General features: G+C 44.1%; 1 protein-coding gene across 1 annotated transcript; it reads right to left on the reverse strand.

The window, feature by feature from the left end:
• Positions 1-14073: 14073 nt before the first annotated feature.
• LOC147463449 (uncharacterized) lies at positions 14074-60054 on the reverse strand. Its single transcript, XM_086488930.1, has 2 exons — positions 59733-60054; positions 14074-14616 (listed from the first exon to the last, which is right to left on the reverse strand). Exons 1-2 carry the CDS (start codon positions 59921-59923, stop codon positions 14352-14354), a joined length of 456 nt encoding a protein of 151 aa, XP_086345056.1. The 5' UTR covers positions 59924-60054; the 3' UTR covers positions 14074-14351.
• Between the last annotated feature and the right edge of the window lie 12035 nt (positions 60055-72089).

The raw sequence follows: 72089 nt of genomic DNA on the forward strand, positions 1-72089 counted from the left end.
TGGACATTGCACAACTATAGGCTACAAAGAAGCCAAAGTTGAGCCGTACCGTAAGGAGACGACAAAATCGAGAGTTAGCTCAACTACAAAAGGAATCAGAAGTGAAATCAAAATCCACAGAACAACAGGACCCACAGACTTACACCCTGCACCTGAACATGTCAAATCCTACACCACAGAGGAACGTAAGGTTGTGTATACAAAGGCTCAAAGAAAACCCATCGATGGAAGAAATGGAGTTACTATGACAGTCCAGCGATAGTTAAGGAAATAGAGTTAGCAGACCCAGGAGAAGAGTCCATACCTGTTTTCTTGTCTAAGATCTAACAGAGACTAAGGAGTGTGTACTTAAAGAACTTCTCAAGGAATTCAGGGATATATTTGCCTGGACATATCATGATATGAAAGGTGCTCCACGTTTCGTGGAACACCTTTCATGTTGCACCACGGAAGGTGTTCCACCTTCCGTGGTTCAACACACAATCCCCATGAATAGCATGGCTAAACCAGTTCAGCAACAACCCTACCCAATGAATCCTAAATATGCAAAGATCGTTCAAGAAGAGATTGAAAATCTTGTGAAATGCAGATTCATATACCCTATTGAGCACTCAGAATGGGTGTCTCCAATCGTGATTGTGCCAAAAAGAATAGGAAACTCAATGTGTGCGTGGATCTCAAGAAGGTCAATGCCGCCACTAGGAGGGACCATTACCCCTTTCCATATTCAAAACATGTGCTTGAAAGAGTTGCAGGAAAGGAAGCTTATAGCTTTTTAGATGGGTAGTCTGGCTACAATCAAATCACAATTGCACTAAAGGACCAAGCTAAAACAACCTTTATAACCAAACTTGGAGTCTTCGCATTTCGTGTTATGGCTTTTGGCTTAACCAATGTCCCTACTATCTTTCATAATAAACATTGCTTTTACAGAATATTTGAGGGAGTTTTGCTAAGCTTTCTTAGATGACCTTTGTTTTTATTCCTCTTGGAAAGAACATCTATCGTGCTTACGAAAAGTGTTTGAGAAGTGCAGATTGTATCGCATCTCCTTAAACCTTTCAAATGCCAATTTTTGGTTAAACATGGAGTCATTTTAGGGCATATAGTGTTCAAAAATGGTATTTCCACAAATGAGAGCAAAATTAAAGCCATTGTTGAATTGCCACCACCTACAAACTATAAAGGAGTTCAAAGGTTCATAGGCCATGTTGGTTATTACCGACGGTTTATTTTAAACTTTGTCGAGATAGCTGCGCCTTCGTACAAGCTTCTTATTGAGTTCCACTGGACTGCGGAGTGTGACCATGCTTATGAGTCATTGAAAAAGACATTGACAAGCACTCCCATGCTACGAGTGCCCGATTGGAATGTAATTTTTCATGTGCATATTGATGTATCGAACTTTGCTATTGGGTATGTTCTAGCTCAACCAGGAGAACATAAACTAGACTACCCCATTAGCTTTGCAAGTCGTCAATTGAATGATGCCGAAAGAAACTACACCACTACAGAGCGAGAAGGTTTAGCTATGATTTATGCAGTAAAGAAATTCCGCTACTACCTTCTTACCAACAAGTTTGTTTTCTATGTGGATCATCAAGCCTTGTTGTATCTAGTAAATAAACCTTGTTCCACGGAAAGAATTACACGATGTTTTTTAATTCTCCTTGAGTTTGATTTTACCGTTGTGGTGAGACCTGGTAAAAGGCATGTCATGGAGAATCATTTGTCTCGCATACCTAATGGTGAAGCACCTACTGGAGTCGATGATGAATTGCCGATACTTCCTTATTTCTAGTCGACACCATGCCTGAAGGGAGTGAGAAGATTGTGAACTTTCTAGTTAATGGTTTTCCACCCAAAGAGCTTCGTAAGGACATAGCTTAAAAACTATTAAAAGAATGTGAACCTTATTCTCTCATTGCAAGAACTCTCTACGGGCTAGGGAAGGATGATATTCTTAGACGTTGTGCTCATGAGGATGAGTATTTATACGTATTGCAAGAAGCCCACATGGGTATAGCCAGAGGGCATTTCTCAGGGGAACTAATAGCTAGAAAGGTTTTGTAATCAGGCTATTGGTGGCCTACCTTATTCAAGGATGCATCACTTTTTGCAAAAGGATGTGGTGAATGCCAACGTTACAAGATCACACAATGAAAGATAAGATGCCCTTACATCCTGTTAAAGTGACTCAACCATTTGAAAAATGGGGTTTAGACTTTGTAGGCCTAATTAGTCTGGCAGCTCGTAGCACTGAGTCGATATATTATCATTGCCACTTACTATGTGACAAAGTGCACGGAAGCCAGGGCGACACGTAAGACTGATGCAAGAACAATTACCAAGTTTCTCTTTGAGAATATTATTACAAGATTTGGTTGTCCCTTTGAGATTGTGAGTGACAATGGCACTCATTTTATAAATGGAGTGATAAAAGAACTCACTACCAACTTCATGATAGCTCACCATAAGTCCACACCTTATTATCCGCAAGCAAATGGCCAAGCTGAGAGTACCAATAGGACCTTAATCTCCATCTTGACCAAAACGGTTGAAGCTCATCGCACAGATTGGGATTTGAAGTTGACTTCAGCTCTATGGGCTTTTCGTACTTCTTACAAAGTGGCTATTATTTGTACACCATTCAAAATGGTATATGGCCAAGAAGCAGTTATGCCATGGGCATTTGTAATTCCTAGTCTGTACATAGCTTCACAAGAAGGTTGGGATGGTAACCCTTTAGTTGAGCACTTATACATCCTTGAGAGGTTAGATGAAGAAATGCAATTGGTTGTGCAAAACGCACTTGTGGAGAAAGATAGGAGGAAGAAATAGTTTGACCGTTATCTAAAGAATAAGGATATCAATGTTGGTGATAAAGTCCTTATGTATGGAGTGTGTAACGAAAAGAAAAAGTTGAAATATGCGAGAAAAGGGCCATATAGAGTATGTGAAATCGCCCCACAAGGAACCATTTGTATGGAGACTCTTGATGGAGTTGAAACCATCGGATTCCTCAATGGTAGGAAATTTAAAAGATATTATGATCCTTTAAGCCAAGAGGAGCTACGTGCCATCCATAAAAAAAAGACAGCCAATGCACAAGCAGAATTGAAGAAGATACAAGCTCAAGCTGAGGCTAAAGAGCGACAACAACGCATAAGACGCCAACAAGAGGCCAACCTTGGAGTTACACATGCATTCCACGTTGAAACAGCGGATGATTGGTTGGACTTTGACACACCTCTATGATACCCTATTGAGGTAAATAGCACCTATGGAAAAGTGCTATATAATGCCTTATTGGACACGGGTGCTAAGTATAATCTACTATCATATGCGGTGTGGTGTCAGTTAGGAAAGCCACCTCTATCTGAAAGTATTATCCAAGTAAAGGGTGTCAACAAGAAAAAAACTGCGATTTTTGGAATCTGGCACACTTCTGTCAGTTATGACAATGGGGTTGTAGCTCAAGACTTTTTGGTCATGCCTGTTGGAACTATGGATGGTAATATAAACCTAGGACGCACGTGGATGATAGCCGCCAAATGGACTTTGATTGGGAGACTGGGGGTGTCACAATGCAGAAACCAACTCTTAGCTCTGCCACTCAAGCCATAGTTCCTAAGATATTGCCTCTTAAGGAAATAAAACCCAAAACATTGCATATCCAAGAGGTTGAACCATATGTCCCCATAGCCCAACCCTCTAGAGCTTCAACTTCTGTAGTGGAAATAAAGCTTCAGACACACAAGACCCATCCTAATATAAAAAAGAAAACATACAAGTGGGTCCCTAAATCTCCTTCAGAGACCATAGCTGGTGCTCAAAGACAGGAGCCTGGTAAGAGACGTCCCACTCGCCCCAAGAAATGTAAAGACACGTTGCGTTGGATTCCTATAAAACTATTGGAAGCCCAAGGCTACTATGAAGAAAATGATCAAATATGGAAATGATCAAATCTGGGTGCTAAAACGTAAATTGTGCTCTTACTGTCACCTGGCCCATGTGAGCCCAATCCCGTAGCTCCAAAATGAATTGAAGATCGTGGAAAGGAAAAATTCATAGAATGCTACACACCCGCTCCAGAGCTAGTTTGAATACCGAAGAAAGAATGATTTGTTCCACCTAGCTCAGGAAAGGGGAATTCAAATGAACCTTCTTGCTCTTTATGTAGTTCCTATACAGAAATAGAAGCTTTGACAAAACCTCCACCTACCATTGTACATATCCATATAAACAAAGAAGAGTTTGCACCTCCCGTTGTAAGTTCACCACCTACAACAACGTTGCAAATAAAATCATGGGAGAGTACCTTACCACCCTTGCAACTAGATGAAACGTGTAGGGCGGTCAAAAATTATCGGTTAAAGCCTCACCCATAACAACTTGGAAAAATTGGTTTCAAAAGGTGACGGCATCATTCTAAAAGGTATGATTTACCCAAGGAAGGGGGGAGTGTTTGCTGACATCCATCATTCACTTGCTTCCCTCTTAACCTTCCTCCCTAACCTCTCAATCTCCAATCTTAGGAAATGTATATATAAAGCCTTATACTCACAAAAAACAAAAATGAGAAAGTAAAAGAGCAAGAGCCACCAAACAAAAATCTGGAAAGCTACGAGTTCTATACATAGCACAAAATCATAAAAACATATTATGCACAAGGACACAACCTTTAGACACGACCCTTGTAATAGTTGCACTCTAACCATCATCTATTTATGTATACAGATATGGCTAGTACGCTAGAGTCATCCACTCCTGCGTTGGGTGAGAGGTACCCTCTTTACTTTGCACAAGTGGTTCATAGAGTCTTTTCGGTGCTTGTCTGTGAATGGGATTTGGTAGGTACGCTAGCATGTGAGAGGAATTTCGAGGAGTTAGAATGGTTGATACGTCTCTTGACCACGACTGATCCATACTTAGTAGAGAGCATCTCTCCCATTGCACAAGACTACCCTCTTGACCAAGATGACTATAGGGACCTTCTTAGTAAACATTGGTGCCTCTAATGATGAAGACGATTTACATGATTACACGGATGGCACATATGGTCTCACGGATAATGACTTTGTTTTTCTCGATGATGAGGATAGGGGTTTAGCCTTAGGGTTCCCCCCAATCTCTACAATATCCTATTCCCTTGATTCTCTAGGGGGAGTGCAAATAATTAGGTTAGGGTTCCTTATGTTGTTTAATCGTGTTCAAAAAGGGTTGGTACCTCTTCGCACTGATGTGCCTCTGGAAGGTGGATGTTTGGTGGTGACTATTGTGCAGTTTGTGACTACATAAGGATGCCTTTGAAGGACAACAACAATGGATGTTTACATGTTACAACTGATGTTCTCCATTATATCAAGTGTACCACTTCCTTTTATCTATGCTTTCCACAGTTACATGTTTGCATCTTGTCATTTGAGTTTCTAACAATACATAAAATTTATGAATTTGTGACATTGCCAATTTAGATGCTTTAATTTTCTCAAAAATCTAGTACCTTGTTCTTCTCTTTAAGTTTGGTCTATTAGTTGGCTTTAAGTAGGTATCAAGACCTTAGGCTAAACTAAGCCACTTAATTGCTGACTTTAATTCCTAAATGGTCTATTAATTGTACTAATTTTAGTAAATTTTTAGGCTATGAGGATATAGTTCTCTCTAGCTTATTCCACCTAAGTGTGACTTGTGTTGTGGAAGTCCATGTGTTAAGCTGGTATTTGAGACCTCGAGTCTCCCGGCTAGTTTATGCTCAAAGCTGGTATTTGAGACCTCGAGTCTCCCAACTGCTAGTATTTGAGACCTCGACTCCTCCAGGTACTTGTAGCAACTATGACAACCAAAAAAAAGAGAGAGAAAGCAAATAGCACAAACTTCCTTTTATGTTGATCTCACTCAAGTGGTATAAGTGGCAAGATCACTAGTCTTTAGACCCCAACGAGCATTCCTAGGGTTAACTACTCTTTAGTTGACATTTTTAATTAACGTTGGTCAATCTAGTACTTACTTTAGCCCTAGCTCTTGTGTACTTATCTTAGAGTCAACCTAATAGACCTTAACTCAATTGCATTTTATTCAGGTACTACGCTTGTTCTAGTTGGCAATGTTGCAATTCATGAATTTTTTTGCATTTCCTAGAATATCATGTATGCATCTCACTTATTGCACGCCTGCACATGCTGCCTTTGAGTTTTCACAATGTTGTTTTTCTTCTACTACAGGTCCTCCTATCATGGATCTCGATGCTGCATTGTTATATTTCGAGGGTGGAATCTACTTCAGGAAGGGGGGCATGTTAACCACCGACAGTCCACGTCTAGTAGTCATGGGCTGGGCTTGTCGATCCAATAGGAAAAGGGTAAGAATGATCGCCGATGAGAGGCGCACTCTAACTAGAACATTCAAGGGTTAGTTGGCTAAGCATGGGCGCCCAAGTGTGAATGGGCGAGCTCATATAAAAGTCACCTAAAACCTAAAAATCACTCATTCTCTCATTTGTGCAATTGAAGAGTGCTCTTCCTCCATCTCATCTTCTTCTTCATCTCCTTATGTGTGTGTGAATGCGAGAGAGAGAGAGAGAGAGAGAGAGAGAGAGAGAGAGTGATCGAGCATTGCGACGGCATGGCGAGGCGATTCAACATGGCATGGCGGTAGCTCCCTATTCTTCGCGGCGAGGAATCCTCCACGAAGGCAAGCATAGGGCGGTGAGTGACGCACCCTTGCTCTCTTGAGCTTGCTAGATTAATATGGTTGTGTGCTTGCAGCCGTTTGTGGCTCGCACACAGTGTACGAAAAGTCCCTTGCTTTGACACGTGCGACAGACGCGCACAATTTCCTAAAATCACCCTTCACTTACGCACTTCTGTTTGAAAGGCTTTTTTAATTTTTTGAGATTGGGGAGACCTAATTGATAAAATATATATTTCAAAGGAAAACCCATATATATATGTCATATGTAACACTTGATCGAGAATGTTGCGAGAAGAAAAAATCCATTAATTAGTGCCATCTTCATAAAATACTATTATTATTTTTACACAAAATTACTTAAGCCTATCATTCCTTTGTAAGTGTTTCTAGAATGCAATGATCAACAACATTTAAATATCAAAATTAACCCTAATATCCCAATCTATATTGAAAAAATCACATTGGTTCCTTTACATAGTTCAATACAACATTTATCTCAAAAAGCAACAAACTAAACTTACAAGATTGGCCAATTGGGTCAACAAGTAACTTCTCCATGTTTACCATTTGAAATAACTTGATCTATTAGTCACTTTTTGCCATATATCTATAATTCCCTTTGTAATATACCTTCTCTACAACCTTTCAAAATATATGTTATGAAAAAATAAATTCTATAAACACAACCCGAGTCATCTATTTTTGCATTACATTTCCTTAGCATGCCACCGTGATTCTTCACCTCGTTTAGTCCTCCATTATTTTTGTTAGTTAAACATGGTGATTCGAAGCATGTACTTGGTGGGACCATTGCTTGATCACTTTGCCCCTTGAACTTGTAGCTACAGCAAAGATATTCACTTCTATTTGCCAAACTCACAATAGTGAGTGTATGTATTAGATATTCCACAAAGAAATTTACAAAGAAGCCTCAAACTGGAGACGAACCTTGAGGGACCGAAGGCTACATCAACAAGAAGTTGCACAGCCTCAAACCGAGGTGGGACATAATCTAATGGCCCTTACTCACCGCAATTGGACCTGATGGTGAGAGCTACACTGTTTCACTTGTCCGAATTCTTGATTTTTTCAATCACAACAATCATTTCCTTGCTTTCTTGAATAATCTCTAAGAAGTTATCTATAGAGATGTCCTTATTGAACACTCAATAGTTTTTGACTTTCCAAACATGGTGAAGAAGAAGAATCTAACAATTTGAGTCCATATTAGAAGTTCTTGGCTTTTCATCCCTTTTCCTCCTAGAAACAAATCATCTTCCAAGTCCTTTGGATCCATTTGCAGATCTTACCTGTCAGGCCTCTACACTCCTTGAATAGGTGGGACAAGTCCTCACTATACATTTTGCAACCCAAACACCTATTGGAGCCGATACCTCGAGCTTGAATCTTGGCACATGTTGGCAAGGCCCCCCATAACACCTTCCAAAGAAAGATCTTCACTGATTGGGGCCACTCTGGGTTCCATATGTTTTTTGCTATCACCACCCATTGAACCTTCGGCCATTATTTATCCCATTGTTTTTTAAGGGGGGCGAACTAATCAACGTTATGCACTAAAGTGTGGTTGATGCCCTTGGTATTTGGTTTGAGGAAATGGCTACTTTGGGGCCGTCACCGGGCTCAAAAATAATTATGTTTACATAGAGAGTATCAATAGCACAACAAGCATTTTTATTGTATAATTCTATGGACTAATGTATATATGATTGCTTATCTTATTTGTGACCATTGAAAATTTTTGGGGATGTAACACTTGCTTCTTTTATTTCCAAAATATATTTCCAACAGCAATACAAGTTATGAAGCCAACCAACAAGCAAGTAATACTCTTTTTATATAAACAAGTTTTTTGTAAGAGTTCTTTTTCTATGAAAATTCAATCCTCAAATAATTATGCATAGTAAAAAGTAAGGTTATCAAACAAAGAAAGAGTACAATGAATTGGAAAGGAATAAAATTGTAACTGTTTTTTACATTTGGAATGCAAAAACGTTGGAAAGCATTATATATATTTTTTGTTGAAGTATATACAGAGGATGTGTTGGCTTTTTTAAAAATCAAATCAATATCACTCGTTCAATGGATGATCATGAACTAAGCGTGCACTAAGTATTGGTGGAAAGGTCAATTTAAATGAAGATCATTTTGAGAAGAAAGGACACTAAAATATTTTCTATTTCAATACAACTAAGAGTGTTAATTTGAGAGGTCAATGACGAAACAATATAGATTTTCATTCTTTTGTCCAGCTCAAAGATAGATAAGTAGCGAGTTACAAATTGGATTGCTAAATTTAGATGGATGGGTTTGTAGTCAATTGTAATGTTATGGAGCAATTCCCAAAGCTTCACCTTGAGAGAGTAGGCCGGGCATGAAGTGTACATAATGTGGTTAGTGTTGCGATATCAATGTCTAAGAATTGGGCCAAAGGATTTTTATTTATATAGTTCTTGCTGTCGTTCAATAGGTGGCTAAACAAGACAAGGTATGAATTCTATCCACATGTGCATGAAGTGTCTAATTATACTAATCTATAGAGGTATTCATTCTATTTTAATATGCATGAAGTGTCTAAATAAATTACGTGGTAAATAGTATACATTATATCCACAAATTGTGGACATTGTGGAATGAGATGAGAAGGAATCAATCTTGTCATCTTATGAAGAAGTTAGACCACTCTTAGAAAAAAACCGGGGTCTAGTGTATTTTAACCGGTTGAAATTATAAAATCCCGGTTAGATTTTAAGCTTGCCTTTAAAAAAACCGGGAAATTTACACAAGTTTTAGTGTAATTATTGGCAAAAGCTTCAAATTTTGACCTGAAAATCGGGAGAATTTCAAGTTTCCCCTTATTTTGATCTGTTAGAAAAAATGGTTTTTTCTAGCCTTGAGTTAGACTAAAGTTGTGGCCATGCAAAGCATAACTATATCAATCAGATCTTATTTTTGGTGCACGTGTGACCATGCATAGAGGCACAATTATTAAAAAAGTAACTTGATAACTATGCATCGAGTTACCACTCCCTAAAATAATTGTGAGGGACAAAGTTAAGCAAACCTTGAAAGAAGAGTAAAATAAATGCGATAAGCTTAAAAGCGTCCTGGATCTTCCTTGAGACTAAGTGACACCCATATTAAATGCAGGGTGCAGTAATGGGATCGACGGTCGGGGCTGCGGTGTGGAATCTCGAGGCGCACTAAACTTGGCCAACGAGAAAAGCGAGGCGCATCGTCAAAAAAGCGAGGCGTATTAAACATGGCCAGCGAAAAAAACAAGGCGCGACGGGGCGATTTGAACCCAAGACCTGACCGTTCGAGTTTAGGGTCACATAGGCTAACCACCTCACCCGCGCACGCATTGTGTATCCACAATCGTTTTTACATTATTATATTATAAAATAAAATGCATTTCTTAGGCTGTCCAGGTTTAGTGCATGTCCACGTTTAATTTTTTATTTGATTTTTACGACTACGATCGTCTCGAATTTTGCGTGTGAGCTTCTCCACCTTTGATCCCATTGCCTCCCCCTCTTAAATATGGGTGTTACTTAGTCCTGAGGATCCTCTCTTTGGAATAACTATGCATGAAGCACCTTTTTGCTCTTTCCAACACTGCCTTGTGTAGCTTGTAACGGCACAGGTGTTGAGAGCTATAGAGTCACACCTAGAGGCTTGAAGTATTTCTTTTAGTGCCTTTGGAATATTCTAGCAGCATTCCAAAAGTTCGCCAAACCATTCCCACAAGGTTCCTCCTCAACTCATGAAATTTTTGGATATATTCTTTCTCATAAAAGAGTGTGGTCACGCGAGGGCATAGTTATCTATTTGGTTAATTGACACTACTAAGCACATGGAATGTGTGTAATTGAGCCATGTTCACGGTCTCGTGCACAATTATCCACGATTATCGAGTTGTGGCAATCAACAATAGCTGCATGCAGGATATTACCTTCGCTAGCAAATAGAGAAGAGAGAGGATCTAGGGAGAGAACGCTGATTTCTTTGAAATTTGCACGCATTAATGTATTACAAATGCCCCCTAGTGCAACTATGCTGAAATTGGCATAGTTGCAAGAGGGGTTGCATAGTTCTTCTATGCCATCCATGTACTGCTTGTGTGACCATGGATGAGGCATAGTTATCACAAAAGTAACTAGTTGTCATGCCTTGCATGACCACTACCTAAAGGGAGGAGTACTATTTTGGGGTGTATTTGATTTAGTTCAAACGCTCTAGACCAAGAGTGCAAGTGCGTTTCGATGGAAGGGTAGTCCCTTTGAGGCATGTTCATAGCATCCTGTGGTGGTTGCACTAGAAACCTTTAAGCAATGCTAAAGCTTGAAATGGCGACCCTAGTAGCTTTTTTGTAGAAAATCGCTTGGCCGCACTCGAACCCATGGCCACACTCAAAATGGGCCTAAGCAAATGTGGGAGTTGGTGATTGGCAAGTGGCTAGGGTATGGTATGAGGCCTAAGTGGGTGATAGAAGGTGAGACAGCTACACAAATGCTGAGAGGAAGATCAAGATTTGATTGAGCACAAGTTGACATATTTGTGGCTAGTGATCGATAGGTGCACAGGTAAATATGGCATCTAACAAGCAATTGTATGTAGATGGATTCTTTGGGATGCTTGAGGTAATGAGTGGAATTGTAGAGAGTGCAATGGATTTGCACTTGCTTGGAAATGTGATGGATTTGGAACAACATGTAGTAGAGGACTTGTGGAGCATGCGGCAAGCAAGGAGAAAAGAAGCATGTATATGTGGAAAATTTGTTTCTCTCATATGCAACCCGAATGCTCGTTCTAGTGTCAGAGTTTTGCAATTGGGCATAGAATTACATAGAGAAGCTTCAATGAGAGGATTATTAAGAGAGTGTGTATTTGAAGGTTTTCACACTAATTTTCTGTAAGTTTTGTAGATTTTCTCACATTTAGAATTTAAATTAGAGGTAATTTTTAGGTGGGATCACACTAAACTTGAAATTTGTTCATCATGGCATTGGGCATCTTCTCTTCAATTTGCTTTTACTTTTATCGGTTTTGGAAAATTGTTATGGAGTATTGGTTACCTCGCTATGTGACTAAAGCCTCACGCGACTTTCTTCCCTTGGGCTAGATTTTGGCCTTTCTAGATAATATGAATGTTGGAATTTTCTTTTCGCAAACCTTGAAAGTTGTCTATCTTACTAGTGTGCGTAACGCCTAAGTAGACTCTTGGGGGAAAATTCACTATGTTTTCCTACTTTTTATGTAGTGTTTAAGAAAAGGATTAGCAAGGGGGCCACACTCTTCTCTCATTAGTAAATTTAGTGTTCAAGAGGGGGCATTAACTTGGGGCCCACCACACACTCTCCCATCATCTTAAGTTATATGAACATTGCAATTTTCTTTTTTCCCTACTTTTTATGGAGTGTTTAAGAAAAGCATTAGGAAAGGGGCTACACACTCTTCTCATTATTAAATTTAGTGTTCAAGAGGGGGCATTACCTTGGGGCCCGCATACACTCTCCCATCATCTTAAGTAGGCCACTCTGATGATTCACCTCATATATAGCAACAAGGCCATTAAAGATCTTCTGGTAATTTGTATGTCTGAAACTTATAGATCATGGATAGCAATGAGGCCATAAGAGATCATTTGGCTTCTACTTCCTCCTCAAAGGGTAAGACTTTGATCTCAAACTTCCCCTTTCCTTTCTCCTAATATATTATTATACATCCCTTGCTTATGTGTGTCATAGAAAGAGATGATGCATCTTTGAAGCATATAGATTGCATCAATACTCATGAGCATATTTCACTATAATTCAAACAAAACTTGCTTTTGTAGGGAACTATCCATACAAAGGCAAGTGAGATGCTCTTGGAATGTGAGGAAAAGGCTCAATGAGACCATACTCCAATAAGAAAAACCTTCAAAACCTTTATAAGTTTTTATAAGTAGATTGCACTATGTAGGTTTCCAAGTTGTTCGAAAACCAAAGAGCATGATGCGTGCGCTATTCTTTGTGTGTGATAAAAGGACAAAAGAATATTAATTGTACATCCCCACGAGCACTCTTTCCTTTAGGGGCAAAAGCTTCTTGCACCATATGCTGAATAGCCAATTGGGATTTGCAAGCAAAAGGTTGAAACATTGATATTTTGCAGGCCAAGACATGTATGGGAATATCATGCAAATTGAGCCCACCACGTGATTTGGTCGAGCAAACCTTGTTGGCTAACAATAAGGGAACAAAATTACAAAAAAGGCTGCAGCCTTGTCCGGGATTCAGGAATTCACCTCCGAATTTGAAAGTGGGAAACCAACAAAATTTAGAGAAATTTAGTGTAAAAAACCTTCAAATGATATAGTCAATATGGAAAAATTCCCCACATGTAGGTTTTCGAAGTTTTTGAACAAAAGTTTACTTACAGCAATAAGTGCACTTGTGTCTCATTTGGACACACTATATTCAAATGATTATCATCCACAGGCAATTGCAAGCCATAGATATGATTTCCTTAGGGCTTCCCCAAACTTAAAAGGGAGATGTGAGGAGCCTCTGCTAGCTCTTTTAATCTGATTTGCAATACAATTTTCCTTGCTTTGGTCTCTACAGCTTATACTATTTCCTCCGTAAACATGCTCGTAACCTTTGGAAGAACTCATGCACATAAAAATTCAAAAGCTAACGCCAAATCCCTTGAAACAGAAGCCATGATTAATTGCCGAGTCACCCAGATTGAATTTAGCTTAAAAATGCTTGAACAGCATGCTTTGTCGGTGACTTAGGAAGACGTTAGAAGTGTTACATTCATGCTTCGCAAAACACTGAAAAAGCTTAGACCGCATTATCCGCTGAAGCCTGCAATGCAGACTCTCAACTTCGGTGCACTTATTATTAAAAAAAAACAATGCACTTCTAAAACTGTCCAAAACACTCCCAAAAGTGAGCTCACAAGAATAACAGTCCCTCATCAGTGGTATGAAAAAACTGCATTACCTCAAATTGGCTTAAAATTAGCTTTGCACTAGTGAGTCAAGAATAGACTGTCATGATTATAAAAAAGTCAAGCTGGCAGTTACTTCTAAGAATAATCTATAATGTCCAACTACAAAGAGACGTGAATCGACAAAAGAAAGCGTAGCCCTAATACTGTATCGATATTGAGGAAATTATGATAAACTGGATCAGGTTTTTCCTTGTGATGTCAAAAAGTAGATGAGACAAGTAGACCAACCGCAAATTGTTACATGCATGCATCTATCTCGCCTGTTTCAAGTGCTGACGGTCTAAAACAACACTCAAACCACACTTCAAATATGTGCACACGCACAAAATTTGACACAAGCCAAACGGAGTACGGATGTAAATAATAAACGCTCATTGCAAAACTATAATAATACTTTCTCAAAAATAAAAACTCCAAGACAAGACCTCTTATGCTTGCATATGAAGAAGTCTTATGGCACAGAGTCTCCAGATAGTATAGTGACACCACACAGAAAAAAAGTTATTGTGAGACTACTGCAACCATTATGTGCGACAGCCGTCTCACAATGGGTGAAAATAGTCCATCACTCAACATTCAACAAAACTGAGTTTACATGTAAGCAGAATGTGTCTTCACAAGCTTCTCAATTCTTACTAACGAAGGTAAGCAGGAATTTTGATTCGAACAAACAGCATGCTCATGGCATAAGAGATGGATATGAAGGAAACGCCTGCTCCTAGGAAGGAGAGGCGGACTGATTTAGCCCTGTTCTTGTCCACAGCAAGGTCAAGCAGAATGAAACCAAGACCACCCAGCAAGAACATGAAGCCTGATGACAGTCCCTCTATAATATACTGGCCATTCACACGTCCGGACAAGAACACCACTGGACGGACAGCTCCAGTAACAGGATCTTGCCTGCAACATTGTTACTTTTTACTTCACTCCACAAAAGAAGGTAAATCCTAAGGTGCACTTGCTGCAGCTTTATTTATGAGTCATTCACACCGAATTGATACTTTTGGAATGCTTTTACGCTTTGCTAATTCAACTTGAAGTCTTGAACATGAAAAAAAAACTCTCTCTCAGTCTTACTCTTTCTTATGGACCCTTGGAATGTCACGTGAGGAATCATTAATTCTAGTTTTTTAGATATCCTTCGTTGGCAGTACACACTGCAAACGTGTTTATGCTGAGACAATCCAGAGCTCGCAATGTTACATTTGAGAGATGATAACTATATTGCCGATCAATACTCTTTATCAACCTCTACTCGTTCCAAATAGAAATAACTTCCTTGTGCTAGGATGATCAAGGACTTGAAGTGATGCATGTGAAAGACAATTTGATTAATGAACACTATACTCTTTTACTTGCCTAAAATGAAAAAGGATGTGTACAATTATGTAACGAAGTGTTCCATTTGTCAACAAGTTAAGGTTCCTCATGGCAAGCAGTAAGGTCTCCTAATGCCTTTGCCGATTGTTGAGGACCTATTTGAGGACATCTTTGTCAAAGTTGACGATGCGGAAGCGTCCGAACCAAGCACAGAGAGAGAGAGAGAGAGAGAGAGAGAGAGAGAGAGAGAGAGAGAGAGAGAGAGAATAATGAACCAACCAACCAATGAATTGATAGATTGATGATTTTACAATGGGGGCAGTGCGTTGCATATATAGTCACCTAGGCAAATTGCCCTACCCAAGATTTTGAAAAATAAGTAAAATAAATACCTAAAGCCAAAATAAATATTGGGATCACATTGGGCAATTCACTGGAGATTCATCACTTTCGTAAGTGTGTATGCTTGTCCTCCTTGCAAGGCTAGTGTTACGCCACACGATGTGGCTAGACTACTTGTGCTCTGCTGTATCTGATCGTGATACACTATCCACTTCACATTTCTCACATGCTTTGTTTGAAATTTGGCGCACAACTTAATATTTCAAGCGCATTTCATCCACAATCTCACGATCAAACTAAGATCTACAATCAATTAGCTTTTGATGTTCTCAAAGCATATGCTCATGATCAACAATATTTGTCACTGTTTCAAGCCACACTAAATGACAAATTTTCTAGTGCTATTGATCGCACTCCTTATGTGGCTACATTTGGTGGTCTTTTTCAATCACTGTATTAGAATTTGTCACCTCTCCAGGCCATCCTCGCGGAACTGCTAGTGCCTTGGTTTCTCCCAGGGGTTGATCATGTTTTGTGGCTGTGTCCGGCCTATGTGATGTAGTTGTCTCATTTTCCGCATGTTCCTACCATGTGTTGCCACTGTCATAGATTGTACCCCTTGTGGTCCCAAGTCCTTGGTATTTTTCCTAGATTGCCAATACTGTTGATTTCCACCTACGGGCAATTTTTAGGTTTTTTAGCAGTGTTTTCCCATTTTCCCCTATTTTATGGGCCATGGGGTTTTACAATGAGGTAGGGCAATCTTTGGCCTTCTCCCTATATATAAAAGGGAAGAAGGGGGGAGGGGCCCGGGGGGGGCCTTTGGTCATTGTAGTAGTGCATCATCAGTAGCTTGCCAATGTTTTGGCTCTCCCTTTCTCTCTCTCCAACGTTTTTGCCAGATTTCCCTCCTCTCTGTTGTGCCTATGCATTTTTGCAAGTTCCCTTCCTACAGTGCCCTCTCTTGCCCTAGGCGACTCTCCATCTGCGCGTACACTCCAAATCTGGGAGATCACCGCGACGGGGTTGCTCTCAGAGGTTCCACATTTCTGTTGTCCACCCTCAGATCTGAGGGATTGTGCACCTGCTACCAATATTTTCAGCAATATCCGTTCATCTTCCGTTGCCACTTCTCACGTGGTATCATAGCTCCCGTGTAGAGATTCAGCTGCCACTTCACGTGTTTTTGCAGCGTGTCCGGTGCTTTTCTGACATTTTCAAAGATTGGTTAGCTTTTCATGCGTTTTTTCAGATTCAGATCTGGTATTGTCGCATCAAGTGCCAATTCTGGAGGGCATGGTAGGTTGTCTATTGGCTACAGTAAATTTCAGATTCAGAGAGGTCACTTTTGCTGGAGTATAGATCTGGATTTGAAGGCGAAGAAGTCGGTCAAAGGAGAGACAGTTTGCTGGCTGTCCATTTGTGTCTCAGATTTGGTACTTATTTAGAGCGGTTTTGTCATGTGCACATCTAACCCTATGTGCATGTGGGCAAGCTGTACTACTTACTTCTAGGGTTTAGGACAACATAGGAATGTTATTTAACCTGTGAGCCTGTTCACACGACGTGCATGTCCAGGCACTTAAGATTATTTGTATACCCTTTGATTGCACAAGAGCACTGCCGGTGTCTGCTAGGTGTAGGCACTGGGGAGTGTTTCCATTATAGGAATGTAGCATTAGTATCTGGCCTAGGTAGTTTCGCAGCATATGAAGCACCTCTTATTAATACTTAATTATTAATAATGACTTGTCCAGTATTATAAAGTCGCGGGGCTTCAATAAGGCTTCATTTGGCATTGCTCGACCCGGTACCCCCCTGGCCCCATATATAGGTGCCCAAGGGGAGGCAGGGCAATGCAAAGAAAACCCCACGACCCAGCAAGGAAAAAATATATGTAGGGCACCCCGACAAAAGACAAGCGGCCGGCCCAGAAGTGGGCGGCCGAACAATGCAGTGGGTGGCCAGCCCGGAGACATACTAGCCGTACATGTATGCCCTAGACCTGAGTGAAGCAACAGAGTGGTGTAAGTCTAACACCCCCTCTCAGCACCTGATGTTGAACAAACCGCCTAAAGCCGAAGATGTGAGGCAAATGATGAAGATGTTTGCTGCGATGTCTGCAGCAGTCTGGGTGTCACGACCGCCAAGAAATCTCAATGGAAAGATGTCAGCACGAGCAGTGTAGCAAACTGTTGTACTCCGCCGATACAGGGTGAAGATACTGAAGGTCCTCAACTGAGTGTGAAAACAACTCCTTGTCGTGAAAGAAGTGTCGATAGACCTACAAGTGTCCTTCCCAATAGGATCTGTGGTGTCTCTAGTCAAACCGTCTGGAGAAAATGGAGAAGCCCAGGAACCGTCATGAGAATGAATGGAAGCATGTCAATGAACGAACCTACAACCCAGTGTGGCCAGGTGGCTAAGCTGTGTAAAACTCCAGGAAGGCCAGATGTAGCAATCTACGTCGTAAACATCCTCCGAAACAAGAATAGCCAGACTAAGCAATCTGCACTATAGAAGCTATAATAAGCAACAGCAGTCACCGATAGACCACACGGACTACCACTGGATGGTGTCCTGTCAGTAGGTAGGGTAATCCAAGGTGAGGGAAAAGCCAAACTCTAACAGTCAGCGCTGTGAAGGGCCTCTGAGAAGAGGTGTAGTCAGACCAAGCTGTCTGCACCGTGATCATCCTGTATGAAGAAGGAAAGCCAGACGAAGAAGTCTGCATTGTGAAGAACCTTTGAAAAGAGGAAAGGCCAAACCAATCTGTCTGCGCCGTCTTGCGTTTATCTCCTGCCTTCAATCCACCAGTGTCAACCAAAACAGAATCCATGCCAACAACGTCCCAAACCACATCTCCGTGTGGCTCTCAATGTAAATGAGCTGGGAGTGGCCTACTGCCCAGGTCCGGGGATAAGTCTGTTGTAAGGTTACCAAGGGTGAGTGTAAGCAACTCTGAAGGTAGCAATCCGAATCATCAGGAGTGTAGAAGAGCAACTGCACTACCATTCAAGCCAAGCTCCGGGTGACTCCGGATGTAGTCGCGTAATGATGCCTGATCTCCCGCTTCTCGTGGGTAAACTCTCCAAGAGAGTCCAAAACACTGAAGTCCCACTCCCGTCTGTAGATCCAAGCAATGAACCTATTCAAGAAGAGACCCAAGATCCTCTCCCTAAGTCCATGTAGATGCTCCTGTGTAAGCAAGTGATCTTACGTGTCGAGGTCAAGTGGTAAGTGTCTGTCCACCCAAGATGGTGGTGTCTTCTCTCGGAATGTCCCAATCCCATATACCATGAGCATGGCCATATCTCGTGTGAACTCCTTTGATGAGTGCGTAGGTGTGTCCATAGCAAATCACAAGTCACCATCCCCTCTCGAGTGCACTCCCGCCGAATGATGGCTGGCATGAATGGATCTCCCAAGGATTGTACGCCCGTAGATAATCAAGCCGATGTCGAAGATACCCCCTCTCCATAGCAAACCACAAGTCACCACCCCCTCTGGAGTGCAGAACCGCCGAATGATGGCTGGAATGAATGGATCTCCCAAGGATCGTACGTGCGTAGATGATCAAGCCAATGTCGAAGATACCGTGTACTGCAGCAGTCACTGAGAGACCGCACAGACCATCACCGGATGGTGTCCTGCAAGAGGTAACTTCGTCCTCTGTGAAAAACACAAGCCAAGAGGCTGCTGTCCACCCAAAAACGCAACTGTGAGGTGATGAAAACGCTGCTGTCCAGCGAATTTTCAGCGATGCTCCCGGCATGGTCCGGAGCGGTGCAAAGGGTGTAGGGAGGGTTATCTCTGTGTGCACAGCCGTCGGAGGGCTGAAAACAGAGAAAAAACAGCAGTGGGGAATGGCTGAAAACTGAAGTGAACGAAGAGGATTCTCGCCGGCAAGGCACCGCATTCCAAGCTGGGTTGGAGAGAGAATTTGTAGAGGGTGTGGCCAACCGCTCCCCTCCTCTGCTGAAAACGCAGCAGCCTGCCAAAAACACAGCTGCTGGCTGAAAACGCAGATGTATCTACCCAAAAACGCAGGTGGAGGGAGGGGATTTCTGGCAAGGAAAGTGCCTGAAAAGGCTGGCGCTGGCTGCCAGGAGGTTGATCGCCATGTGGAAGAGCAAAAACGTAGGTGGAGAAGGGTTTCTCTGTGATGAAAAAACAGCATATCCCATCACTTGCCTGGCTGATGCAAAACGCTGGCTGATCTTCTTCTTGGGAGGGAGAACCTGATGCAGAAGGTGTTGCGCCCGGTCCCAGACCATGGAAAATTGGGCCTCTGATACCATGCGAGAGTGCGCGTGTGCGGAAGAGAGAGAGAGAGAGAGAGAGAGAGAGAGAGAGAGAGAAGAAGAAGAAGAAGAAGAGAATTTTAACTTCGTAGGAAACTATCCCAAGAGACCTTAAAGAGAAAGAGAGAGAGAGAGAGAGAGAGAGAGAGAGAGAGAGAGAAAGAGAGAGAGAAACACTAGTGTGTGGAAGAGGGGGCGATCAGCCCCACCAGAACAAGAGACCCTCAATACAATGTGCCAGATCGATCTGTGATTTGTGGAAGTGGGTACCCCCTGGCCCCATACATAGGTGCCCAAGGGGAGGTAGGGCAATGCATGAAAACCCCACAACCCAGCAAGGAAAAAATATATGTATGGCGCTCCGAGAAAAGACGGGCGACCGGCCCAAAAAGTGGCAGGCCAGACAATGCAATGGGCGGCCAACCCGGAGACATACTAGCCGTACAAGTATGCCCTAGACCTGAGTGAAGCAACAGAGTGGTGTAAGTCTTAACATTTTGATCCCTTTAGGGATGCCTTCCTTTCTAGATGCAGAAAGGAGAAGACACCTAATGATGTCCTAAAAAGGTTAAAAAAGATGAAGCAAGGGGATATGTTAGTAGAGGATTTTGCTCAACAGTTTAGGGGTATGATAGCACGATTAGTTGGGACAAATAGTGTCACAAACTGCTGACGTGTCAAAGCTTAAAGAATGGAGCCAACTTGCAGATGCTAGCCGAGGGGCCTAAACCCTAAGAAGAACAAGTAACAGAAGAAGTCCTACCAACTTATGGGGACCCCGTCCGATGGGGCCCCAAGTGACATAAAGGAAGTAAAATAAAGCAAGACCCACACACACACTTGCGCAAACTGATGACATGGCAGATTTTCAAAAATTGCGTTGGCATGATGACGTGGCAGCTTGTACGAATTTCCACGTTTTGCATTGGCTGATGACGTGGCAGGCTGTACGGATTTTCGTAAATTACGCTAGCAGCTTTTTGGCTTTGCTTTTGGACCAAAAGCTTTTGAGTTTTAAAGGCTTTTCACTATAATTGCTTTTTAGGCCAAGGGCCTTTAAATATGAGGTTAGGGCTCATTCTCTGGCATGCTTCCTAGAGAAGGTGCAGAGTCTGGAGTACCGGCTTGTATTGTGTTGATGCAATATAAAGAAATACCGAAAGGGGCGCCAAGGTTTGGGGCCAATACTCTCTGGGGTGGAATTCCGCCACTCCGTGTCACGTGTCGTCTCTCTCTCTCTCACTTCAGTTGTTATTGAAGTGCTAAAAGTCTGATCAGTCTATTCTTTTCTATTGGCACGTGGTGCCCGTCTTGTGACAGATAGACCAGCCTGGAAAACTCTGGTTGGTCATTTCCTCAAGGGTCTCATATTAGAAATTAAGGCAACAATTGTCACAAACGGGAGCGCATAACAATATAAAATATACTCAGATAAATGGAACTTATCAATGGACCTTCCAGATGGTTAATCAAACCAGTTCATCTCATAGAACAAAGTTCCAACTTGATCCTACTCTCATAATCACTCAAGAGTGATCGGTCTTGTTTGACCTATGCATATGTTGTGCGGAAAAAGCAAAACACGCTTTATGATTTCCTCAAAGATTGAACTTTGATCAAAGACTTCCCCTCTCGCTTAATGTTGAGGGCCTTCTGTTTTAAAGTCTTGGGAGGTGGAGTGAATAGGAATTCCTTACTCCAAAACTTTCTCCAGATAGCCATGTATCCTTCAAGGAGAGGTAAATTTGTTGTTTCTATGTTCAATGGTTCTTGTCGCACTATGGGGATTTGATTGTTCGTACACTAAAGTGTACACTTTCAGCGCATGGTTGACTCCACCATCTGCTGCAAAGTATCTTGCGGATATATTTGCATGCATCTACGAAGTTCGCGGAAAAGTCCTTCACTGAATTTCTTCCTCAAAGAGACTCAAGAATGGAGCCACCATTAAGAGAGTAAGCCAATACTTGTTTACAAAATCTGTAACTCGCTCGTGCTTCTATTGGGCAAACCAATCCTAATCTTCTTAGATGCCTTCCTCAAAGCGTAGAGGAAACAAATTTGTGGAAAAATTCAACCTTGAATTGAATGCAGGTCTTGTTTTGAATTCCTTGCAGAGCTTTGCTATACCACCAAGTACTCGTAATCCCTTGTGATGCTTGGTTACATGAATCATCTTCAATGCTTTTGAGAAATTACCGTTTGCGAAGGCAACTTCAAACTGTCGAATGAAAGCGATATCTTTGGAACCATCTTCTCTTGCGTGAAAGTAGCAAACTTGACTGGAATGTTCTGACGTCTAGAAACTTTATTTATATCCTTCTCAAAATGGCCGGATTTCGAGAAAGAAGTATCTCTAGGAGCGTGCTTACTACTACTAACCTCCCCCCTGCTGCGCCATCGCTGCCCCCCTCCCTCCTCCTCGCAGCCCCCGCCCTCACCTGTCCTTGCGCGCGGCAGCCCACCCCGCCCCCCCCCCCCCCCCCCCCGTCTTCGGATAGTGCTCGGCGCGCTCGGTTGCAGAGTCTTTTCTCCGTCCGCTTCTTCGCCATAGCAGTAGACACAGATGGAGGCTCCAGCTCCGCCACAGAGGGACTCGTCCAAAGCCCCCTCGCCCGACCCCGTTGAGCCCACCATTTGACTTGCTCTTTCACCGGCAGAGCAAGCGACCTAGCCGCAGAGGTAGAGCGCTTGCAGGTGAATTCTGTCCTCTGCAAGATTCTCAGCACCCGACCTAACAGAGGAGAGCTGTGTGACCTTCTCCAGCCCGTCTTCTCGCAGAGGTGGGCAAGATCTTGGACGTACAGATACTCGGACGAGGTTACTATCAGATCGAGTTTGAGACCTCCGAGATGGCGTCCAAGGTCATCGCCATTAGTCCATTGACCATCCGAGCAGCACGAGCCCACTTTCGACAATGGAGACATGGTTTCGACCCTACTTCGGATGTTCTACTAGAGGAGGCAGACATCCCCATCTCTGTCTGCTTTCCGGGTTTAAGGAGGGAGTACTTACCACTTTTGTCCAGGATAGGCTCAGCCATTGGGACTGTCCTAGAGACACCTCGCACGGCAGCCTCAGTAGCAGTTGCCAAGGCGGCTTGCATTCCCTCAATTCGCGTTTTGGTCAGACACACTCACACGCTCCCGAAGGTCATTCTTCTGTCTCGGGTGAGTGGGGGTTGGTTTAGACAGAGTGTGGAGTATTCGGGCCTCCCGAACCAGTGCTTCATTTGTCGACAGATGGGCCATCTTGCGAAGGCCTGTCCACGGAGGAGGCCTCGACCTACACCACAGACTCAGCCCTAGCCTGCAAGGGCTGGCCAGCAGCCACAAACAGAGACAGTGCACACATGCAGGGCCACCCTCTCAGCCTGGGGCTCCAACGGAGGAAGGATGGCAGCAGGTCTGTGGTCGACGACGACAGGCGCCACAGCAACAGCCTATGTCACGAGGACGTGGCAGTTATTAACCATGTCACAGAGATGTGGCAACTGCTAACCTTGGTTGTTGGTTTCTTTCCAATGGGGTTTATTTTATTTGTTTAAGACCCTCTTTTTGAAGTAGCAAACGGTCGGACATTGTATGGCCAATGTGAACGGTAGATTCACCCGTAGACGGGAAGTGGTCGGCACTGGAATTCGTATGGTAAGAGGATGTCTAGGCTTAGAGCAAGATCATATAGGTCCCCCCGTCGCACTTAGCAAGTTGGTGGATACTAGGAAGTGAACTCAATTAAGGCGTAAAGTCAAGGTGGAACTACCAACAAAAAGTATCCGACAGTTGGGCCACATTGCACTTTTGGATGCGGTCCCAATGAGGATAGATGGTCAGAAGACCAGTGGGAGCCCAACGGAAGCATCTCCTAAAATTTAGGGAACTGCTATTTTGGGCCGTGAAATGTGTTCGCGTCATTACCTCCGGTATGACTAGGGGAACACTTTATAACTCTGCCGCGAAGTCAACTAACGCGTCGGTTGGGATATTTTTAAGCGGGGAACCCGAAACGGGAAAATGCTTGTAAATGCGCCAAGTGTCACATTTTCAGGGACTTGCCTCTTCCAGAAAAATGGGCGCTGAATTTTTAAGCTGGGATGAGCCTCATTTGCAACCTGTCACAGGTTAAGAGCTATGGAGTGCTTTCTTTCCCTCTCATGTACAGTGTGGTGCTAGGAGTGATGCCCTGCACACTACACACTGCTCTCTCTCTCCCCTACGTGCAGTTATGTGATGCCCCACAAGAGGGCTATTCATTTGACTGATGTACAGTTGTGTGGGTTCATGCTTTTGTGCTGAGGCAAGAGCCTCCTTGAGCAGGAACAGGGGTAGCTAACTGCTGCTCCAAAGCAGGCACTGGTGAGGGTCATAACCTCACCGTACAGGTGCAAAATCAGCGCTGTGTATGCGCTGTAAATTCACTGTTTTTCAGCCATACGGACGCCAGGACCATTGGGAATCGTGCCCCACTGGCAAAGGACAGTTAGGGGACTGTTTGGGGCTGAAAAAAAGGCCAAAAACCAGTAAATACAGCGTGCTGAATTTACTGTTTTTGGACAGGAATCAGAGGGTATACGACAGTGCAAGCGAGTTCCAGCAGGGGAATTGGTTTCGCGCAAGTTTTGGGGCTGTTATGCTGCCGAAATTTGGCCAAATCAAATGGTATCTAGGTGGATACACGTGAAGGATTCCCAGGACCTTACCTTGTAATTTACCCTCCTAGAGAATAAAGAAATACCGAAAGGGGCGCCAATTTTGGGACCTACAGGTTGTCGGCGTCTGCTCGGAGCATTCTAGCTTCCGAGCTGTGTGTGTGATTAAGTGTTAATTCCCATTACAGGTTCTCTTTGCAAAGTGCTCAGTGTGTGTGTATAAAGTAAAGAATTACGGGTGAAAGCCAACGCCTACCGCCCTACGGGCCGGTTTCATGGTTCCATTGCCGGGATATCAATCACTTTTTCCTCAAAGAGTGAGCCTGGATTGTTTAGGGTAAAGACACACAGTGCAAGAACACGGGGATTACACTATGGCCGACAAGGGGAAGGGAATTATGGAAGAGGGTTCCTCTCCAAAGGACAGGCAGGAGATTCCTATGGTTTTTGAGATTGGCGAGAGCTCACGGCCACGTCAATCTGTACCTCCTGTCAACGTGAATGTCCCTCCAGTAGTACAGGGCTTTATGACAGGGCAACTTGAGGATGATGCGTTTAAGACTCGGTTAGTTGCCGCGGTGAATGTCTTTTCGCAGCTGGTACAGAATCCGAGGTTTATGGAATTCTTGCAAGTGCCACCAGTGCAACAGCAAAATAGGCAACCTACGCCGCGTACGGAGCTTGTTGAAGCTCAAGCCCAGGTACTTCATGAGGCGCAGGAGGAAAGGGAACACTTGCATGTTGCGGAGTCGGGGGCTCCAAAGCAGGTTCCTCCCGTGCTTGAACAGGTGGCTAGAACGCCTATTCCACAAGTTATGCCAGTTCAGCCCGCCACCTTTCAGAGCCAGCATGCTGTCTTGAATGGACAGGGAGCTGGATACCGGGCTATACACTCAATTTTTCCACCACCCACGGTACATCCTGGGTATTTCGGGGGTGGATCAGTGTTCCAAAGTATGGCTGGTTATGCGTCTGGAAGTCGGCCGTACATGCCAGGAACAGTGTTTGGAGGTATGCAAGGCATCATGCCAAACCCCATGTATGGTACTATCGGCATGCAGCAAGGTTTCCACGGCAACCAGGGCCAGTTTGGGGTGCCACAGGGTCATTTTGGCATGGCTGGTTTTTCTGGACAGCAGCCAGATATCGCACCTCTGACGCAAAATGTGAATGGCCAACATGTGCCGATCATGCCTAGTACAGTGCCCATGTTGCAGACCATCCCGTATGACAACTTGGGGGCACTAGAGAAGCCGAAGAGCCGAAGGCTTACAAAGAAGGTGGTGCAGCGGTAAAGTTCAGTACCTTCAGTGGTTTCGAAGATAAGACAAAGGCACTCACTTTCCTCCAGCAGTTTGATACAGCTTATGCGGGAGGGAATTTTACAGAGGCCTCGAAGGTCAGGAAAGCTGCCACTTTCTTAAAGGACAATGCGCTTACATGGTGGACGACATTGTTAATGCAAGGACAGGCACCCGCCACTTGGGTTTACTTCAAGCAAATGTTTGCATCTGCTTGGCTATCAAATGAATTTGAAGCCGATGTCGTGACAGATTGGCACCAGCTTACGGCAGCTTCGTGCAAGAGCTTGCTGGAGTACAATAGGAGGTTTTGTAAAACATTACTCTCAGTGACCTCCTACAGATTTGTGCCATTGACAGAGCGGATAGAGAAGTATTGTTGTGGGCTGCCTAAAGGGCTTCGCGATTACTGTACAAAGAACAGAGTGGCTACCCTTACTCAGCTTATGGAAGTTGCGAACACTGGTCTTGCCTTGTTGAAAGGAGAGGACAGTGGATTTCCGAGCAGTGACAAAGGAGGGCAGCAAAAGAAAAATTCAGCGAAGAAGCCCTTTGTGAAGACGGCTCCTGATGCGTCACAGGGGTCAGAAAAGGCCACCAAGGACAAGGATTCAGCTGGGACTTCTGGAGCGCAGGCAAAGAAACAGAAAAGGAAGCCTTTTGTGCGCAAGTCGCTCGAGGAAAAGAAGGTCCTAATGGCTGAGAACAAATGCTTTATATGCGAGCAGCCTGGTCATATTTCTATCAATTGTCCACAAAGGAAAAGGCCAGCTGACTCAGAGGATAAAGAAGACCAGAAAGGTAAGAAGCCAAAACCCACGACAGGTTTAGTGCCAGACATGGTGGGTGACAGGCCCAGCACAGATGCCAGTGAGTTATGCAGGGCATGGGGTAAAGTTAGAGATCAGACGGCACTCATCTTCTTTGATCCAGGTGCCAAAGCCAACTTTATCTCACCAGAGTTAGCTATGAAGCTCAGCATCAAAGCTGAAGAGATGGGGTACACAGCAGAGGCAGGGTTGGCATGTCCTGGCCACTCAGAGTGTGTTACTCCCATCATTGGAAAACTGCGTCTGCATATTCAGTCGTATGTGGACACTGAAGAGTTTTACATCATGCCGCTGGAAGGTTGTGACGCCTTGTTGGGGATCCCGTGGATGTTCCGAGTGCATGGAGTCTTGGATGCCTACAACAAAAAGATCACTGTACAGCATAGGGGCAAAACTCACATCTTGGATGTAAAGCTTAAAGGAGAGTCAGTCCCTATTGTATCTGCTTGTGCTATCACTTCTGTAATAAAGAATCATCTTTCTGTGTACTTGATTTTTGCACGTGATGTCTCAGATAGGGATCAGTCAAATTTATCTCTGTTAGATAAAGAAAGGTCAGCATTTTTGCAAAAGTTTAGTGACTGTTTTTCTGATTCATTACCGTCGCAATTGCCGCCAGAGAGACCTGAGGACCATCGGATAGATTTGGTGCCAGGGTGTAGCCCACCAAATAGACCTCCCTACAGGGTTAGTGCGGCGCAGCAGAAAGAGATTATGGGCCAGGTTGAGGAGTTATTAGAGAAGGGGCTGATTCAGCCTAGTTCTTCACCCTTTTGCTCCCCAGTGCTCCTAGTGCAGAAGGAGGATGGCTCATGGCGCATGTGTATTGATTACCGTGCGTTGAATAAGAATACCATCAAGAATAGATTTCCTATTCCTCGCATTGATAATATTCTCGATCGTTTAGAGGGTGCTGCAATTTTCAGCAGGATAGACCTGAAGAGTGGGTACCATCAGATTCGTATAAGCCCAGAGGATGTGCACAAGACTGCGTTTAGAACGACATTTGGTCTTTATGAGTTTCTAGTGATGCCGTTTGGGCTAACAAATGCTCCTGCCACGTTCAACAGAATGATGGACCGGATTTTCCGCTCGCATCAACAGTTTGTTGGAACATTCTTCGATGACATGATTGTGTATTCGAAGAATGAAGAGGAGCATAGGCGTCACTTGACCATTGTGTTCGAAGAGCTGCGCAGTCACAGGTTACTTGTCAATCCTAAGAAAAGTGAATTCTTCCTCGAAGAGATCCACTTTCTGGGCCACATAGTCTCAAAGGATGGTGTTAGAATGGATCCCGCAAAGGTCGAAGCTATCAAGACATGGCCAGACTTGAAGACTGTGCACGATGTTAGAAGCTTCTTGGGATTGTGTTCCTACTATAGAAGGTTTATCAGAAATTTTGCAGAGATAGCATCGCCTCTTCACGCATTGCAAAAGAAAGAGGTCACTTTCAGATGGACCCAAAAAGAGATTTCAGCTTTTAGTCTCTTAAAGGAAAAGTTGACTTCAGATCCAGTTATTGTTTTGCCAGATCTCAGGAAGTCATTTGTGGTCCAGTGTGACGCGTGTGGCAGTAGCATCGGAGCAGTGCTAATGCAAGATGGACGGGTAGTAGCCTATGAAAGCCGAATTTTGCAAGGGCCAGAGAGGACTATGCAAGTCTATGAGAAAGAACTGTTGGCCGTTATTCATGCGCTTTCTAGCTGGAAGCACTACCTCTTAGGTGCTGATTTTGTTGTCCAAACAGATCATCAGACCTTGCGATACTTCTTGACACAGTCAAAGTTATCCGAAAAGCATATGCGATGGGCGAACATTCTTTCCATGTTCCACTTCCAGATTATGCATGTGGAAGGCAAGAAGAATGTTGTGGCTGATGCGTTATCAAGAAAGCCACAAATTTCAGCTGTGTCAATTCCTTATCATCATGAGTTAGATGACATGAAGGAATAGTATACTGCTGATGAAGATTTTGCAAGGATCTTTGAACAGTTACAAGAGGGGCAACATCATGAGCACTACCTCCTCAGAGATGGTTTTATGATGATGCATGGCAGACTTTGTGTCACTAGGCCACTGCGACATAAGGTCATGGCAGAGAGTCATGTCCCACCGTATGCAGGGCATCGTGGCATTGATGCAACAGTTAAAGCGGTAGAGACGTTCTTCTATTGGCCTACCTTGAGGAGAGATGTGGATGCCTTTGTGCGAGCATGCATAGTTTGCCAAAAGGTCAAGTTTGACAGGCAAAAGGCACCAGGGTTATTACAACCACTCCCGATTCCGGATAAGCCATGGGAAAGCATTGGTATGGACTTTATCTTTGATCTTCCAAGGACGCCAACAGGGAATGATGGTATATGGACCATTATCTGCACGTTCAGCAAGCAAGCCCATTTTATCCCTGTCAGGAAGAAAATAAAATCTGATCAGATGGCACGTTTGTTCATGTACAATGTGTTTAAGTACCATGGTATGCCACAATCGATTATCAGTGATCGTGATCCTCGCATGACTAGTTTGTTCTGGAGAGGATTGTTTGAGAACATGGGTACTACGCTCAAGTTCTCGTCTTCGTTTCATCCACACAAACTGATGGACAGTCAGAAGAGGCCAATTCTAATGTCTTAGATCTGTTGAAATGCTATGTGTCAGATAATAAGGGCTTGAGTATGCGTACAATAATACGGTGCATTCGTCTACTAGCAAAGCACCTTTTGAAATTGTTGAAGGCGGCAAAAAGGTTCCTCCCATTTTGCACACAAAGGACAAGATCTTTGAGGCAGATCGATATGTTGAGAACATGGATGAGATGTATAAGAAGATTAAAGTTGCCTTGGAGAAGACTCAGGCAAAACAGAAAAAGGCTGCTGATCGTCACCGTCGTGAATTGCTACTATCACCTGGTGATTGGGTTCTCTTAAGGTTCGAAAAGGCAAGGTTAAAGAAGATGAAGGGCAAGGAACGGCTATTTCCTAAGCTCAGCATGCGTTACTATGGGCCTTTTCAAGTGCTTGACAAGATCAGCGATGTGGCTTACAGGCTGAAACTGCCTGTTGCGTGGAAGATTCATAATGCGTTTCACGTGAGTCTTCTAAGACCCTTCGTGGGTGATGTGCCAGAAGATATGCCAGTTGAGGATCAGCCAGAAGTTGAGGAACTTGATGAGATCCTCGTACTTGAGCAAGTTTTGGCACATAAGGACAGAAAAGTTAAAGGACAAGTTGCAAGACGCTATTTGGTGAAGTTCAAGAACTATCCACCTATGGATTCAAAGCGGATGGAAGAGCATGAACTGTCAGAGTCACCAAATGTATTGCAGCTTTACCTTGAAGCCTTTGGGTTACAGCCTACTTATGCCCCAACCCAACGTGTGCAAAGGAGAGGTAATGATAGAGCTAGTACATCAAATGTACATATGAATTCAGTGCCATAGATGGAAATGGCAAAAGTATGAAGGCCTCATTAAGTCATTTGTATCTATGTATGTTACGACCTTTCTTGCGGATACATGCGATGATAAAAGAGTGTTAATAGCACAAGATCATCAGTGGCGTGTATTTATGGTATGCAATCGAGGACGTTTGCGATTTCAAGAGGGGGGTATGTCACGAGGACGTGGCAGTAATTAACCATGTCACAGAGATGTGGCAACTGCTAACCTTGGTTGCTGGTTTCTTTCCAATGGGGTTTATTTTATTTGTTTAAGACCCTCTTTTTGAAGTAGCAAACGGTCGGACATTGTATGGCCAATGTGAACGGTAGATTCACCCGCAGACGGGAAGTGGTCGGCACTGGAATTCGTATGGTAAGAGGATGTCTAGGCTTAGAGCAAGATCATATAGGTCCCCCCGTCGCACTTAGCAAGTTGGTGGATACTAGGAAGTGAACTCAATTAAGGCGTAAAGTCAAGGTGGAACTACCAACAAAAAGTATCCGACAGTTGGGCCACATTGCACTTTTGGATGCGGTCCCAATGAGGATAGATGGTCAGAAGACCAGTGGGAGCCCAACGGAAGCATCTCCTAAAATTTAGGGAACTGCTATTTTGGGCCGTGAAATGTGTTCGCGTCATTACCTCCGGTATGACTAGGGGAACACTTTATAACTCTGCCGCGAAGTCAACTGACACGTCGGTTGGGATATTTTTAAGCGGCGAACCCGAAACGGGAAAATGCTTGTAAATGCGCCAAGTGTCACATTTTCAGGGACTTGCCTCTTCCAGAAAAATGGGCGCTGAATTTTTAAGCTGGGATGAGCCTCATTTGCAACCTGTCACAGGTTAAGAGCTATGGAGTGCTTTCTTTCCCTCTCATGTACAGTGTGGTGCTAGGAGTGATGCCCTGCACACTACACACTGCTCTCTCTCTCCCCTACGTGCAGTTATGTGATGCCCCACAAGAAGGCTATTCATTTGACTGATGTACAGTTGTGTGGGTTCATGCTTTTGTGCTAAGGCAAGAGCCTCCTTGAGCAGGAACAGGGGTAGCTAACTGCTGCTCCAAAGCAGGCACTGGTGAGGGTCATAACCTCACCGTACAGGTGCAAAATCAGCGCTGTGTATGCGCTGTAAATTCACTGTTTTTCAGCCATACGGACGCCAGGACCATTGGGAATCGTGCCCCACTGGCAAAGGACAGTTAGGGGACTGTTTGGGGCTGAAAAAAAGGCCAAAAACCAGTAAATACAGCGTGCTGAATTTACTGTTTTTGGACAGGAATCAGAGGGTATACGACAGTGCAAGCGAGTTCCAGCAGGAGAATTGGTTTCGCGCAAGTTTTGGGGCTGTTATGCTGCCGAAATTTGGCCAAATCAAATGGTATCTAGGTGGATACACGTGAAGGATTCCCAGGACCTTACCTTGTAATTTACCCTCCTAAAGAATAAAGAAATACCGAAAGGGGCGCCAATTTTGGGGCCTACAGGTTGTCGGCGTCTGCTCGGAGCATTCTAGCTTCCGAGTTGTGTGTGTGATTAAGTGTTAATTCCCATTACAGGTTCTCTTTGCAAAGTGCTCTGTGTGTGTGTATAAAGTAAAGAATTACGGGTGAAAGCCAACGCCTACCACCCTACGGGCCGGTTTCAACCTGGCACTCAGACTGGTCCTCGGGCGCCTACTCAGCAGCAGTGGGTTCCCATGGGGAACCGGTTTGGTCCTCTTGAGCAAGATGAGGTCTCTGCTCCAGCCCCCACCCCAGCTTCACCCTCGACAGCCCCTCCCCCCCCCAGAGTTTCCCCCCTCCTCATCATCCACCCCCCCCGCCTCCTGCTCCCGCCACCTCTTCCCCCCGCCCCTCTTACCTCTGTCGCTCCCCCCGCCCCTCTGCTCCACCGCTCCCCCCTGCTCCTCCCCCCCCCCCCCCCCCCTCCTGCTTCAGTTCCACAGTCGACCCAGGGGGCAAGGCCTTCTCCGGCTGCTAGGAGATCTCTTGGCAGCGCCTTTGCCACGAGTCGCTTGGCGAGAGAGGGACAGCCTTTCTTGCAGCCCCCTCTACAAGTACAGACATCTCCCCTTGCAGCTATCCCTCGTGGTCTGACGAGCATTGACATCTGGCACCAATGGGACTTCTTCGACTACGACTTTAATCGTTTTCTCGACGACCCCTCAGCAAACCATGAGGCAACCTGCTTCAGGGTCCATGTTCTGTTCCTTGCAGCTAGGGGGACAGAGGCCCTGGACTCAGCAGTTGGATTCTCCTTTCCCCTTTGCGGCAAGGACCAGATTGAGTGGACTCTCGACTCAGTGTTGGGATGGTTACACACACAGGTCCTAGAGTTCTCTCACCACATGGGAGAACCAGGAGTTACAGACATGCTTCAGACTTTGTGGCCATTGGCCAAGTTTGCGGTGACACCTCCAGATACAGCAGGATGTAGACACATTGTGGTTTACTTCTTTGCCGATACACATTGCTTGCCATGCTATGGACACATTCATGAGGACTCCTGGACAGAGGAGGTTGCTTTACGTACGGTTCGCTCTGCTTGGGCTTGGGCCAGGCACTCGTTGCAGTCACGCCTATCTAGAGAACGCTCGGATGCGGATTACTCCCCCATCCACGCCAGCCTCGAAGATAGCCCGTCTAGCTATTGCGGAAGCATCTGTTCTCTCTCGCTAGCATCTGTTCTCTCTCGCTCCCCATACGGATCGTCTCATGGAACGTGCAAGGACTAGGTGGGCCCCAGTTTCAGCGTCAACGGGGCTGACTGCGTCAGGAGCTTCAGCGCTGCCTTGTGGGAGGAGAGATTGATCTCCTTATGCTTCAGGAGCACCATCTATGTGAGCCGCATTAGACGTTGTGGTCAGCTCTTGCGTGGACGATATGATACTTTTTGGTCAACTACTTTTGGACCTGGAGGCATCCAAGGTGGGGTATGTATGACTATTGCGGACTCTTTGCAGCAGGCAATTGTGGGCAGAGGGATTATTGTGCCGAGCAGGGCTCAGTGGATTACTATGCAGATTCAGGGTTGCCTAGTGGGCTTCCTGAACATTTATGCGTCCAATGTGGCGAGTGCTCGAGCAGAGTTTTGGTCACAGATAGTTGAGTCTCTGCCGTAGGCAGAACACTGGTGCATAGGAGGGGACTTCAACATGTTGGAGGACCCTTCTGACAGCATTGGTGGTAGCCATGCTACTGTGCATGGAGTTGAGCTGGCAGCTTGGGAGAGGTTTTGTATGACTCCAAGGGTCTTGGATGTTTGGCAGCACTCTAATTTTGTGAGGCCCCCAGACAGCCTTGCCTTCTCTCGTTCGGACCGCAGAATGGGATGAGTGAATCTATCGCGGATAGATCGCTTCTACACTAGTGACCATTTCAGTGACTTGGGAGGGACAGTTGGCATTCTGGCTGGGACTTCCTTCTCGGACCATGCACCAGTGATCCTCAAAGTGGCAGACAGGCAGAGGAGAGGGAGCACGATGCTTCGCATCCCAGAGATGGTCTTGTTGGACTCTGCACTCAGAGAGCGAGTAAAGGCTCTTTGGACAGAGAGCTTGGACAAGCACGATTCTCCTGCTGACAGAGTGGCCTCAGGATTAGCTCAAATTAGCCGTTTCTTTCTCCAGGAGTCTCTGGCTCGCCGGGCTGCAGCGAGAGAGGAGGAGCAGCGTCTCAGACGGGGCATTGCTTCGTTACAGAGGATGCAGGAGCAGCATCCAGATAGTCCTTGGTTGGAGGAGCAGCTACAGCAGGCTCGACAGAAGATTGTTAGCACAGAGAAGAGGCGACATGAGTTTGCTTTCCATCGACAGGCATCTTAATGGACCCAGGTGGGCGACAGAGTGACTGGTGCTTTCTTTGAGGCAGTGGGACCTCGGCATTGCAAAGAAAGCAGTGGGACCTCGGCATTCGCATGCCAAGGTCAGTCAGTTGTGGAGGCCCGACGGGTAAGTTGCTTCTGAGCCAGAGGATATGCGTGCAGTTGCTATTGACTTTTATTGTGAGTTATTGTCTGCAGAGTCCCAGTCAAAGCGTCAGGATGCATGCAGGGAGCAGGTTTGGGCATAGATGCCTTGTCTTGTGACTAAGGAGATGCGTCAGAGGCTTGAGCTACCACTTCAGCTTGAGGAGCTGCACACGGCTCTTAGGGCCCTCCCCCGTGGTAGCTGTCTAAGTGAGGATGGACTGACTCCCAGTTTTTTCTTGGAGTGCTGGGACCTGCTTGGCCCAGATCTCTGTAGTGCTTTTCAGTACATTTTGCACACATGAGTGATGCCTGACAGCATGAGTGAGGGCTTGATCTACCTCATTCCCAAGGAGGGTGGCTCCTTGAATGAGATTCGACAGTGGCGCCCCATCACCATCCTCAACTCAGCCTACAAAATTCTTGCCAAGGCTCTGAGTTTGAGGATCCAGCCACTTCTAGAGAGCCTTATACATGGGACTCAGACAGGTTTTGTCAAGGAACGTAGTATCCTTGACAACATCTTTACTTTTTGGGAGGCTTCTGCCCTAGCACGGCTCCGTGGTGAGGACCTAGTGATTATTCTTCTCGATTTTGAGAAGGCATACGATAGTGTTGATTGGGACTTTCTAGAGGGCACTCTACGCAGGATGGGCTTCTCAGATGCTTGGATTAGAGGGGTGTCAGATTTGTACAGACAGGCTCACAGTCAGGTACTTTTGGCAGGAGGTAGAGGTGATCGCTTCATGCTCACACGTTCGCTCAGACAAGGCTGTCCTCTTGCCCCCTTCCTCTTTTTGTTCTATGCGGAGGCAATGAGCAGGTTTTTGGTGTCACAGCAGGTTGGTCTACGGGGCTTAGCACTCCCTATTCGGGGAGATGAGCTACTGGACGCTGAGTTTGCCGACGACTCAGCCTTGTACTTAGATGGCCAGGAGGCCAACCGTCACAGGTGTGAGCAGGCCCTGGAGACCTTCTGTTGTGCATCGGGCGCACTGATCAATTGGAAAAAGACAGTGGCTTTCTCGGTTGGTAGTGCTCATGTGCCCGATTGGATGCAAGGAGAGGGTTTTAGGTGGATTCCCCCAAGGACTGCAGTTCGGTACTTGGGTCAGGTTGGTTTGGACTTGTCTCCCGAGCAGCAGATTGCTCCCCTCCTCCTGTCTATCAGGAGGAAGTTGTTACATTGGAGCTCGGCACGACTTTCTTTGGCTGGCAGAGTAGTAGTGGCCAACAAGGTGTTGTTGGCGACTATGTGGTACATCACTTCTTGCTGGATCTTCTCGAGTTCTTGTATCAGCCAGGTAGAGAGGCTGATCAAGAACTTCCTTTGGTCAAGACATGAGACTCAGATAGCCCGAGCCGAAGTGGCTTGGTAGGTCATCAATCTTCCTTGTTCACAGGGAGGGCTTGGAATCATTGACCCAGCACAGCAGAGCAGAGCCCTTCTTGGGAAGTTCATCACCAGAGGACTTCTTCCAGGTGAGGAGCCCTGGAAGGAGTTCTTGCTACAGCGGCTTCGTGCTAGGGTGCCTCAGGCAGGAGGCCCCTGGCGACCTTCGACCAGATGGATCTTCACAGAGATGCGCAGAGTTGGTTTGAGCAGGACACTGGAGGACCGCTTCGCTGTGAGTTTGCTTCGATCTTGGGAGCTCTTGCGGCGAGGCCTAGAGCAGAGACGGCCTACTAGCACGGAGGAGCGCCTACGGCAGCCCCTTGTCTAGAACCCCATGGTTAGCACTCAGAGAGGCCACTTGGTTGGTAGTCGGCCTCATGTTTCCTGGGGTCCCATGGCAACGGGTCCATGGCAGAGTTCACAGGCTTGTCAGAGGAGGTGCAGGGTTTCCAGCTACAGGGCATTAGAGGGGTGCAGAGCATGTGCCAGGACATCTCAGAGGCAGTTCCAGCGGAGTGGCTCACGCCTCTCTCGAGCCAGTAGCACCAAGGTGGATGGGAGCCTTCACAAGACTGGAGGTTCTCATCTCAGTCAGGGCCTCCTCAGAGACTGTTCCATCCCTTTTCTTCGAGCTTCACGATGGGGGACGCTTACAACGAGTTGCAATAGAGGCCCCACAGATGGCAGAGTGTTGTTTTCAGAGGATCCGAGTAGTGGGCATCTATGGGAGGACTTGTGTCATCGATCCTGACCCAGCAGCTCTTGAGACTGGACACTGGAGGCTATGGGCTTGGGAGTGATGTCCACTGGCACGAGTACAGTGGGATCCTGGTGAGTGGCTCTGGAGGGACCCTTTCTCTTCTGCAGATCACCTAGGTGTCCCGTTCTTTCAGTACATTGTTCGACTGGGACGTCATATACTAGCAGCACACAGAGAGGCCCGCCCCGCTGCAGCACCTCATTGGCAGGAGGAGGGTCTCACAGCTGAGTTCTTGGCAACCTTCTAGAAGAGGTTGTGGGACTCCAGACAGCCAAGGCGAGTCACCTTGTTTCAGTGGCTGGTCGCACACAGAGCTACAACAGTTCGGAGCTGGCTAGTGCATAGTGGTCTCTCGGCCGCATGTGCAGCTTGTGACCATCTTGTGGAGAGTCAACGTCACTGTCTTTGGGACTGTCCTTCGGCCCAACAGGTGTGGCTACGAGTTCTTCGGTTGATGCCTGCTCTCTCCACAGCTCACCAGTACACTTGGGGAGCAGCGGCTTGGTCCACCCTCACGGGCCCGGCACTTCAATTTGAGCTATCTTCCACCAAAAGGATGATAGAGATGCAGGAGGGGCGACCTACACTCCAGCCTGCTACAGAGCTTACTCCACAGGAGTGGTGCAGTGAGAGAGGGGAGTGTTGGGAGCTCATCAGTGGCCTGACACTCTGGTTCATCTTGCGGGCCCGTTGCTTCCGCATCTTTGAGACTCGCCCTGTGCCACTAGCAGAGACTGTTCGCAATTTTTGGCTAGAGCTGATCCACACTCTCAGAGGACAGCTCGAGGGACTACAGGGCAGCTCCGACCGCACGCGGGAGCGCAGAGAGGCTTTCCTTCGACTCTAGCGTCCTGGGCCTTTCTACACCATGGTCCACGGTGTACTCCGATGGCACTACCGACCACCTGTGTGGCTTTTCCCTCCCCCCATTTCTTGATTTAGCCCCATTGTACATATGCTGGTTTTTTCATTGGGAGAGTCTCCCACCATGGTTTGTAGCCCTCTCTTGAAGAGGTGGTTGTAGCCCTATGGGCAGTTTCAATAACTAATAATAGGATCTTTTTCTCGGGAAAAAAAATGGCGGGATTTCTTGACTATGGTTCTGGACTGAATGTTCATGAGTAATTTTAAAAGAGGAGTGAGGTGAGATTGTGGATGATAGGAAAAGTTCTTTCCGATTTCTCTGAATTTCAAGAGAAGAATTTGGCTCACCTTTGGGTTCTAAAGGATCTCGAGCATTCCGCTCCTCGGATTCTCTAGGTTCTTAAGCATCATGCTCGTCGCCTTCTCAGAGAATCCCGAGTCTTGTCGACTTCCTAGAGAGAGAAATTTTCCCAAATGTGCGAGCCTTTCCTAGAAGACTTAGGGTTCCGCCTGCTTACTTCTCTCTTGGCTTGTCATTGTTGGGTATGTAAAGGCCCTCTTGTCACAAAGTGATGACGTGGCTGCCCTAACTGGGAAAACCTTAACCCTAAAAGGCTGCAGAAATGACACGTGGCTGGCTGCAGAAAATTGACACGTGGCAGGCTGTAAACCCTAACCCTAAAAGGCTACAGAAAATGCTGACATGGCAGGCCAGTAGTGCGGAATCTCGGTATTTACAGCATGATTTTCTGCAGCCAGGATCAGCGGCAGCTTTATTTGTGGGCAGCTTTTAGACTTGCTTTTCCCTACGCAAGTTGAGAAAGAGAGAGATGCTTTTTGCTTTATTTTTATTAAGCAAGAATGAGAGAGAAAGAGTCTCTTGCTTTATTTTTCAAGAAGCTTTTGATTTCAGCTTTTGGGGCTCTGCTCTTGGCATCCCTTGTACCTTTAAATATGTGAGCAGGCCTCTCACAACTCAGAGCATCTGGACGCAGAGTTTGAGTTTGAGCGCCTGCCCGCACTCTTGTACTTTGAACTCGGATTAATATAAAAAGAAATACCGAAAGGGGCGCCAATCTTTGGGGCCAATATCTCTAGGCACGGAACTCCGCCGGGCTAGTGTCGAATAAATTGTGAATTGTGAATTGTTTTGAAGTGATTATTTGGTGTTGTCACGACAGATTCTTGACTTGGAGTGTCCAAGTCTGTTACAGTGGTATCAGAGCACGACCAATTTCTCTTCTACGAGAAATCCGATCTCAATTTTTTTTCCACGGCACCTATGGCTTCAGACAAAGATCAATCGACTCCCTCTGCATCTAGACATGCGGGAAGGGATCACAACGCAGATTCCGGCACGGAGTATGGCGTGCCTCGGTCTACTCAGGCAGAGCGTCGAGAGATGGAGCGTCGTCAATTGATCGGCGATGCAACAAAGATGATGCTCAATTTTGCGAAGGACCCAAAATTTGCAAAATATATGAGCAAGACTTCTTTCCAGGAAGTGCATACGCTGTGGCAGAAAACCACACCACCACCCCAAAACCCACTCTCAAGAAACCTTCTGCTCACAAGAAGTATTCAGAGAAGGAATTAGAAGAGGTGGTTGATGCACGCATTGCACAGCTTTTTGACGCGCAAAACAAAGCTAAAAAGCAGGGCAAAAAGCAGAAGGAAGGCACTGACTTCCCGGGTTATTTGGATCGTCAATTGACATTTCAAAAGGCAAAGAAACAGAAGAAGCGTGTGCGATTTGAAGGAGTACCCAATTCTTCTTCTTCTTCTTCTTCTTCTTCTTCTTACAGTTCTACTAGCTCATCTGACTCCAGCGAAGAAGACCGAAAAGGTAAAAAGCGAAGCAAGAAACAACGCTTCGGAAAGGGCAAGAAAAAGGCAAAGAAGTCTAAATCTCGCCCAGTGAGTGACAGTTCTACAAAGGACTCGTCTACAGACAGTTCATACTCTGATGAGAGCAACTTTTATGCAAAGAAGAAGAATTTTTACAAAGCCAACCAGTATGACTTTCTGGAAGACAAAAGCAAGAAAGTCCGAGAGTTTAAAGAAGGTGGACAGTCAATTAAATTTGACACGTTTTCGGGATATAGAGAAGCTTCGAAGGCTTTGTCTTTTGTACAGCAGTTTGACATCGCTTTCGCGGGAGGACGTTATTCAGAGCACTCTAAGATTTGGAGAGCTGCCTCTTGCTTTAAGGGGAATGCTCGAACTTGGTGGTCCACGCTTCTATTAAGCAAGACTGCGCAAGTTAAATGGTTGAAATTCAAGAGGCTTTTTATTTCTTCTTGGCTGACTCGAGAGTATGAACGTGATATACAAACTGCTTGGAACCATCTTCAGATGACCAAGAAAGATACAGTGGACGCTTATTGCGAGAGATTCTGTAGCTCTTTTATACCCGCCTCTTCATTTAAGAAGATCTCGTTCAAGGAACAGATTGAGCGGTTTACCTTGGGTCTACCTACAGAGATCCAAGATCCCTGCTTGGAACAGAAGCCACCTTCTATTCAGGAGTTGATGAGTCATGCGAAACGGGGATTGCCATCCACTCTTGCAGTCTGACTTACCCCATCGATGAGATCATGACACAAAGAGCTGAACAGACTTCGACAAATGGAAGTAGAAAGAGAAAGAGCAACTCAGAAAAGAAAGATGCACGACCCAAGCTTACTCCTCAGGAGAGAGCTCGCTTCATCAGGGAGGGGAAGTGCTTTGGATGCGGGGAACCTGGACATATCTCTGCGAAGTGCCCTAAAAAGGCACAGAAAGGACAGAACGATAAGGACGACGAAAGGCCTGAGAGTTCGAGAGCAGCTGAGGAACGTGGAAGAAAAGGCGAGATGAAAACAGGACTGGTTCCACATTGCATGGGTACCGATCCCAGCATGCTGGACGAGAGTACAGAACTTTGTCGGGCTTGGGGCAAAGTGAAAGACCAAGAGGCCCTGATCTTCTTTGATCGAGGAGCCAAGGCCAACTTCATTTCACCGGAATTGGCGGCGCAGCTCGAGATCACTCCCAATCGGATGGGACTACTTGCGGAGGCAGTTCTAGCGGCACCCGACAGGGACGTAGCCATTACACCTGTCAGTGTCAAACTTCGGTTGCATTGTCAGGGGTATTTGAGGCATGAGGACTTTTACATAATGCCTTTGGAAGGTTGTGATGATCTCTTGGGAATTCCCTGGTACCACAAGAACAACGCCGTCGAAGACTATCGGGCGAGGAAAGCGACATTGACTACAGAGAAGGGCAGAACCATTGTACTCGACGTTAAACTAAAGGGCGAGTCTGTCCCTATTGTATCGGCTTCGGCCATTTCTAAATTAATGAAATCTGGTCTGTTTGTTTACTCGATCTTTATGAAAGAGTTGAGTGAGGAGGATAGGACAAATATGTCTAAACTTGATAAAGAACGCCAAGATTTTCCCCACTCTCGTGCCGATTGCTTCTCAGAGGGCCTGCCAAACGAGTTACCACCTGCTCGTCCTGAAGATCATACCATTGATCTGATTCTTGAAAGCACACCCAGAACTGGCCACCTTACCGTGTGAGCCGAGCACAGAATGAAGAGATTATGAACCAAGTGAAAGACCTCTTGGAAAAGGGTCTTGTCTAGCCTAGTACTTCACCGTATTGCTCTCCAGTGTTGTTGGTTTTGAAGAAAGACGGATCTTGGAGAATGTGCATCGATCATATAGCTCTCAACAAAATTATCATCAAGAACAGATTTCCAATTCCTAGGATCGATGATATACTCGACAGATTATAGGGATCCTCGTGTTTTAGCAGATTGATCTGAACAGTGAATATCATCATATCCAAATCGCGCGGGGAGACGTCTACAAGACAGCCTTTCGGACAACTTTTGGGTTATTTGAGTTTTTGGTAATGCCTTTTGGCTTAACCAATGCTCCTGCGACATTTAACCGGATGATGGAGAGGATTTTTTGAGAGTATAGGCTATTTGTTGGCACCTTCTTTGACGATATCATTGTTTTCTCCAAGAATGAGGCAGAACATAGAGATCATCTACTTCAGGTCTTTCAAGAATTACGAGATCACAAGTTAGTGATTAATGCAAAGAAAAGTGAATTTTTCCTACCAGAGATACACTTTTTGGGACACATTGTGTCAGCAGCACGAGTGCAAATGGATCCGGCCAAGATAGAGACTATCCGTGATTGGCCCAATTTGAAGAATGTCCATGAAGTTAGAAGCTTCTTGGGACTGTGTTCGTACTACAGGCGGTTCATCCAAAAGTTTGCAGAGGTTGCTTCCCCTTTGCATATCTTGGCACAGAAAGGAGTCCCTTTCTCGTGGGGACCCACAGAGGCGACTGCTTTTCAAACTTTGAAAGAGATGACTTTGCCGGATTTGCAGAAGTCATTTGAAGTATATTGTGATGCGTGTGGTCGTAGTCTGGGTGCGGTCTTAATGCAAGAAGACCATGTCATTGCTTACAAGAGCCGATTGTTCTCAAGGCCGGAAATGCCAGCACAGATTTATGAGAAAGAGCTTTTGGCAGTTATCCATGCTCTTACTCAGTGGCGGCATTACCTACTCGAAGCGGATTTTACTGTCTTTACAGACCATCAGAGTTTACGCTACTTTTGTCACAGAAGCAGCTATCGGAAAAGCAAATGCATTGGGCGAACATCTTGTCATAGTTTCACTTCCACATTGTCCATGTTCAAGGACAGAAGAATGTGGTGGCAGATGCTTTGTCTCCAAAACCGTTGGTTTTGGCTATTTCCGCGATACATCATAGGAGCTTCGAGGATATGGTCGACCAGTATGCCACAGATCCAATTTTGCAGACGTTTTCTCATGGATATGGGATGGGGAGATAGTAGCGGGATATTCCATTCAAGATGGCTACTTGATGAGGAAAACCATGTTGTGTGTTACACAGCCATTGAGAGAAAAGGTTATGACTGAATGCCACTGTCCACCTTTTACGGGTCACCGCGGCATTGCTACCACCATGAAGGGGGTAGAGAGATACTTCTTTTGGCCGAGACTCAAGAAGGATGTGGAAGAGTTTGTGCGCAATTGCTTGGTATGCCAGAAGGTCAAGTTTGACAGGCATAAAGCACAGGGATTGTTATAGCCTTTGCCATTACCCACCCGCCCCTGGGAAAGTATTGCAATAGATTTCATCTTTGATCTCCCGAGAACACAGAGTGATCACGATGGTATCTAGACTGTTATTGACAGATTTAGCAAGCAGGCTCGTTTCATTCCAGTGAAGAAAACAATCAAGCCGGATCACTTAGCAAGACTGTTTGTGCCCCAGATTTTCAAATTACATGGCATGCCTGAGACGATTGTCTCCGACAGGGACCCCAAATTTACGAGTTTGTTTTGGAAGGCAATTTGGGAGAACATTGGCACGCAGTTGCAGTTCTCGTCATCTTTCCACCCGCAAACTGACTGGCAATCTGAGATTGCCAATTCAATGGTTTTAGATTTATTGAAGTCTTATATCTCGGATCAGAAGACTCAATGGGAAAAGTATCTACCTTTGGTGGAATTTGCCTACAATAACACGATACACTCTTCGACGGGGAAGGCGCCATTTGAGATTGTTAAAGGTGCTACGAAGATTCCACCCTTCCTAAGCACGAAAGATAAGATTTTTGAAGCGGATGATGTGGGGGAGCAGGAGAGAGAGCCCACTTGCTGTTCTATGCAATGAAAGTGAAGGAGAAGGGGAGATTGGCGCAGAAGGAGCTTGCGCAGAGAAAGAACGTGAGAGAGAGAGAGAGAGAGCTCGAAGAATTTTTTGGAGAAGCCACGCTGGGTCTTTTTGGGCTTCATATTTGAGTATATGAGTAAGTGACTAGGGGGCCATTCACACTTGGGCCCCCTCATTTATAAGTCTTTTTTAACTTATAAGTTATAAGTACAAGGCACTTAGGCCTTTATTCCCTAACAACCTCCCACCTAAAGGCAATGTACCTTGGGAGATCAAAGAATCAGCTAACTATGATACAACAGCTGATCATGCACTTACTCATCCAACACCCATCATCTGTCGGCAATATGCAAACCGCTCTGCTGGAAGACTCTTGGTCAAAAGATCTGCAGGGTTGTCATCTGTGTGCACCTTGACAAGTGTAATGCTCTTGTCATCAAGCACACTCCTGATAAAATGATACTTCACCTCTATGTGCTTTGTCTTGGCATGAAAAAACAGGATTCCTTGCAAGCATAATAGCACTCTGACTATCACAGTGTAGCACAGGAACCGGTGACTTAATGCCAAGCTCTTCTACCAAACGCATGAGCCACAAAGCTTCTTTGCATGCCTCAGTGGCAGCCACATACTCAGCCTCAATGGTAGACAAAGCAACACATTTTTGCAGTCTAGAAATCCAAGAAACTGCACCTCCTGTGAATGTAAACACATATCCAGAGGTAGACTTCCTGCAATCTGGATGTCCAGCAAAATCTGCATTTGTAAAGCCATGCACAGATGTCTCATTCTTCCCAAAACAAATGCACAAGTCTTTAGTGCCTTTCAAGTATCTCAAGATACACTTCACTGCTTCCCAATGCTTTTTGCCAGGATTGCTCATGTACCTGCTTACCACTCCCACCGCAAATGCAATGTCCGGACGTGTAGCAACCATAGCATACATCAAACTGCCAACGGCTGATGCATAAGGAATCTTGGCCATTTCAGTCCGCATATCATCTGTGTTTGGGCAGTCATGTGCAGTCAGTTTTACATATGGAGGCAGCGGAGTACCAAGTGCCTTTCCCCCATCCATATGAAAACGATGTAGCACCTTATTGACATAATCTCGTTGAGATAGATACAGACGCCTGTTGATCCTATCTCGAGAGATACGCATGCCCAAAATATGATTAGCATTACCAAGATCCTTCATGTCAAAGCGATTCTTTAAGCTTTGCTGTAGTGCATCCAACTCCGTGACATTGTTACCCGCAATAAGCATGTCATCAACATACAAAATCAGCAATAGAAGAGATCCATCACTTGCCGTTTTGATATACAAACAGTGATCAGAATTACTTCTTTTGTATCCTTGAGACCTCATGAATGTATCAAACTTGTGATACCATGCACGGGGAGATGTTTCAAACCATACAAGCTCTTCAAGAGTCTACATACTTTCTTCACTTGCCCCTTTGACACAAAACCTTTTGGCTGCATCATATAGATAATCTCAAGCAAATCGCCATGCAAAAACGCTGTTTTGACATCCATTTGCTTTAACTCCATATCTTCAGAAGCAACCAGGCCTAGAACAAGACGTAATGTGGCAAGCTTTACAACAGGAGAAAAAATCTCATCAAAATCAACACCATGCTTTTGCTTGTACCCTTTAGCAACCAAACGTGCCTTGTACTTAGAAGAAGCATCAGATGTGACCTTGGTCTTGTAAACCCATTTACATGGCAGAGCCTTATGCCCTTTAGGCAAATCAACCAAGTCCCATGTATGGTTTTTCTCCAAAGACTGCATTTCTGAAACCATTGCTTTGAACCATTTCTTACTGTCTTCCCGTTGCATAGCCTCTTTATAGCAAGACGGCTCACCACAATCAGTAAGCATGACATAGTCCAAAGACGGTTCATATCTATCGGGGGGCCTTGTCACCCGAGTAGACCTACGCACCCAATGATCCATAACAGGTGGATTTTCAGCCTGTAAACCATCAAAAACAGCAGGCTGTTCAGCCGGTTGCATCGCAACAACGGGCGATCTAGGAGCATCAACCTATTCCTCTACCTGTGGTGCATCAATGGCAACTTGTTGGAGCATTTTTCAGCAGCTAATGGCTGATTTTCAGCACCATTTTCAGCATGTAAAGGTTGCTGAACATTGGGCTTTCTTGGCTGTCCATATGTAACATCTTCACGAAAAACAACCCGGCGCACTTCCTCGACCTTTGTGGGCTGTTTGTGCATGCAATCCTCATTGAAGATGACATCATTGCTGCGTATGATTTTCCGTAATGCGGGATCCCATAATCTATACCCCATTTCACCATCCTCACCATATCCTAGGAAAATGCATTTATGAGACTTTGGTTCTAGTTTGGTGCGCAGTTCACTCCGGATGTAAACATAGGCCTCACAACCAAACACTCTTAAATGTGCATATGAGGGTGGCTTGCCAGACCACACCTCCTCAGGCACCTTTCCACCCAAAGCCTTGCTAGGTGAGCGATTAATCAAGTGAATAGCTGTTTGTACAGCTTCTGCCCAAAAACCATGAGGTAATGCAGCATGTGACAGCATACTCCGAACTTTCTCTTGGATAGTCCGGTTCAACCTCTCTGCAACTCCATTCTGAGAGGGATTAAAAGGAGCCGTGAGCTCTCTTTTAATACCTTTAGTAGCACAAAAGTCAATAAATGCTTTTGATACATACTCCCCCCCATTGTCTGAGCGCAGAGACCTAAGCTTCTTGTCAGTTTGATTCTCAACAAACGCAAGAAACTTCTTGAAAGTATCCAAAACATCACTTTTAGCACGTATTGGATACACCCACACCTTACGTGTAGCATCATCGATAAACGAGACAAAATATTTCTTTCCCTCTAAGGACAACTGTGACATTTCACATACATCGGAATGCACTAAGTCTAACCTGTCAGACTTCAAAGAGAGAGACCTTTTGTGCGGTGTTTGACTGTGCTTACCATAAATACAGTGCTCACAATGAGAAAAATCAGCATACCTCAAACACGGCAAATAACCACAACGAGACAGAGTTTCCATTCCTCTTTTACTCATGTGTCCCAACCGGCCATGCCACAAAGAAACACTTGGCTGCTCGGTTACGGCGACAACATGGTCACGCACACTAGATACATGCAAAGGATACAAAGTGTCCGATTTACAACCCTTGGCTACAATCCGGGCCCCTTTACAAATTTTCCACTTACTATCACCAAAAGTGGTGTGATAGCCTGCATCATCTAGCTGCCCTGTACTAATCAAACTCTTCTTGAGTTGTGGCACATGACGCACTTTGTGCAAAACAAAAGTCATACCATCAGCAAAAGAAAACTGGACACTGCCAATACCTGCAATGTCACATGCATAGTTATCTCCCAAATAAACAGTGCCCTGCACCTCACCTGAGTACTGTGTAAACCAATCCCTATGAGGTGTTACATGAAAGGAGGCACCTGAATCAAGAATCCAAGTATGCATGTCCACATCAGAACCCATAGCAAGGGTATGTGCATCCACAGAAGAAGCATTGAGTACATCAGTGCTGCTGTCACTGTCACAACTACTAGCAACATTGATTTCCTCAATCAACACAGTGCTCTTCTTGGCATTTCCCTTGTCCTTTGCATCAGTTTCAGCACCCTTGTTCTTCTCTTTCTTCCACTCATAGCATTCCCGTTTATAATGCCCTTTCTTTCCACAATGATGACACACAACATCTTTCCTACGAGATTTGCTGCGTGCCCTGTCCTTATTGTCAGATTTCTCCCTCTGTTGAGACCTGCCTCTTAAGTGCAATGCATTAGAAGACCCACCTGTGGTGTTCTTCCTGTTCATCTCTTCCATCAGGAGAGAACTCTCTACATCTGCATACTTAAGTGACGCACTTGAGTTACTAAGAGCTGTCCGGAATACATCCCAACTCTCGGGCAATGTGCATAGCAGAAAAGTAGCTTTGAACTCCTCATCAATCGTGAATTTCAGCTCTGTCAGTTGGCTGAAAATAGAATTGAATTCATTGAGGTGCACCGACATATGCGTGCCCTCCTTCATGCGGAGATCCATAAGCTTCTTGAGCCAATACACTTTACTGGCAGCACTCTGCTGTGCATACAACTCGTCTAAACGCTTCCACATGCCCCATGCTGTCTGCTCATTCTCTACATTGAAGAGTAAATTGTCAGACACCGAAAGCATGATCGTGGAGCGAGCCAACTCGTCCACTTCTTCCCATTCTTCAACCTCCATATCAACCGGTTTCACACCCTGTAACTTAATAGGTTTCGCATGTTTCTTCTGCAGCATCACATTATAACATTGCTTCTTCCATATAGCAAAGTTATGGGCACCTTCAAGCTTGCGAATGTGCAACAAATTGCCACTTTCACTGCTAGAAGCCATTCTGAGTGATTGCAAACACTGAAACCCTGTTTTGCCGACCTAAACACGCCCAAATGTGCGCAATCGGGCAAAAAACAGCTTGCTGTTACAGAAAAACAGCGAGCAAATTTCACGCGAAATCACCCCAAAACAGCATACATTCACTACCAAACCCTTACCAAAGGTTTCCACAAGGTGTATACATGATTTGCTTGCTGAAATTCCCTGTTTTAGGGCAAAAATCAGACCTGTAAACACCTGTTTTGCTGAATTTTCAGAACCTTGTTGGTGGAAACACCTGTAAGATTGACCTGTGAGACTTGCCCTAATGAAATTGCATCAAATTGACCCCGAAATTGGTCAATTTCAGCAAAAATAGGCTGCTGTTCGCCAGTTTTTGAAACCCTAATTTTGGGGAAACTGTCACCGGAGGTCGATTCTACACGGTGAGAGGATCCCTTCGCGACAGAGTTGATCGAAAACGGTTGAATATCCTTTCCGCAGCGAGCAAAAACAGAATTCTGATCTGTGTTGCGAAGATGGCTCTCTTGGAAACCCTAAAGCTCTGATACCATGTGTGGGGGAGCAGGAGAGAGAGCCCACTTGCTGTTCTATGCAATGAAAGTGAAGGAGAAGGGGAGATTGGCGCAGAAGGAGCTTGCGCAGAGAAAGAACGTGAGAGAGAGAGAGAGAGAGAGCTCGTAGAATTTTTTGGAGAAGCCACGCTGGGTCTTTTTGGGCTTCATATTTGAGTATATGAGTAAGTGACTAGGGGGCCATTCACACTTGGGCCCCCTCACTTATAAGTCTTTTTTAACTTATAAGTTATAAGTACAAGGCACTTAGGCCTTTATTCCCTAACAGATGAGTATACGCACGACTTAGACATGGCTTTTGCCAAGGTCCGCGAGGCTTTGCAGAAATCTTAAGAACGACAAAAGAAGGCAACGGATCGCCATCGTCGCGATTTGAAATTGAAGGAGGATGATTGGGTGCTCTTACGTTTTGAGAAGGCACGCCTGAGAAAGAAAAAGGGAAAGGAGAAGCTTTTTCCAAAGCTTAGTATGAGATACTACGGACCTTTCCAGATCTCTGAAAAGATCAACGATGTCTCCTTTCGACTGAAATTGTCTGACACTTGGAGGATTCACAATGCATTTCATGTGAGTCTCTTGAAACCTTTTAAAGGTGATGTGCCTGATGATGGGGAGCCCGATGAGCAACCCGAAGTGGAGGAAAACGAGAAGATCCTTGTTCCTAAACAGATTTTGGCACATAAGGACACAAAGAATAAGGGTAAAGTACGAAGGCGGTTCTTGGTTAAATTCAAGAACTATCCTGCATTGGATGTGAAGTGGATGGAGGAGGAGGACCTAGCAGATACTCCTCAGATTGTGAAACTTTACCTCGAAGCTTTTGGTTTAGCATAGTTTACTCCAAAGGAAACCTAGAATTCAGCTTGGCCGCAAATCTGGTGTAGTGGGATGCACAAGAGGGGAGTTACTCCGCTCCTTTGTCAACAGATGCCTTGATTTTAGAATACTAGAGTCACTCATGTCTCTTTGAGCTTCAGGGATACTCAGAGCTGACAATATTCTACTGTATGACTTTATAAAATGGAAGTCCTGAATATGAAACTAATTTGTTCTTGACTTGTTTTTAAGTGCAGAAATTGATAGACGAAATGACTGCAGCATTTTGGTCTAATTGATTTCGAATAGACATGGTTGCAATAGGGGTTAGTCAATCGGGCATCAATGAGGTCTCTAGATGCGATTGCTAGCTACATTGCCGATAAATCATGGTCTAAGATCCGAATGAATGTTGAATGTCATGTGATGTCCTGTGATGTCGAGTGATGTCGAGTGATGTGACTGTCGATTGGTACATGTGCTAGATGTGTGTTCCTAGTGTGTAGGTACTAACAATCAGTGTCTGCTAAGACGGTTTTGGCCTCTGTCTGTTTTGCAGGCGTAATCGAGGGCGATTACAATGCTTTCAAGAGGGGGGTATGTCACAAAGTGATGACGTGGCTGCACTAACAGGGAAAACACTAACCCTAAAAGGCTACAGAAATGACACGTGGCTGGCTGCAAAAAATTGACACGTGGCTCGTTGTAAACCCTAACCCTAAAAGGCTGCAGAAAATGTTGACGTGGCAATGCTGACGTGGTAGGCCAGCAGTACGGAATCTCCGCACTTTGCGGCGTGATTTCCGGCAGCCAAAACCAACGGCAGCTTTTAGACTTGCTTTTTCCTATGCAAGGTGAGAAAGAGAGAGAGAGAGAGATGCTTTTTGCTTCATTTTTATTAAGCAATAATGAGAGAGAAAGAGTCTCTTGCTTTATTTTTCAAGAAGCTTTTGAAGCTTTTGATTTCAGCTTTTGGGGCTCTGTTTTTGGCATCCCTTGTACCTTTAAATATGTGAGCAGGTGTCACAAAGTGATGACGTGGCGGACAGCAAAAACCCTAATTTCTGCCAGAAACCCTAAAATTCTTGCAAACCCTAAATTTTGCCAAAAACCCTAATTTCCGGAAATCGCGGAGGCGAATTATTATTATTAAAAAAAAAATTTGGAAAATGATAAGCGACGCGAATTTTGCTTTTGCTTTTTTTTAAAAAAAAAGAGAAAAGACTCTCTAAGAGAGAGAGAGAACTGATGCTTTTGATTTTAAAAGCTTTTGGGGCTCTGCTTTTGGGCATCCCTTGTAACCTTTAAATTAGTGGTGAGGGCCTCACTTCTCAGAGCATCTGGACGCAGAGTCTGAGAGTGAAACCCTAACCGCTCTCTTGTACTTTGATGATTGATTAATATAAAAAGAAATACCGAAAGGGGCGCCAGTCTATGGGGCCAATATCTCTAGGCACGGAACTCCGCCGGGCCAGTGCAAATCTATTGTGATCTGTGAATTGTTTTGAAGTGGTTATTTGGTGTTGTCGCGGTTGATTCTTGACTTGGAGTGTCCAAGTCTGTTACAGTGGTATCAGAGCACGGCCGATTTCTCTTCTACGGGAAATCCGATCCCCGAATTTTTTTCCGCGGCACCTATGGCTTCAGGCAATGATCAGTCGACTCCCTCTGCATCTGGGGATGCGGGTTAGGATCACAACGAAGATTCAGGCAGAGAGTATGGCCCGCCTTGGCCTACTTAGGCGGAGCGGCGAGAGATAGAGCGTCGCCAGTTGATCAGCGATGCAACAAAGATGATGCTCAATTTTGCCTAGGACCCGAAGATGGCAAAATATATGAACCAGACCTCTTTGGAAGAGGTACAGACGGAGTGGCACAGAACCACAACACCACTCCCGAAACCCGCTCTCAAGAAACCTTCTGCCTCCAAGAAATATACGGAGAAGGAACTGGAGAACATGGTTGATGCACGGATTGCTCAGCTTTTTGACACACAAAAGAAAGCCAAAAAGCACGGCAAAAAGATGAAGAAAGGCACTGACTTCCCGGGATATTTGGGTCGTCGGTCGACATTTGACAAGGCAAAGAAATTGAAGAAGACCTACCCAGTTCTTCTTCTTCTTCTTCTGACAGTTCTTCTAGCTCCTCGGATTCGAGCGAAGAAGACAGAAAAGGTAAAAAGCGAAGCAAGAAGCAACGCTTTGGAAAGGGCAAGAGAAAGGCAAAGAAGGCTAAATCTCGCCCAGAGACTGACAGTTCTACTGAGGACTCGTCTACAGACAGCTCAGATTCCGATGACGGAAAGTTTTATGCGAACAAGAAGAATTTTTACAAAGCCAACCAGTATGACTTTCTCGAAGATAAAAGCAAGAAAGTCCGAGAGTTTAAGGAAGGTGGCCACTCGATCAAGTTTGATACTTTTCAGGATACTCAGATGCTTCGAAGGCTTTGTCTTATATACAGCAGTTTGACATCGCTTTCGCGGGAGGACGCTATTCAGAGCACTCCAAGATTCGGAGAGCTGCCTCTTACTTTAAGGGGAATGCTCGTACTTGGTGATCCACGCTTCTATTAAGCAAGACTGTGCCAGTTACATGGCTGAAATTCAAGAGACTTTTTATTTCTTCTTGGTTGACTCAAGAGTTTGAGCGAGATATACGAGCTGCTTGGAACCATCTCCGGATGACCAAGAGCAATACAGTGAATTCTTATTGTGAAAGATTTTGGAGCTATTTTCTACCGCCTCTTCATTCAAGAAGATCTCGTTCAGAGAACAGATTGAGCGATTTACCTTGGGTCTACCTACAGAAATCCGAAATCATTGCTTGGAACAGAAGTCAGCTTCTATTCAGGAGTTGATGAGTCATGCGAAGCGGGGCTTTGCCATTCACTCCGGCAGTTTGACCTACCCCACAGATAAGGCCATGACACAACGAGCCGAACAGACTTCTAGGAATGAAAGCAGAAAGAAAAAAGAGCAAGCCAGAGAAAAAGGATGCACAACCCAAGCTTACTCCTAAGGAGAGAGCTCGCTTCATTAGAGAGGGGAACTGCTTTGGATGCGGGGAACATGGACATATCTCCGCGAAGTGCCCTAAAAAAAGGCACAGAAAGAACAGAATGATAAAGACGACGACAGGCCTAAGAGTTTGAGAGCAACTGAGGAATGTGGCAAAAAAGGCAGATAGAAAAGTAGAACTGGTACCACATGGCGTGGGACTTGCACCGAATCAAATGAATGAAAGTACAAACTTTGCCGCTTTTTTTGGGGCAAAGTGAAGGATCAGGAAGCTCTTTTGAAGGAGCCAAGGCCAACTTCTTTTCACTTGGAATTGGCGGCTCGATTTGGAACTACGCCCGACAGACTGACGCCACAGGTGGAGGTAGTTCGACTGGCACCCGAATGAGATGTTGCCATTACACCGAGCATTGGCAAACTTCGTTTGCAATGACAGGGGTGTTCAGGGCACGCGAGTGACGTTCTACTCGGGATCCCTTGGTACCACAAGAACTACGCCGTGGTTGACTACCGGGCCGAGAAAGCGACTTTGATAAATGAAGGGCTTAGAGATTGTACTTGAAGAACTTCAGTTTTCTTACTCATTCTTTTGGGAGAACTGAACGATGGATAAAAGTTGAATATGTTTTGACCTGAAGAAAAGAACGCCAAGATTTTTTTTCTCCACGCTTATGCCGATTGCTTTTGAGAGGGCCTGAAGATCATACCATTGATCTGATATCTGGAAGCACGCCACCGAATCGGCCACCGAATCGTGTGAGCCGAGTACAGAATGAAAAGATTATGAACTCAGTAAAAGACCTCTTGGAAAAGGGTCTTGTCCAGCCTAGTACTTCAGAGTATTGCTCTCCAGTGTTGTTGGTTTTGAAGAAAGACGGATCTTGGAGAATGAGCATCGATTATAGCACTCTCAACGAAATCACCATCAAGAACAGATTTCCGATTCCTAGGATCGATGATATACTCGACAGGTTACAGGGATCCTCGTGCTTTAGCAGGATTGACTTGAAGAGTGGATATCATCAGATCAGGATAGCGCCAGGAGATGTCTACAAGACAGCTTTTCGGACGACTTTTGGGTTATTTGAGTTTTTGGTGATGCCTTTTGGCTTAACCAATGCTCCTGCGACATTTAATCGGATGATGGATAGGATTTTTCGAGAGTACAGGCTATTTGTTGGCACTTTCTTTGACGACATCATTGTTTTCTCCAAGAATGAGGCAGAACACAGAGATCATCTGCTTCAAGTCTTTCAAGCATTACGAGATCACACATTAGTGATTAATGCTACGAAAAGTGAATTTTTCCTACGAGAGATACATTTTTTTGGGACACATTGTGTCAACAGCAGGAGTGCAAATGAACCCGGCCAAGATAGAGACTATCCATGATTGGCCCGATTTGAGGAATGTCCATGAAGTTAGAAGCTTCTTGGGACCGTGTTCGTACTACAGGCGGTTCATACGAAAGTTTGCAGAGGTTGCTTCCCCTTTGCATACCTTGACACAGAAAGGAGTACCTTTTTCGTGGGGACCCACAGAGGTGACTGCCTTTCAGACATTGAAAGAGAAATTCACTACAGGACCAGATTTGACTTTGCCGGACTTGCAGAAGTCATTTGAAGTATTTTGTGATGCTTGTGGTCGTAGTCTGGGTACGGTCTTGATGCAAGAAGGCCATGTCATAGCTTACGAGAGCCGTTTGTTCTCTAGGCCGGAGATGACAGCACAGATCTATGGGAAAGAGCTTTTGGCGGTTATCCACGCTCTTACTCAGTGGCGGCATTACCTACTCGGAGCGGATTTTACTGTCTTTACAGACCATCAGAGTTTGCGCTACTTCTTGTCACAGAAGCAGCTTTCGGAAAAGCAGATGCGGTGGGTGAACATCTTGTCACAGTTCCACTTCCAGATTGTCCATGTGCAGGGACAGAAGAATGTGGTGGCAGATGCTTTGTCTAGAAAACCGTTGGTTCTGGCTATTTCCGCGATACATCATAGGAGCTTCGAGGATATGGTCGATTAGTATGCCACAGATACAGATTTTGCAGATATTTTCACACGGATACGGAATGGGGAGACAGTAGCTGGATACTCCCTTCGGAAAGGCTACTTGATGAAAAAGACTATGTTGTGCGTTACACAGCCGTTGAGGGAAAAGGTTATGACTGATTGCCATCGTCCACCTTTTACGGGTCACCGCGGCATTGCTACCACCATGAAAGGGGTAGAGAGAGATTTCTTTTGGCGGAGACTGAAGAAGGATGTGGAAGAGTTTGTGCGCAGTTGCTTGGTATGCCAGAAGGTCAAGTTTGACAGGCATAAGGCACAGGGATTGTTATAGCCTTTACCCATACCCACCCGCCCCTGGGAAAATATTGAAATGGATTTCATTTTTTTTTATCTCCCGAGAATACAGAATGATCACGATGATTTTCCGATTACATGGCACGCCTGAGACGATTGTCTCCGACAGAGACCCCAGATTTATGAGTTTGTTTTGGAAGGCAATTTGGGAGAACATTGGCACGCGGTTGCAGTTCTCGTCATCGTTCCACTTGCAGACTGACGGACAATCTGAGATTGCCAATTCAGTGATTTTAGATTTATTGAAGTCTTGTATCTCGCATCAGAAGACTCAATGGGAAAAGAACTTACCTTTGGTGGAATTTGCCTGCAATAACACGATACACTCTTCGACGGGGAAGACGCCATGTGAGATTGTTGAAACTGCTGCGAAGGTTCCATCCTTCCTGAGCACGAAAGATTAGAAATTTGAAGCGGATGAATATTTGCGAGATTTGGATACGGCTTTTGCCAAGGTTCGCGAGACTTTGCAGGAGTCTCAAGAACGACAGAAAAAGGCAGCGGATCGCCATCGTCACGACTTGAAACTGAAGGAGGATGATTGGGTGCTCTTACTTTTGAGAAGGCACGTCTAAGAAAGAAAAAGGGAAAGGAGAGGCTTTTTCCAAAGCTTAGTATGTGATACTACAGACCTTTCCAGATTACTGAAAAGATAAATGATGTCTCCTTCCGATTGAAACTGCCAGATACTTGGAGGATTCACAATGCATTGCATGTGAGTCTCTTGAACCCTGTTAAGGGTGATGTGCCTGATGATGGGGAGCCTGATGAGCAACCCGCAGTGGAAGAAAACGAGGAGATCCTTGTTCCTGAACAGATTTTGGCACATAATGATACGAAGAAAGGTAAAGTCCGAAGGCGGTTCTTGGTTTAGTTCAAGAACTTTCCTGCATTTGATGCGAAGTGGATGGAGGAGGAGGACCTAGCAGATACTCCTCGGATTGTGAAACTTTACCTCGATGCTTTTGGTTTAGCATAGTCTACTCCAAACAGAACCCAGAAACTCAGCTTGGCCGAAGATCTGGTGCAGTGGGATGCACAAGAGGGGAGTTACTCCGCTCCTTTGTCAACAGATGCCTCGATTTTGATACTAAAGTCACTGATGTCTCTTTGAGCTTCAGGGATACTGAGAGCTGACAGTATTCTGCTGGATGACTTTAAGAAATGGAATTCCTGATTATGATACTGATTTGTTCTTGACTTCTTGTGAGTGCAGGAACTGACAACCGAAATGACTGCAACATTTTGGTCTGATTGATCTCGAATAGACATGGTTGCAATAGGGGTTAGTCAATCGGACATCGATGAGGTCCCGATTGGACCTAGATGTGATTGCTAGCTACATTGCCGATAAATCATGGTCTAAGATCCGAATGAATGTTGAATGTCATGTGATGTCCTGTGATGTCTGGTGATGTCCTGTGATGTCGTGTGATGTGACTGTCGATTTTGTACATGTGCTAGATGTGCGTTCCTAGTACGTAGGTACTAACAGTCAATGTCTGCTAAGACGGTTTATGGCTTTTGTCGGTTTTGCAGGCGTAATCGCGGTCGATTACAATGCTTTCAAGAGGGGGGTATGTCACAAAGTGATGACGTGGCGGACAGCAGAAACCCTAATTTTTTCCAAAAACCCTAAAATTCTTGCAAACCCTAAATTTTGCCAAAAACCCTAATTTCCGGAAATCACGGAGGCGGATTATTATTATTAAAAAAAAAAATTTGGAAAATGATGAGCAACGCGAATTTTGCTTTTGCTTTTTTTTTAAAAAAAAGAGAAAAGACTCTCTAAGAGAGAGAGAGAACTGATGCTTTTGATTTTAAAAGCTTTTGGGGCTATGCTTTTGGGCATCCCTTGTAACCTTTAAATTAGTGGTGAGGGCCTCACTTCTCAGAGCATCTGGACGCAGAGTCTGAGAGTGAAACCCTAACCGCTCTCTTGTACTTTGATGATTGATTAATATAAAAAGAAATACCGAAAGGGGCGCCAGTCTTTGGGGCCAATATCTCTAGGCACGGAACTCCGTCGGGCCAGTGCAAATCTATTGTGATCTGTGAATTGTTTTGAAGTGGTTATTTGGTGCTGTCGCGGTTGATTCTTGACTTGGAGTGTCCAAGTCTGTTACAGCAGGCCTCTCACAACTAAGAGCATCTAGACACAGAGTCTGAGTGTGAGCGCCTGCCCGCACTCTTGTACTTTGAACTCAGATTAATACAAAAAGAATTATCGAAAGGGGCGCTAGTCTTTGGGGCCAATATCTCTAGGCACGGAACTCCATCGGGCCAGTGTCGAATAAATTGTGAACTGTGAATTGTTTTGAAGTGGTTATTTGGTGCTGTCGCGGTAGATTCTTGACTTGGAGTGTCCAAGTCTGTTACACCTCTTCTCTCTCTTTATGTACAGTAACTCACAAGGTGGGAACACACCCTTATACTCTAAAAACCATACATAATATACACTTTGATTTTTTATGTATCAACTATTGATACACACAACAATTCTGCATGCTCTCTCTCTCTCTCTCTCTCTCTCTCTCTCTCTCTCTCTCTCTCTCTCTCTCTCTCTCCCTCCTGCAGAAGACCAACGCTACCTTCTCCTGCTACTTGCGCTACCAACAAACTGGTATCAGAGCTCAGCTAGGCGCGCTTCCACACACATAGGAGCGAGCGAAAAGCCAAAACGTTGATCAAGCAGGTGCTCTTCGGGTCAAATCAGCCCAACCCCTTTCACGCAAGCCAAGACAGGACTCAATTCACGCGGGAAATTCAGCCTCAACGTTTTTCTCTGACAACAACAGAAATTGCGTTGAAAATTGCAGATATTGTGCAGAAAGGCTTTAGGGCTTTTCATGTACAAGTAAAATTGCACTCGGCTAAGTCAATTTCATTCACATTCGTGCAAAATTGAACCGGGTAAATTTGGGGATTTTGCAAAATTTGCTGAAATTTTGCAGAAATTGCCCAAAATTTGCAAAAGGTATCATGTATTAATGCAATTGAGGCAAATTCGTCAGAGAAATTTTGGGGCTTTTGCTGAAATTTTTTATTTCGGCAAAATTCATGCGAGAAATTTTGGGGATTTTGCTGAAATTTCTAAATTTTGGCAGGATTGATATGTGTAATACACTGTAGGGACATTGTTGATGCAAAATTTTGTATAGTAAATTGTGGTTTTATCTCCCACGTGTGAGATTGTGGAGAAATTGTAGAAATTTATTGTGGATTCGTGTATCAAAAATCGATACGCACTTTTATATATGCAGTACATGCATCGGGTAACTCTCATCGAGTTATTATATTGTTGAATATTCATGTTGAAACTGTTCTAGAGATCATTTGCAGATATGGGATTGTTGCAAATGCATTTTTGGTGATATTGTTGGAGTGGGAGTCACTTGATGAAGAAGCTACCATGGACACCCAGCAACAGCTCCTTGTTGGATACACCTCGGATTTGCTACCCTCAACTTTGCACCTTAGAAGAATGCCATCTTGAGTATCGATTGCCTTTTAGAAAATTGAATTGTAGACACACTACGTCCAAGAATCCCCATTTGTGAACTCTGAACACATCGCGTCCGAAAACACTTTCCAAGTAATGAACTTTGAAACACATCCTATCCATAATCCGACCAATAACAATGGATTGGTACACTCATCCATAGTGTTTTAGATACGTCTGATTGGTTCCCTGCCAGATGCATGTGCCTTGAACTCCAACCTACGGATCCAAACACCGATAACTTGAACTCCAACACAAGAGTCCAAATAAATTATATGGAGCACTGTTTGCCCCTCTTTGCCACTCACAAGCCTCTCTCTGGTTGAAGCTAGTGGCGACACTTGCACTTTGACTAGAAATCTGACGTCGAGGCCACCATGGCCGCCGCCATGTGTGCCATGTCGATCTCCTCTGTCAAATCTTTATTACCGTAATCTCTATCCAGCTTGCCTTTGTCTTTGTCTATCTCTGAGTTCCTGCTTTTGCCTTTAACTTCAAACTCTCGAGCCAAAGAAAGTGTCAAGTCACATTTATAACAACAAGGGTCGGACCTCGTGGTGGGTACCGAGGTAGCTAATTGAGTATTGGTACTCTCATCCTTGTCAAGCGAGCCTTTGCCTCTGTCCTCTAACGAGCTCGTCCATTTGCTTTTGGCTTCACAATCTCGAGCCAAACAAATCCACGATTTCCTTGAGAACTTCACCCGTGCATAGGCCGCTAACTGGGTGGTTAATGATCTTTCCATTGCCTTTAATTGGTGTTGGTCTAGGTTCATCTTTGCCGAGGCTTCTTCAAAACGGCCCTCAAAACTTGGTACATGATTTGCATTCAAAACCGGCCAAGGTCCAATGCCGCAGTTGCATATCAAAACGCTCATGTTGAGGCTTAGGACTGTTGAGACAACATCTCAAAACGCCCATCAAAATGGTGCTCTAAGCAAGCAGTGTTTCAAAATGTGCATCCATGAGGCTTTTGCCAAAACAGCCAATGTTGGTTCAAGCATACAACCAAACGCTTCCCAGACATCCCGTCTGTATCGTTCGGAGGTTTTCCAACATACAACGAAACGCTCCCTAAACCTCCCGTCTGTGTCGTTCCGAGGTTTTCAAGCATACAACAAAACGCGCCAAGACATCTCGTCTGCGTCGTTTCAAGGTTCAGACAATACCAAAACAACATTTCTCACTACTCCAATCGGGAGTAAACCATAAAGCGTTGAAACCAGTATTAAAACCAGAGTCAAACAGTTTAAATCGACACCAAGACAAGTTCAAAACACATACCATCATTTCAAACAAATTTCGAACAGAATCACCAACCATTTCTCAAACGAAGTTCAAACTTAAAAAGCTCTCTCAACATCAATCGAGCGCGAAACGACAACTTGCTTTTTCCTCCTAAGACCTACACCAAAATCACAGTTAGGTTTCTTCCAAAAAAAAATGTAGCCGACCGTGGCATGGTCCATAAGCTCTTGAGTAGTCGAAACAAGCCTTGACAGACAGAGTTCTTGTGCGATGATTGGAATGAGCTGGACACTTTCAGACAGCTATTCTAGGTTGGGAGTTAGAGCTAGTTCAGATCAAATAAGAGACTTCAAATCAGACTAAGTATAACTGGAAGATAGAACTGGAACTGAAAAGAGATCGACACTAGAAAAGAGAACTGAAACTGGAATTGTATTATTCAGATCAAAAAGTGTATACAACTCGAGTCATTGACAAATGAGTTTCCAACTTATTGAGAATTACAAAGTACAACTATCCTTGGCTCAAGATACAAAGATATTATGCTTGGGGTTGGGAACTCAGGGATCGGGAGTAATGGGTTTATAGTCCTCCTGACTCGGTTCTGACTGACTGCGCACTGTATCAGTGACTGTGATAACTATCCATAGTTCACTGTTTCCAGCCCTCCGCCAAGGTCTTGCTAGCTATTTTTATCTCATGTAATGAACCCCATTGTAATCATTACTTTAAGGAGTCCTAAGAGTCTCCCATAAGTACTTTAGTTTCTTTTCGTTTTATGCCTTCATGGCATCAACGCCTAAAGTGAGATGTAATATGGATGTATATGATTTGCCATATATGTCTTATTGAGCGCTCTCTCTCTCTCTCTCTCTCTCTCTCTCTCTCTCTCTCTCTCTCTCTCTCTCTCTCTCTCTCTCTCACACACACACACACATTCTCTCTCTCTCGCACACATCCCACTCCATATTACAACGCACATAGCACAAAACAAGGAATTTAGAAGCTGCAAATAGCAGAAATAAATGATCTCCAGGACTTTGAAGCTAGGAAACAAAATGCACCCCTGTACATCACATATCCTCACCGCATTTATGAGAAGACAGCATAAAACCTTAACATAAGGTAGACAAGGGACAGTTTGTCTGCAAATCCGGTAAGAAAATGGCTTGAGGGATTACCTGCTACCGATGCCAGGAGGTTCGACAATAACATCGTAGACAATACCAGAGACGACCATGAAGTAGGTAAGCAGCACGAGAGAGAAGACTGTCATGGGGGCTGGCAATGAGAAGGTGGGCACTTTGAGCCGCATTCTGGGTATCCTTAGCACGGAGAACGGTAACCTCAGAGCTAGCTCGAAGGGATCCATGGCGACCCGACTCTGGCCCGCCGACTGTGATCGAGGGGGTCCTCAAATGCTCTACGTTCTCGTGAAATGAAAGTACTCTTTTCTCTCTCTCTCTCTCTCTCTCTCTCTCTCTCGCGACCAATTTATGCCCAGTTTACTTGTGGCAGAATTTCATTAGGCAGAGAAAAACCAATGCAATGATGAGTTGTTTTCCCAGTTTGTGAACACAGATAATGCTCGGGTAACGGGTTGAGGAAGGTTTGCTCTAAAAGTTTACGGCTTTTACTACAGCAGATTAGGGTTCCGAATGGCTCGTATCAATCAATAGTGTATCAGTTTTATGGCCTGTAGACATCTATGGATGATGTCAATACAGTATAGTGAAGGGTGGATTCAATGTTTTGCAAATCGAAAACTATGCTTATATTGCAGTCGTTGAGCTCAAAAGATAACCAGATTTCTTCGGGATCAATTTGGACCTCCAACGAGGCCAAAAGGCTAATTTTTGTGTAGCTTGTGGAAGTTTAAAAGGGGGGGAAGAGGAGGTTGCCACGTGGCACGAGGAAGGGAAAATAATCCCACATGTGAAGTGGGGAGCTAGCTCTTATAGCTTTTATATAGGAAGTGAAACTTCATTAGGACATCACAGTGGCGTGACGGTGGCAAGTACCTGTATGTGGAAGAGCTAGGTGGCGTTGGCAACCCGAGGTGATGCTTATCGAGATGGCTTGTTTGTGGGTAGGTTTCACGTGAATGGGTGGCCTCAGTCAGCAGGCCATCCCATTTTAAGTTTTCTCCCCCTGCTAGCAAGCTTGCTAGAGCAAGGGGAGGGTTCACAAGAGTCTGTTGCTGGCCAAAAATGCATGATATGCAAGATGGTTGGTGAGAACTCGAGTGGAGGAGTGGTTCGCAAGATAAAATTGGTGGTGCAAGGAAGACACCCACTTTTTATGCTATTTTGGGGAAAAAGGGAAAAAAAAGAGCTGAGGGGAGTTTTTAGAAAAAAAAAATAGATCTTTCTGGGGAAGAAAATGACAGTGCACGGTAGTTTGTTTGGTGTGTTTCTTGAGAAGAGAAAGGACACCTTGGGGAATTGGGATCTCTTCTCTCTTTTTCTCAACAAGTCTCTCTCTCTCTCTCTCTCTCTCTCTCTCTCTCTATATATATATATATATATATATATATATATATATATATATATATTCAATTTTGTGCAAGAGGAGTGAGGTGCAGAAGAAAGTGAAGATTGGGAGGAGAGTTTTTGGGGAGAGCAATTGGAAGGGAAGGGGAGAAGTGGAGGGAAATAAGAAGGCTCATGCTCTCTCTCTCGATGAAGTTTCATAGAATCAAGGGCGAGGAAGACAACTCTCTCTCTCTCTCTCTCTCTCTCTCTCTCTCTCTCTCTCTCTCTCTCTCTCTCTCTCTCTCTCTCTCTCTATCTCGAAGAAGGAGCCTAGGAGGAGGGGAGGTAGGGAGCAAGTCAGGTATAGTTTTCCGGAACAAGATCGAGCAAGGAAGAAGCTTGGTGATTTCGTGCTCTCAACCAAGGAGAAAATGGAAGAAGGAAATAAAAGGAATTCGAGGGCACGCAATTGAGGACTTTTCGGGTTATTTTGTGTGCGGCTAAGGATTGCTATTCTCTTTCACGAAGGGGTTATACAGTGCATGTCATCGGGGAAGGGTTTGTGTGAGCACATCTACAAAGGGGAATATTTATCAAGGATGGATTATACACGGCATGTGGGATTGGGCGAGCTCAGGTTGAAAAGGCAGTCTTGCAAGTAAGTCATGTTATTTGGCTCGGCAAATAGAGTGGTCTATTTGTCATACTAAGGGTGCTCTAAAAGACCACGTGATTGACTATCCGAGAAGATGGTGAGCTATGTGAGTGTTCATGGATCTATTAGTGCCAAGTTAGAATTCGTGGTAGATGCATGTTTGCTACAGGATGAGCAGCTAATCCATGCTAAAGATGAAGACATAGTAGAAGTGGTTTATACCAAACTGGGTCTCTCGGACTTTTTAAAAGGGGTAATGCACTTTGGGATGTGAAATAGATTGAAGGGCCATCAACAGAATCCCAAACTAAAGCCAATGAAAATTTTTCATAAATATTTAAAGCTAGTGGTTGTGTGGATAGCTACCCAAGTGAAGCTATTAATGAAGATGTCGATTGTTGTGTGATCCGCTCACAGAGAGATACCATGTGTGTGGATTGCTTCTAGGTATGCGTAGAGTATTTGAGTAAAAAAGGTACTTGCTATGAATTGATAACGGCACATGCTACCATAGACACTGCACATGCTAGGTATAGGTAGAGTATTTGAGTTTAAAAAAAGCTACTTGATATGAATTGATAACGACACATGCTACCATAGACATTGCAGAGGATACCATAAATACATATGAGAAAGAGCAAGAGTCTAAGTGTATAGCTAAAGAAGTGCATGCATATGATGATGTTGTAGAAGTGGATGAGGATGGTACCATTGATGATTTCTTAATTGGTTTACATGCATATTGTGGTGATATCGGGAATGCCTATTGAGAGAAGGTGCATGTATTACAGAGTGAGGATGGGCTTCCAAATGGCACATGTATGTTTGAAGAAGGCCAAACGGAGGAATTGTGCATAGAAAAGTCTATGTGTGTGGCTTATGCTCCCAAAATGGAAGATATAGTGGAAAGAAACAAGGGAAAATCCACCTCTATGCATTTTATAGGGTTGTATGAAGCCATAACTAGATTTTATGTGTTGAAGATGATAGTGTACAAGATGCTATCATTCCAAAGGATGTTGCTGAGATTCCATGTGTTGAAGTTGATGTTGTGTGAATGGGATACCAGCAAGTGCATGAAGATTGTAGAAGATGGTGAGTTGGAGTGTCAACCAACGTGGCAAGGGAAACAATATTTTAAGCAAATGCTTGTAAACTTCCTTAGAGGATATGCAAGCTATGGTTTCTTTATGGTATTTCCCTTATTGATTATCTTGTCAGGGACCATGTGGTTGCTAGCAAAAGGGAGTGACTGCTATTGTGTGCATGACGATAGACAGATTTTGTTGCTAATTACCAATTGTGTTTGAATCCTTTCTCTTGATTTAGGACAGATTTTGGTGCATTGCATGGACTATTGGTGCTATGTGCTAGGTATGAAGTTTGAATCGAGTGGGTCCAAAAAAAAAAAGGAAAGTAGATCCACTATGGCTGCATGGTATTGGGGCCAACAGGCTATGGTGTTATGTTGAGTGAAGTCTGCAGCTACACATAGTTTATGGTTATTTGGAAGGGTTTTATGAAGCTCCAGTGTTTGGGTAGTTTTTTCTTATTCCATTCAATCCATGGGTATGAAGATGCTTGAAAGTTATGGCAGGTTATATCCATGTGCTCTACAATAGGAGATTCATTGGTTTTTGGGTGCATGAGCTTGATTGACTTGAGAATGTTGACCTTTCGTACGATCCTGTAGGACTCATGAAGCCAATATGCCATGATTCTATTGTGACATTAGACAATTAAAATGTATGCCAACTATGGATTTTAGGTCCATTAGGTGATTTTGATGCCTGTAAGCTAGGAGGTAGAGATGTTCCCAAAATGCAGGCTTATGGATTGGAGCTATAGTGGTCAACTCGCTCTCCAAGCTTGCCTTTACGGCTAGTTGTATGAGAAAGTTATAAGCAATTCAAGATTTTTCAAGGATCGATTCTACTATTTTTGGACCGATTTTGGGATGTGTGCCAAATGATTGATTTCAGCTTACCAATGTGTTCCTTGATAACTTCTAACATAGGCTATACGATGTGCTTTACGGTATTCAAATCGGGCTCGAAACGGCTAATTTATGCCCAGTTTACTTATAAAATGCACAAGATTTGTGCTTTTTGAATCCCATTAGCAAGGAAAAACCAATGCAATGGTGAGTTGTTTTCCAAGTTTGTGATCAAGGATGATGTTGGGGCTGAGGAAGGTTTGCTCAAAAAGTCAATGTGTTTTACTACATCACATTTGGGTTCCAAATGGTCGAGATATGCTCATATCATTCAATTTTGAATGAGTTTTATGGCCTCCAAGCATCTATGGATGATGTCAATATAGTATAGTAGAGGGTGGATTTAATATTTTGTAGATCAGAAGTGATGCTTATGTTGCGGTCGTTGAGCTTGAGAGATATCCTCATTTGAGGTCCAAATTGAGCTCGAGAGATAGCTCAATTTGGACCTCAAACGAGGATTTTGGAGCCAGAAGTCAAATTTTTGTGTAGCTTGTGGAAGTTAAAAGGGGCAGTCGGGGGGGGGGGGGGGGGGGGGAGGGGGGGTTGTTTTCCATGTGGTAGGAGGAAGGGAAGATAATCCCACATGTGAAGTGGGGAGCAAGGCTCTTACGATGTTATATAGGAAGTGAAACTGCATTAGGACATCAAAGTGGCATGAGGCCTTGTGGGGAGGATCTTCTAGGTCATTGGAGCTGGTAAAAACTTATTTCAAAACAATGTTCCCAAGTGGTGGGATGAGCTGTCAAACTCATCCACCACTTATACGCTTTGCCAACCAACAATAAGCTATCCTCTATGGGTCTAACTATCTCTAAAAAGACGGCATAATGCATGCAGACCTGACCATTTTGCCAAAAACATGATGGCATCTTTGTTTCTCTCTTTTTTCTTGCCACTACATGTACGCAGATTTAAAAGTTGGAGCCAATCATTGTGGACTCGGTTGAAAGCACTACGGCCTATGGCTCAAGAATTGGCAAATCTACATCTCCTTGAGGCCGAACTAGATTCGAATCCTGTGGTCTTGTGTCTTGAATAATGGCTGCTGCTAATGCATCTAATCGGGTAGAAATGTGACCTGTCAAAGTAGCTATGTCACTTTGTCCCTTCTCGAGGGCAAAGACACGAGTGGCAAGCTGTTTCACAGCTTCTTTGGTTGCATATACTTCATATTTTTCTTACTCCTCTTCATCATCACCACCTAGTTCAAAAATATTGGGGTGCGTTGTATCTTCATGGCCCATTTTTACATTTCTGGGCTCTACAACCCAAGTTGAATGAGCGAGAGAAACAATAGTACGTACGTACATGTTGACATGGTCTTGAGAGATTGATAGAGTTTGCAAGTCATGTGAAACAGATCCGGAGGACTTGCAACCCACAATCAAAATTTGGCGCAAATGGCAAAATTCTAGCTAATCCCAAAGTTGGTCTAGATGGTGGAGAAAAGCTATGTCTAGTAGATATATTTAGAAAAAAAAAAATCAAATTTTTGGGATTTTTGGTTAATTTTTTCTTAGTTGATAGTTTCCAATTATTTTGCAAAAAATAATAAAATCGATAAAAAATGACGGGAATAGTCACTTGCTTTCTTCGAAGAGAGCAATTCTGTCGTGAAAGTCGATGTCGATAGTGACAAGAATTATTTTAGTTGTGGTGGTAGGCACTCATGTGATTTATGCGAGCACGACCAAAGTGCATATTAACAATGCATGAACATATAATTAAAAACCAAAAACTTAAAGCTTTTGACTGTGGTGTAAGCTCTATGTGGAGTATGCGCAGAGAATAAAATATGTGTGCTCTTTGAAAGCCCTAGAGCCAAGCATTGAAATTTGTGTGTGTGTGTGTGTGTGTGTGTGTGTGTGTGTGTGTGTGTATTCACATCGTTTAGCTATGTGAAGGGGCGGTGTGCCTATGCATGCATATGGGAAGGGGAAGAAGAAGAGAGGAGAATGGGGGAAACACCACAATGTCATAGAAAAAATGTGCATGTGTGTGTCTTTTATTGTTTATATGAAGAGTAATGAGTTAGTAGTTGTAGGGTTTTAGTCACGGGCAACCAACAGGCCTCTACCCCAACAATCTCCCATTGAAAAGGCCAATGTGGCCGTAAGTGCCGTAAGTGGCTATGACTAAAGATACTATGCATGAAAACTTCACTATTGTGTAGTTGTGTTCACCCTACATCCATTAACTCAATGCAACGTGCAAATGGATCCATAGCTAGGCTCTTTGAAAGAGCATCCAATGGGTTGTCATAGTGTGGACCTTGATAAGCTTCACGCGCTTATCCACCAATGCATCTCCGAATGATGTCATACCTCACTTCAATTTGTTTTGACTTGAAATGAAACATGGGACTTCTTGCCAAAGCAATGTCACTTTAATTATCACACAATGCGAAATTGGAACCTGCTGAATATTTAAATCTTCCATTAAATGTGCCAACCATATCGCTTTCTTGCTAGCAACTAACGCTGCATTGTCTTTGTAGTGGAAGAAGATGTACAGTCTTGGAGAGACGATCTCTAAGAAATTTCTCCTCCTGCAAATATGAATGTGTACCTAGACGTAGATCTCCTACTATCTTTGTAACCCGCATAATCAACAATATATTACCAAAGTGTAAGCACTTGCTCATTGTACTCTTCGAGTACCTAAGGATGTGTTTTATTGCCATCCAATGTTGCTTGCCAAGGTTAACCATACTCGACTAACTAATCTCACTGCAAATGCAATGTTTGGTCTTGTAGCTACCATAGCATGCATAAGACTCCCTACAATTGCAGGATATGGCACGTTTTCCATTTTTGGTCTCTCAACATCTGACTTGGAAGAATCTTCCTTCCAAGTCAAATGATGATATTGGGGTACTCACTGCCTTTCCCCCCTGCATATTGAAATGGTGCAAGACTTTGTCGATATAAAATTCCTGAAACAACTCAAGAATTCCCTTTTTCCTATCTCTTTTGATATGCTTATCAAGAAAATGATCGGCTTTGCCCAAATCATTTATAGCTAAATTTTGCTAAATATTTGCTTTAATTTGACAATCTCCTTAATGGATTCTCCTGCAATGAGCATGTCATCCACAGATAAGATCAGAATGACCAATGAACCATCATTGAGTTTTCATGGATATAAGAAGTGATCTTCTTGACTCCTTATAAATCCTTGGGACTGCACAAAAGCATCAAACTTTTGACACCATTGCCTTGAACCTTGCTTTAAGCCATAAATCACTTTCCTGAGGCTATTCACAACCTTCAAGTTGCTTCATGTAAACATCCCCTTCAAGGTCCTTGTGAAAAAAGGTTGTCTTCACATCCATAGGGTTAGCAAATGGTTATGACAAAACAATGTGGAATGTTAAAGTTTTAAGAGTGCCTCTACCCATGGACGATTATCAGGCTAGTCTTGACTTTTAGATCATGCACCTAGTTAGAGAAAACGTATATTTGGGTAGGGAATGGATGTTTAGTCTAGGTAATTCTTTGACTCATAGCTATTTGCACAATGCGCTACACTTTGAACATGAGTAAAACGTCATTAATTTGCAAGGAGACCATAGTGCCCCTACAACCCCACTAATCTCCTCGATTGAGTTGTGTTGTGCATCCAAAAGAGGCAAAATTCATCGTATATGCTTGTTACCTTATCTTTGGTTCAATTTCCATAGATGAAACTTGTTTGAATCGTGTTTTCATTTGTGAAACAAATGTCAAAATGTAAAAAACACCTTGAACAAGATCCACTATTCGAGAACCTCATTTCGTTTGCTTGTGAATTAAACAAAAAACAATCCAAGGCAAGATACATGGATAATATGTTAAAAGTATGAAAATGCTTTGAAGGTCTTGTTGAATGAGTTTTGGGATGTATTTCCCGATGACTTAGAGATAGTTTGCCACCATCACTTGAGGTGGACCATAGCATTGAGGTGCTACAAGAGTCAAAACTAATAAGCATACCAACTTACCGTTTGAGCCACTCCAAAGCATAAGAAGTGGAACAAAAATTTGTCAATTTTTATAGGAAAGGGTTCATACAACTCAGTTCTTCACCACGGTATCGCTAATTCTTCTAGTAAAGAAGAAAGATGGGTCCATGTGGATGTGCATGGACTATAGGGTCACGTGGCTAAAAACAAATACCTTATGCCCCCTATGGACGAGTTATTTGACCAACTCTATGGGGCAATATAATTTACTAAAATTGACTTGCAATCAAGGTATCATCAAGTCGGGATTAGGGAACGGGATGTTCTCAAGTCAACATTTAGATCTTGTTTTGGACTTTACAAGTTTTGGTCATGCCATTTGGGCTGACCAATGCACCCGGCAACATTTATGACACTTATGGATAGAGTCTTACATCCATATGCAAGAAAATATGTTGCAATTTTTCTAGACGAAACACTTGTTTATTATAGGTCACATCGCAAACACTTGAGACATCTTTGTCTAGTGTTTGAGTTGTTGTGTAGGCGCACACTCTTTGCAATGGAAAGTAAGTGTCCGTTGGAATCGCTTCTTACAAGGCGAGCATTGCAAGGTCGCTTGCAATCTAAAAATTTATCCTCCTTATACTTCTTCTTCATCATCATCTACTTAATTAAGTATTCTTCTTGATCATATACAATCGGATGGGCACCCTACCACTCTGTCAACGAGTTACATCGATACTTATATACATATATTAACACTATTTAAGCTTTGCTAATGATATAAAAATTGGCACTTCTGGTATCCAACTAGTCAGATCTCTTTCAAGGATTACAAATTACTGAAAGGCTAGGACTAAAATACTCTAAAATTTGTAGGGAACAACTAATTATATAAAGGAGGAGTAAGACGATGAAGTTAAACAATACAAAAAATAAATCAGTTAGTGCACTTATCTCTGATATATAATCGTACAGATCTACATTCCCGAGAGGCAAATCATGCACGACTAGAATTACTTGTTCTAACTAGAAGCATAGCCCATGCTCTGATACCACTGCTAAAAACGAAGGCATGGAAGACCCTGCAAGATAGAAAAAACTGCATGTTGCAACCCATAAAACAGACAAAACTATATACCCGATGAATCCCATAGCACATAATAAAGACTACATGCAGTCAGAGAGAGATAGAGAGCGGGAGAGAGCAAGAGAGCATGTGTAGATGCACCTCCTAGAGCGGAGTGCTACACCGGCATGACGAGAGGGAAGAGAGGAGAAGAGAGAAGAATAGACACAGACACTGGGTGCAATCTCCCCCCGTGTAAGAGTGAGCATTTCCCTCTTGTACGTATTTATTTATAGATTCTTCGATGCTCAAACATGAATACACATTGGCCGCCCGAGCATAAATGGTCATAGCTCATAATGAGCACTTGAATAATAAATGTACATAAAATGTGATATCCTCGCCTAGACTTAGCTTTTGCCACATGTTAGCTACAAAAAATAAACAATTATCAATTTCTATTACATGTAAAGTGCCTAAAGTCAGATGGAGGCGGAGAATATGTCTCTGATGAATTCAATGGATTTCTAAAAAAGCATGGAATTCAAAGAGAGTTTTCATGTAGATATACTCCACAAAGCAAAATGGTGTTGCTCATTGAAAGAACATGCACATTATAGAAGTTGCTAGAGCATTGATGAATGAAAAGAACATGCCTCATTGTTATTGGGCTGAGGCTCTTGCTACATGTGTTTAAATTTTGAACAGGTCCCCTACTGCTTTAGTACATGATATGACACTTGAAGAGAAGTATTGTGGTGAAAAACCGGATGTATCAAATTTTAAAGTGTTTGGATGCATTGCTTATGTGCATATGTCGGATGAACTAAGAAGTAAGCTTGACCCGAAAGCAGAACAATGTGTGTTCATTGACTATTCCCTTGAGTAGAAAGGGTATAAATGTTACAATCCTATCACAGGTAAAGTGAGGGTGAGCAAAGATGTTGTTTTTTATGAAATGGCAAGCTGGTAGCCTAATGTGAAAGATTGTTTAGGGGTTGATGTAAGAGAGAATGTGGTTGCGGAAAATGTAGGTGAACATTCGCAGGTTTTGAGTGGGACACAAGGGTCACCTAGTGCAGGTCATGGATTCATGGAGTGGCAGGTTGCGTGAAAGAGTGAGTCTTGCTAACTCTTCAAATGTATCAAAGGAAGGGAAAGAAAAAGTTGATGATGCCCCTAAGCTACCAAATTTGAGTGTTGGTCATGATGATGGTGATAGTAGTGGTACTCAGCAGAGTGTAGATGAGGAGTTTGGCATACCCTCTGTGAAGACTACGGGGGAAAGAAGGATGCCAGTAGGGAAGAAGGCATCTAGAAGTGATCATGGACCATGCATGTTTGAAAGAGTAAGAAATCCTTTGCAAAGATTGACTTATGGCAATTATGTGGCTCGTCACTGTGTATATATGGCAAAGATTACAGAGGAGGTAGAACCCACATGTTTTGAGGATGCTTTTAAAGATGAAAAATGGCAACAATCTATGGATGAAGATATTGCTACTATTGATACAAATGGAACATGGGAGTTGAAAAAAAACAAGGCAATTGGATGTAAGTGGGTATACAAAATAAAGCATACTATTGATGGCAATGTGAGGAGGTACAAGGCCAAGCTTCTGGCCAAAGGTTATGCACAAACTTATGTGAAAGATTATGGGGAGACATTCAGTTTTGTAGCCTAGATGACTGTCATTCGTGTGGTTATTACAGTGGTTGCAACTTTAAAATGGGTGTTGAAACAAATGGATGTAAAGAATGCATTTTTGAACGGAGACTTTGAGGGGGTTGTGTATATGAAGCAACCACAAGATTATGCAAAATTGAGGCTACGTGACCTTGTATGCAGGTTACAGAAATCATTATATGGGTTGAAACAAGCAACTGGAGCTTGGTATCAAAGGATTGTGGCGTTCCTCATTTCATTGGGATTTGAGATGTCTAATATAGATCGTTCATTGTATGTGCGAATAATGATACAAGAATTGTGGTGATATGCATATACGTGGATGCCTTGATTATTTGAGGTGATAATGTGGTTGAAGTAGAGAATGTACAGGCTCTACTTATCCAGGAGTTTGAGATGAAGGAATTGGGTGACTTGCGGTATTTCTTGGGCATTGAAATTATTTGCACACAAGAAGGTGTATGGCTGTCACAGAGACAATATTCTTTGGACATGTTGAAAGAGTATGGTATGGATGATTGTCAGCTGATTGCAATGCCCTTAGATTAGAATTTGAAGTTGGGGAATGATGCAGGTTAAGTGCTTGAGAATGCTATCATGTACAGGAAGATTGTGGGTAGCTTAATCTACTTGATTATCTCACATCCAAACTTGAGCTACATGGTTGAATTGGTAAGTCAGTTTATGTAGTCTCCCATGAAACCACACTTGGATACAATGAGGCGCATGTTGCCCTATGTGAGTCCTACTTTGGATACTGCACTCTTTTATAGGATTGATGTGGAGTTGCAGCTCTATGGCTACACAAATGTAGAGGTGCATATGATCGCAGGTCTCCCAACGGACTCATGTTTTCACTTGAAAGTGTTGCTATCACATGAAGTAGAAAGAAGCAGCCAATGATTGCTCTTTTGAGTACAGAGGCAAAGTACAGGGGTGTTGTAGGGGCGGCTTGTGAGGTAGCATGGCTGGGATTACTACTTCAAGACTTTGGAGTACATGTACAAAGGTTGGTTGTCAACTGTTGTGACAACCTTAGTAGTGTACAATTGGCATGAAACCTAGTCCTTCATGGCAAAACAAAGCACATTGAGGTGCACTACCACTTCATTAGAGAGAGGGTCTTAGCAAGAGACATCGACATTGACTGCGTGGCGACGGATGAGCAGGTTGCAAATATCTTCATGAAGGCACTTGGAGCGAAAAAGCTACGACATTTTTGAGTGATGCTTGGTATATGAGAGATGGCGTTGAGCTTGAGGAAGAATGCTGAGATATCAATCTCAACATGTACGACTCCTAGATGACTAGCACTGACAGTCATCATCACTGGCGTGCCTTGGTGGATATATATATCTTCGCCAGTGATACTACAACTGCACTACACCAAGTTCGTCTACCTACCGGAGTGATGGCACACTTATCTACTCACATCACTCACTAGCAGCTTCCACTAGACTGTTGTCTTAGTTCCCTTTTATGTTGTTATTTTCTCCCTTATGTATTGTAGACCTTTTATCTTGCGTGAGTGAAGAAGAAGAAGTTCATGTTTTGCCTCTATCTTTGTGTGTGTGTGTGTGTGTGCGCGTGCTTGCAAGATCTCAAGCTCTCTCTCTCTCTCTCTCTCTCTCTCTCTCTCTCTTTGTGTGTGTGTGCGCGCGTGCTTGCAAGATCTCAAGCTCTCTCTCTCTCTCTCTCTCTCTCTCTC

Source organism: Adiantum capillus-veneris, chromosome 2 (genome assembly GCF_014529385.1).
Source record: "Adiantum capillus-veneris isolate H3 chromosome 2, ASM1452938v2, whole genome shotgun sequence".
Taxonomy (NCBI): Eukaryota; Viridiplantae; Streptophyta; class Polypodiopsida; order Polypodiales; family Pteridaceae; genus Adiantum; species Adiantum capillus-veneris.

Coding starts and splice junctions, on each gene's coding strand:
- LOC147463449 (XM_086488930.1), bottom strand. CDS start 59,923: ATGGATCCCTTCGAGCTAGCTCTGAGGTTACCGTTCTCCGTGCTAAGG. Junction 14,617..59,732: donor CCTCCTGGCATCGGTAGCAG/GTAATCCCTCAA, acceptor ACAATGTTGCAG/GCAAGATCCTGTTACTGGAG.